Source organism: Dermacentor variabilis, chromosome 2 (assembly GCF_050947875.1).
Source record: "Dermacentor variabilis isolate Ectoservices chromosome 2, ASM5094787v1, whole genome shotgun sequence".
NCBI classification, from domain to species: Eukaryota; Metazoa; Arthropoda; class Arachnida; order Ixodida; family Ixodidae; genus Dermacentor; species Dermacentor variabilis.
The window spans coordinates 250,861,969-250,934,057 of NC_134569.1; positions in this window are offsets into that span (position 1 = coordinate 250,861,969).

Consider the following 72,089-nt stretch of genomic DNA (forward strand, 5'->3'; position numbering starts at 1 on the left):
CGAGTGACCACCAGCCTTTATATACGAAAAAATATTCTAATGCCCTCCCAAACATAAACATCCTACGAAAATGCCACACAATATTATCAAGTAATGAGTGTCTTTGAAAATCGTTCGGGGAGGTACCAAGTGTTACCCATCGCCGCAGCATCAACCTTAAAGATGTTATTGCATGCAAAAGTGAGCCAACATCCTGCCCCCCTAACAAAATTTCGCAATTTCTCGCGGAAAGCGAAGCATCAATTGCAATAGTAAATTGGTAGACAGCTACACAAAGTAGTGATAGCAGTTTTATCGGCCGCGTAAACTTGAAAACATTCGCTTACTAACTGAATTAACAAGCATGGTGTCAGCGCGCACAAGCAAATATGAACATACCACACTCGACAAGCGCGGACACTCGCTGTCGAAACGCTGGTGCGAGCAAGCGCGGCAGCAGCGGCGAGTGAAGTGACCTTCGTGCTGTCGCTTTAACGCAAGAGCGGCGAGAACACCGTGTGTGCAAAGTCATGAGCCATCTGCAGATCCCTTTCGAGATACGGCGTGCACGAGTGCGCGCGGCCATGCAGAGTACGCACTTGTTGGCGGAGTCGGAGCCGTGCCCCCTCGCTCCCTTCCGCGCTGCCTCCCCACTTTCCTCTCTATTGCGCGTGAGATTGAGGTCGTCAAATACGCAGTTGCTGCCAGAGCACGATGAGCCCCTCTCCTTCCCTCCCTCCCCGGCCGGGCCTTTCACGTGATGAACGACGGCGCGTTTGGCCTCTGCTTTCCTCCTTCGCGAGCGTCAGATTGAGCCGCGATTGTCAACTTCCTTCACGTGCTTTCACTCGCACATACACTACAGGACGAGGGGAATGGTGTTATCGCCCTTAGACTTGATGCGGAACATCACCGACTTGAGAGCAGGAAATGGGCCCATGGATAGCCACTGTTCGGAACCTTCTGAAGAATCCTGTCGGATTACCAGTGTCTGGTGCGCCCCACCGACAAGCTCATTTCACAGTTCGAGACGGACTTCTATGCCGCCGAAGTTACCATCCGGATGGCCGTTAGTGGCTTCTATGCTCGCGGACAGCTTTTCTCGGCAATGAAGCGAAGGCTAGAGAGCCGAATTACGCGAGTGCTACGGCTCGCTACTTCTACCGTCATGGTTATTTTAGCGTATGGTAGATTTTTTGCATTATCCTGCACAAAATAACGGCTTATATAACCTTACGTAGCTCGTGTTCTTTCATTCATCTCTTCTGTTTATTTACTGTACGCATCATTGCAAGGATCTGTTTAACAAGCATGGACAACTCCTGCACCCATGTCGTCGCGTTACTCTTCTCCTGCAGAAGGAAACCGGGTAGCCTTACATCATACTTGCGGAGAAAGCTCCCTCTTTCATGACTCCCCCTTTTTATGACTAATACAACCGAGCTAACTACCTAGCTCAGTCAGGTAAACCTACCAGTTTTGAGGCTGTCTTATGGTGGAGAATTTCAGCCCAGAGTGTCTTATATGTTTAGAAGCTTCCTTCATTCATCCGCGATAGATGCGTTTTGTTACTATAGAATGATTTCTTAACAGCTCTTCTCTCGTACTTCCGGATTCTCAAGTATGCAGGCAGCCTTGAAGTCGGCTAGGTAAAAGGAGTTTCAGCCACCTCTGACAGTGCTTAAAACCAAAAGAGGCCAAATATTGGTGGAACTGGTCGCTTCTTGGCGACGAGACACAGGGTACCTCCATCTTGTGCTGCTTTTAAGACCGAGCCGAAGAGGAAGCAAAAGCTGCTCTGTCATATACACACACATATATACGAGGTGTGTTAAAAAAGAACAGAACTTTTGAAATGGACCCCCAACCGGCAGTGGTAGCGGGCTGCGGCTACTGAGCGCACATTGTGGCAGGTTCAGATAGCAAAGTACAATTTGCCGCGTTTCGCTCTCCCCGTTAGTTGGCGAGCTACAGCCGCTGAAGTTAGCACGTGCACAAGCCGTTCATCGGATTAGTGCCAACGTGGCAATGAATGAGCTTGAAGAACAACGCCTGTGTGTGAAATTTTGCTATATTCTTGGCAAAACTTGCAGAGAGAGATTTCCATTGCTTAGCCAAGCATACGGAGAGGAGCCTATGAGTCGCACGCGGTGCCATGGAAGGTTTAAGCTTTTTAAACACTGCAGTATGCTGGTCGCTGACGATCCTTCTTAGCATGGACTACCTTCCACATCAACAGATGACGACCAAGTCGAGAGAGATTTCGTGCTGTTATTCGTGGAAATCATCGTTTAACTGGTCTGGAAGTTGCTGACGAAGTGGGCATCAGTGTAGCGTCATTGCATCAAATTTTGAGTCACAAACTTGTGATTTGTCATGTCACTGCGAAATTCGTGCCGCGTTTGTTGACTGACGGGGTTGTTTAAATCTGCCAGGAGCTGGTTGTCCCTGCCAATGACAATGAAAACTTCTTTAAGAACATCATAAGAGGCGATGAGACGTGTGTTTATAGCTATGACATTGAAACGAAGGTGCAGTCGTCGCAATCGATGGGCGAAGGTCCTCATCATCCAAAAAAGCACACATGAGTCGCCCAAGACTCAAGGTGAACTCAACGCTGCTTGTGTTTTTAGACTGCAAAGGTTTCGTCCATCAGAAAATTGTACCACGTAATCGGTTGGTAAGTAAGGCAGTCTAGCAGGTAATTCGAGTGTGTTTGAGCAATTCTCGGGGCATTAAGTGGTCTAAATTATGTGAAAACCAGGCCTGGATGTTCCGTCATGAGAATGCGCCGGCTCACGCGTTGCTCTTCGTGCGCGGCTTTGTAGCAAAACGTCACAATTCAGTTGTGCCCCATCCATCGTATTATCCTGACTTAGCCCCAGCGGAATGTTTGCCTTTTCCCAAGTTTAAAACCACATTGACTGGATGTCGTTTCAAAACAACATAGCAGATTCGGGACAATGCGAAAAGAGACCTGCCCGCCATCCCAGAAAATACGTTCCAGAAGGCTTCCCAAAAATGGAATAAACAGTGGGAACAGTATAGTGCCAACACAAGGGACTACTTTTGAGGGGGAGTGTGCTTAAAAATATTGTACAATAAGCAATAAACATATTATAGCGAAATTCCGGTTTCCTTTTTGAACCCACCTCGAAGACACTCACTGCCCGCTTCGGATTTAGCGTGTCGTCGGCCTGCACTGTTCGGCTCATTCGTTCCCCACTAACGCTCGTGTTTGCTTTAGATTTGTGTGATGATGCTGCGACATCGCTGTACAGGGGAGAAATGAACGTTGTTTACAATATACGTTCTCGATTAGCGGCGCAGTAGGCTTAACGAGAGGGTTTGCTCATTTTTGCTCAGGTTTGCTGTATCCGCCTCGAGATGGCGCCAAAGTGTATTTCGCTCGTTCGCTTGGTGTGAAGCCGCATGTCAAACCGATGCATGTCACGTTTTCCGCGGCAATGCAAAGTAGCGCGGTTGGTGCTGTGGTCACAATGCGTGTGCGCCTTACTAACGACGATGAGATGAACCTCAAAACCTTGAACCCATTTGGACAGACGTCAAGATGGGCGTCCGTTACAAAAAAGTGGAAAGAAGTGGGAAATCCGCTTTATGGAAGCGAAATTGCCGGCGAAACGTCCCCTCCGTAATAGCCTCGATGTTGAGCATGCCGCTTTTTGAGGACACGTACCACCTGTGCGGTCGCTCTCGTTCCCGAAGCATGAGGGCGTCTATGTCATCCCAACTCATCCCAACTTAAAAAGGACAGGTAATATGGGTCCCACAGAACACTCGATCGCGGCATGCTAGAAATAATCGGTGTGTTTCGCGCTCTCGACAAAACAACACTGAAACCTAACACCTACATGCGTAATTAACGCACCCACTGTGGCTTTGGATAAGCTTCACTTAGAGATACAATTGCGGATTCGGCATTGAATCAGCTCGACTTTCCGTGTGGATTTGGCTTTCCAGTACTTCGTGTTTTTACATCTAGATGGCGCCGAATATGCTTGCGTTAACGTTAGCGCTCTTCTTCCTTGCGCTATTCTAAAGCAATACCTTGTGCCGCGCAGTGCGGCCTTTCCTTGCATTAGCGTTGCGTCGCACGCTAACGCTAACGCAGGCGTTTTACGCTATGCTAAAGCTGTCTAATAACGTGCACGAGGCCCTCGCTTTGACCACAAAAGGGGTGAATAAGAGTTGGCATGCCTCGGCAGCGCGCTTTGGAAGTTTCTGCTGCCCACTTCGTAAATCGTGCATGCCTAAAAGCTTCCTTGATTTATCTGGGATAGATGCGTTTTGCCGATCGCAATGGGTTCCACAATATTGAATGATTTCTAAACGGTTCTTACCTCGTAGTTCCGGAATCTCGCCTGGGCAAGCGGCCGTGAACTCGGTTAGGTGAAAGGCCTTTCTGCGAACTGTGACAGCGCTTGAAACTAGAAGTGGCAAAATAGGGCTGCAACTGGTCGCTTCTCTCTCCCGAAATCCGTCGATTCATGGGGTGCCTCCATCTTGTGCTGCTTTTAAGGCCGAGCCGAAGGGAAAGGAAAAGCTGCTCTGTCATATTGACACGTGTACTTGCCCAACTTTTTCAGGCGACCACGGTTCTCCGCCTAACAAATGTTATCACACAGCGCAGGACGCGCCTGCATGAATCGGAAGTTTCTGGAATGTTATCGATGGTTCCATCCGCTGTCTGGGACCGAACGCTGTGTAATCTGATTGCATGTGTGCGCGACGCGAATAATGTAGAACTTTGTGGAGGCACGCGAGTCCCAGCGATTACTTTGGAACATTCGACGACTGATTTATAAAAGCCGACGCGCTTGACCCGCTGATCAGATTTTGTCGATCGCCGACTGTCTTCGCCGTTGGCGCCATTCTTTAAGTGCGGTCTGTTTTTGTGGGTACAGGTTCGCTCAATAAAAGTTAGTTTCGTCTTTCACAGTATTGTTAATGTGTTCTTCATACGTCACTCCACGTGACACCTGGTGGAGGTGAATTTCGTTCATGCACCGGACACACCCGACAAGCCGTGATCCTAGCCCGGACCGCAAAGAGAACACAAACGTAGTCCCGGACCAACGAGCAAGCCGCCGTCTTCAACAGCTGCCCGCGCAGCACGTACTTCTACCTGAGAAGACCGAAAAGATTGTGGCGAAGGTAACCACAATGGCAGCCCCAGTGTCACCCATCGTATTTCAACCGCCCAGAGAGCCCCCTACCTTCCGTGGAGCTACATCGGAGGATCCGGAAACGAGGCTTGAAACCTTCGAAAGGATCTCGACCTTCAACAACTGTATGTCTGAAGATAAGCTACGATATGTGTACTTCTCCTTGGAAGGCGCCGCGAGGACTTGGTTCGAGAACCGGGAGTCCACCCTTACAACATCGGAACTGTTCCGCAGTAACTTCCTGAGGACGTTCACGAGCATTGTCCGTAAAGAAAGGACCGAAGTTTGGCTGGAAACAACTACCCAATGACACCATCGCCATCTTCATGGAAGAGATGACCCGTCTTCTCCGGCACGCTGACCTGGAAATATGCGAAGAAAAAAAAAGTGCGTTTCTTGAGGCGAGGCGTAAAGCAAAAACTTTTCGCCGGACTGATCCGAAACTCACCGAGGACCGTAGCCGAGTTCTTGACAGAGGCAACAACGATTGAGAAAACTTTAGAAATGCGCACTAGGCAATATAACCGCCAAGTTCTCACGCCTCACTGCGCCATCCAAGCACTGGGCTCCGGTGATCTCCAAGAGACCATCAGGGCCATTGTGAGCGAAGAATTGCGCAGGGTCTTGCCTTCGTCGCAGCCTCAAGTGGCCTCTATCGCTGACATCGTGAAAGATGTGGTTCACCGATCGCTTGGAGTTCCTGAGGTGCAACCTCGGTAAAGGCAGCCCCAGCCAGAAGCGATGACCTACGCCGCTGTCGCAAGCCGTTAAGGTTCCCCTCCGCGAACGCGCCCGGGCCCTGTAACGCTGCAATTCCGTCGTCCGCCGCCGCCACCGCCACTACGCCCACCCGTCGCCCAGCGCACCTACGCGAGGAAGACAGCCATTTGGCGCGCCCCCGACCACCGCCCGCTCTGCTACCACTGCGCCGAAGCTGGCCATGTGTACCGCCAATGCCCATACCGTGACCTGGGATTGCGAGGCTTCGCCGTGATCGCAGCGCGCCCGGGGGAAGGTGAACGCCATGGTGACATCGCCGACTAGCTCGCCGCCGCTCAGTGGAGCCCTCGATGACCATCCCGTTCGCCGTCACCAGGCCGCTACCTGTCGCCGCAGCGCCGTTCATACACTGGCCCAGCCCTGGCCGGTCCGTGAGCCCATATTTGGAAAACTAAAAGCAGCAATCGATGGAGGTGCTGTTGCTGTTCGTCGAACTGACGAAGATCATCCGCCGCCTACGAAGACTACGAAGAGACTACCTCGACGGCATAAGGACACGCCGCCGTCCCGACGAAGTCTGGAAGCAAACATTACGCAGACGAAAAACCACCTGACGACGCCACGTACCAGCAACAGGTCAACGCGACGCAGCCGTGATCCGACGCACAGGCCTACCTGTAACGCAAGACAAAGCACCACCGACATCGACGTGCTTCTCGACGGCCACGCAGTCACCGCCTTAGTCGACACGGGAGCCGATTACTCCGTCGGGAGTGGACCCATCGCCGCCCAGTTGAAGAAAGTTAAGACTGCATGGGAGGGCCCGTCAATTCGGACTGCTGGAGGACACCTCATAACGCCGACTGGAATCTGCACGGCAAGAATTACCATTCATGACTGCACTTACCCTGCCACCTTCGTTATCCTCCAACAGTGTTCACGAGACGTCATTCTCGGCATGGACTTCCTGAACCAACACGGCGCAATCATCGACCTGAAGTCGAAGTCAGCAACGCTGTCGGAAGATCAAGCTATACCGCCGCAGAGCCCTCGTAGTCACCACGACTTGACTGGGCTCAAGATCAAGTGAGCATCCCGCCTCGCTCCAGCATTGCTATTTCGGCCGGCATCGAAACACCCGCTAATGTAGACGGCGTCATCGAAGGCGACCAACGTCTACTGGTCGACCGTGACATTTGCGTCGCAAGAGGGATCACTCGACTGCGCGGAGGAAACACGAAAGTGTTGCTGACAACATATAAACGGGAACTTTCCTTCACGAGCGAATGGGAAGACTGCGACACCGGATTTTCTTCGACCTGGAGCCCATAATGGTACTCGCGTTTAAACATTATACTGACGCGCACGATGCGCTCGCTTCGTCCACAAAAGGGAGGAATCTGAGTTGGCATGCCTCGGCAGCGCACTTTGCATCTTTCTGCAGCCCACTTCGTAAATCTTACATACCTAAGAGCTTCCTTGATTCATCAGCGATGGATGCATTTTGCCGGTCCCGATGGGTTCCACAATATTCATAGAATATTGAATAGAATTGAAATTTCACTGCTCGACTAATTGACAGAAATAAATCTGTTGTGTAATGTTGTATTAGAAGTCGTGCTATAACTAAGACGTTTCTTAGGACGCCCTATATTTTTTTTATTTTTTCCACGATTTCAGGGCGTGCGAAGCTGATTATTTGACGAATTATGAAATAAACAAAATGTAATAAATTGGGACGTTTTCTGCACACAGTGGTCAACAACATGCTTTTAGGCCGCTGCGACGCAGAAAACGACTATATATTTAGACATTACCTACACTTAGTTTGAACGTCCTGTGTATATTTTTTCCAGATATTCTCTAAGTGTAGCTTCAAATACAAGGCCTACGTCCCAGTCAAGTCGTCCTTGTCGCTATTTCAGCAATGTGAACAGTAAGATGTTTTAAGACCCTGCACATTGTGGCTAATCTGTTTAGCATAGAAGAGAAGGAAAAAGCAGCTGTTCGTAGAAGAGGCAATAAAAAATGCGCAAGCAAAGCTTCATTTTAGAGTGAGGCTTGCCCTTCAGGTCCCGACGTGGGAGCGGCCCGCTTACTGGTTATTTATCACTACTTGCAGGACCAAATAAAGTTTTCCTCCCTTCCTTCCTTCTGCACGCCTTTACTGTACTGTTTACAATCGCACACAGAACTGGAGAATATGTTTGTTGTGCGATTGAGCTACACGTACCACAATTAATTTCGTCGTAGCTAAACGGGCGCAACAAAATGCGTATCAATGCTTGCTCTTTTACTTCAACTTATATTTTCAATGGGCGAAGACTAAAAGGATCTCGGGGCCTCGGGTTTTTTTGTTGTTACAACGTCATTAAGAAAGCAGACAATAAAGCCTCAGAAAGGGGGGGATAACTGACTTTTATTTTTACCTTAAATATACGCATAGGAAGACTGTGGATAATGAAAGCGAATGAAAAGAGAAAATACAACTTGCCACAGGTGGAATCCAAACCCACTTAATCAGGATTACGGGTGCAGCACCTTTCCTATTAGGCTACCATAGCGGCCATTCTCCAGCCTACTTTCTTGGGTGTTTGTGTTTGCACAGTGTACTTTAGCCATGGGAGTGTTAGGCAGCGTTGCTCATGTGTGTTCTGTGCACAAGACAGACGCACAGCTTTGGATGAGATTCAGAACATGCTATACAAATTATCCTGAATGATGTTTACTTGCAAGATTTTAATGAAAGTCAAGATGTGAAGCGTCATTTTCCAATTTTGCAGGAGACAGCGGGAAGGTAGGAAAAGCAGGGATGTTAACTAGACGTTGTCCAGTTTGCCACCGTACACGTGGGCAGGCGGAATGAAGGCGAGTGAGACAGAAGACATGAGTCGAGATCATCCACAGGAATTATAGAAGGTGCAACACATGTATAATCAGGCAATTCGTCAGTCATATTCATCTATAAGGACCTTGTATGGCTTTCTGAGCTAAGTGAATGGTCAGGTCAGGCTCCAAAAAGCTTTGCTGCTTTTAAAGCCCAACCGTCCAGTCTATTCAATGCACATTGAAGAAAAACTAGTACTATTCGTAAATTACTCGAAAATATCATACGCAGTGAAGTTATCAACTTCCTTGAAGACCATAACTTTATTTTCAAGCATCAGCACGGTTTTTGCAAGGGCTACTCATGCGACACCCAACATGCCGGATTTATTGGCGACATACACGCACTGACAGACGCTGGATTTCAAGTTGACGCAATATTTTTACATTTTTCTAAGGCATTTGATCGTGTTCCACATCATAGGTTGTTACTTAAACTTTCACAGCTTAACATTTAACCTACTACAATTGCATACATCACCGATTTTTTCTCATCTACAATTCAGTTTACATCAGGTAACAATTCCAACTCATGTTATGCTGATGTTACGTCTGGAGTTCCACAAGGCAGCGTACTTGGACCTTTACTCTTTCTAATCTATATTACTGATTTACCCAGTTGCGTGTCGTCCAAAATCAGACTATTCGCAGATGATTGTGTACTTTATCGATGTGTAACAAGTAACACTGATAGCCACTTACTGCAAACTGACCTGGAGGCAATAAGTTCGTCCCTAATTGGTTAATGCCATTAAATATTTCCAAGACTGAACTCATGTCTTCCACTAATAGGCCACGAATTTTAACACCTTCTTCCTTTAAAACAACACTGTAGAACTCGCCACAACTTACAAGTACCTTGGCATCAATCTTCAATCAAACTTATCATGGAATTAATACATTAATCTTACCCTTGTCTCTTGATATCGTACTCTTGGACTTATTAAACATAAATTAAAAGAAGCTGCAATGCATCTGAAAAAACTAGCGTTCACAACACTAATCCGTCCTAAACTAGAATACGCGTCTGCCATTTGGGAACCCGAACAAACTTATATTATCAGTAACATCGAAGCCTTTCAAAACCGTGCTGCGCGATTAATTTCTTTTTCAGATTATTTTCGTTAAACTAGCGCCACCTAATTAAACAATAAAGCTGAGTTGGACAACTTAGCATTTCGCCGTAAAATTTCTCGCCTATCACTTTTCCGTAAGCTGTATCACCATCCATCACTTCATGGCGATTTCTTTCAGTCACCACCAGTTACCTTTCCACGCCGTGACCATACATACAAAGTCAAACGCATCAACTGCCAGTCATCCCAATATGCATATTCGTTCTTACCGCGCACATCACCAGAAGGGAACGCCTTACCATCAGACATTGCCACGAAGCCAGGCTTGACGAAGTTTCAAGATTTAATTCGCTCACGACTTGTCAACTAATCTTATTATTATTTACGGAATTTTACAGTGTTTTCGATGTTTGTTGCTGTTTGCTTTTCATTGCAGTTGCCTTATGTTCTCCTAATATGTACTAATAATTTGTCGGCGATAATTGTGAAATAATTATGTTGTATATTACCTATTTTTCACTCTATTTAACTTTTGTTAAATTCTCTTGTTTTTTTATAATCTATGAGCAGTGCCTGTCATCGCCCCCCTCCCATGTAATACCTTCGTAATAAGGGCCTTTGGGGGTATTTTTGAATAAAAAATTAAAAAATAGAGTCTGGCATTGTCCAGCTAAGCGAAAACACTAGCACAGGAGATGATTGACGACTTATTCACATCTGCACCTGGCGCATATGGGCCCGTCAGCCATTACAATGCGATGGTTGTACGAGTTGATGAAGGATAGCCACAGCAAAAACAGCCTCAGAGTTTGCCTCAGAGCTTCTGAGTAGCAGCCGCGAAGGGAAGCCAGGTGGTGGTATCCACCATGTTTTAAGAGTAACGACAGTCCTCTTAGATTAGCTGATGTGAAAAAGCGTGATACTGACGGAAGAGAAGAGCCAATTTGTCAGCCCTGTTTGTATCCCATCGAACCCAGAGCGTAACTCATGGTGCAATTCGCCATGATTTTGATCTCCGAGAAGGCTAATGACCTGTATTATCCAATAAAATTATTCTAGTGAGATATCTTGCATCAGTTGTACTTCATTCATAGAATCAAGGACAACTGATGCAAGACATAAAACGGTGTCCTTGACACCTAACATAAGCATTATCTGGCGTCACCGTGAACATTATAGTCGCATGAAGGCCATGAGGGAAATTTTGATCTCCACACTTGGATGCCATATGAATACGGTATTTGCTTCTCATCGTGTGCATTCTCGAGAAATTTGATCGTTAACATATTTCACTCTTTATGATTGGCCACAACGCAGAGTCGACAAAAGGGTACAAGGAGGGCCTAGACCTCAAAGAAGAGCCAGACTTCCGCAAGGAGCATGAAGAGCCGCCAGGCCGGCGCCAGCTTGCTCCTGCTAGGAGGAGCCATGGTGCCGCGACTTCGCTGCGGGGAGTGGGCGGTCGTGGACGTGCGTTGGTTGGCGCGCCTTCGGCCGCTGAGCCACGCGGTGAAGCTTCTCGTGGCCGTGGCACTCGCTCTGCTGCCGCTGTTTGACGGCGACTGGACCGCTGCACGTTACTCCTATGGAGCCACTATACGCTTTGCGATACACGTTCATCACTAACTGTTTCCGCATAAAAATTAACGCAGAGCGTTACCTCCGTGCACTGCGCCGATGTTGATTTGCTCACTTCAAAACAGCCAACTTTCATCTGTTGCAGTGGGATGGCGCAAAAACGACACACGGACAGATAACGCGAAGCTAGCAATCGCTTGTGCCTTGCCTCCATTGTTCTTCCCAAGTTCGTACGGTGTTTCTTTGTTGCTACGTACTGATGGGCCGAAACTGCCCTCGTGAACTTGAAAGGTCAAGTGTCGTTCTGGGACGAGGGGTCTGTTGCATGAATCGTGATTACCCCGTACCCCCACCAGAAAAATGTCCCGTTTAATTGCTAGACGACTTCTAAAACAGGCCGGTAAAGTGCGAGTCGCCGAAGGGGAAGCGCGGCACCCATCAAAGGCTAAGGCGTGAGCTCGTGAACCAGCCCGTCCTCGTCTTCTTTTTATTCGTTCATAACAACCTATTACAAGAAATGGTATACAGACAAGGGTCCGAAAGTCAGAGACTGCACCGGGCCCCTTGGATTAGAAGTCATATAAAAAATAAAGCGGAATACAGAGCAAAGAAACAAAATATTAAGCAAAATATAACAAAGAAACTGAGTGATGACACATATAAAAGACAAAGGAAGAGGTAAGATGCACAATTAATAGTAATTACACAGCTTGTATTTGGCAAAATAACATGGAAATTAACCAGACAGCAAATAATCCTTGAGTTCGTATTGAAAGAGTACAAAGTAGATGACAACTTAATGGAATATGAAAGACTGTTCCAACGTTTAAGCGCGCGAGAAAAGGTAACTATCTTTCCGTAATTTGTATGACATAAAGGCAAAATGAAATTTCCTTCTGCTGCGAACCTTGTCTTATTAGAATTAAAAAGCTGACCAGAACTAACGAAGTTGTAAGAAACTTGTTGACTTAGTAATTTGAAAAATATCGTTAAATGATAGTTAAACAAATCAGTAAATTGAAGAATGCGGTTTGTATGTAGTTGTGAAGAGGCGTTAGAGAAAAAATGGCTTCACGTTATAATGCGGATAGCCTGATTCTTAATGTGCTGAATAGAGGAAAGATGACAATGATAAGTATTACCCCAAGAAGCGATACCATAAATGATATGCATATGAACGAAAGCGAAGTGTAACGATAATAATGCTTCTTTGGGAAAAATGCACGTTATTTCAGTAGTGCTCTAATGCCAAATGCTGTTTCTTGTTTGATGTGTGCAATGTGGTTAGTAAACTTAAGGTGGGGATCTAATTTGATGCCGAAGAAAGAAACACAAGTGGAGGCAGGAATGTCGTGCCCGTTGAGAGTTATACTCGGAGAGCAAGGTAAATGTGTCTGTGATGACCTAAATAACATGAATTGCGTTTTCGTAGGGTTTATAATTAAACAATTGGCGTTACACTATTCAGTATTTTTTGATATATCACTGTTTAGTTTCAAAGTTAGCGAAAGTAATGATTTTTCCGAGAGAGCAACAGTCGTATCGTCTGCGTACAATATAGGTAGGGTATAATTAAGGATGCCAGGTTAATCATTTATATAAATGAAAAATAATAGTGGGCCTAAAATAGAGCTCTCAGGCACTCCTTGGTTAATAACCTTGCTTTCAAAGAAAGCCCACCTGCGTACACTGTTAATTCATGATTAAATAGATAACTTTTTATATATTAAGAGCTGGACCAGAAATTCCAATAGACTTGAGTTTAGTAAACAAAATGTTGTGGTTTATTGTATCAAAGGCTCTAGTACAGCCTATAAAGACCGAGCCAACAAAGTATGCGAGATCCAGTGAATGACGAATATAATCAGTTAATGTTATCAAAGCCATGTTAGTCGAGCTTCCTGAAGAAAAACCGAACTGACGGGGTTTCAGCAAGCTAAATTTGTTAACGTAGCTGTTAATACAACTAAATACTAATTTTTCGACAACTTTACTAATTGAAGGTAAAAAACATATAGGACGATACTTCACGACTTGAGCTTTGTCAGCCTTTTTATGAACAGGAATTACTTTAGCTTTTCTTAGACTTCTAGGGAATATACCGGTTTTGAACATAAGGTTAATTAGGGTACTGAGAGCATCAGAAATAGTCGGAGCAACAAGTTTTAAATGAAATGCGGAAATTCCATCAAGACGAGGACTTGTGTTGTTTAAGTTGTAAATCTCAGTAAGGACTTCTTCAGATGTCACAGGGAAAAAACGAAAGATTGGTCGCATCGGCTTGTATGTTGAACAAAAAACATGGGTAGTATTATGATTATGATTAGTATTAGGTCAGTGATAATTACATTATCACTGACCTGGCGCTTCCATTGAAACTTACTGTTTCAATGGAAGCGCCAGAACTCGCTACATTCAAAAACTCGTTCATGAGTTGCCATTAACTTATTTTTCATGAATTCATTTTCGTAATATTGCCTTTTTCATTTCTTCGATAAATTACTCAACATGTTGCAATATTTCTTATGGCGTAATGCTAAATTAACATTGAAAGGCTGTTTTTTAGTCTTCCTATACATGTTTTCTTTTTCCTCATGCTCACAAGTAGCCCATTGATGATCCAAGGATTGTGCGGAAATTTAAATTTCTTTTTGCACTTAACAGTGACAGTGTTAGCATGAAGAGCGTTTAAAAATATTGAAGAAAATAACTGAAGTGCTTCTTCTGGATTTATTTTGGGAGCTATAACTGTCCAGTCAATTTTGTCAATTACATAAACAAAATTTATATTAGCAACACGAGAGGTAAAATAGCAGGGATCTCACCTAGGATGGTTAGACTTGAATGTGACGAACACAGGGCAGTGATCGGATATGTCTATGTCAATTACACCAGACTCTGGTGAAGGCGAAATATTAGTGAGGGCATGGTCTAAAAGTGAGCTGCTTCCTTGAGTGGAAAACCTGGTGACCGAAGTTAGTAATTGCTCAAGCCTAAAGCCTGTAAAGCAGTCTGTATAAGCGCGTGTAGTACTATTGTCGACATAAAGCAAGTTAATATTTATATCACCTACAATTAGGACAGGCTTGTTTCCACTAGTAATTGTTTGAAGAACTAAGCTAAGATGACGAAGGAAATCTCGTATGGAAGAAGATGGAGAGTGGTAAATACAGCCAATATTTATTCCGCCACAATTATTTGGAAAAGACAGGGCATCGGTTGCGAACCAAACAGTTTCGCAGTGAAATAGATCTAGGGAAAGGTTCAGTCTAAGTTTATATACTATAATGTGTGGTGTGACAAAAATGGCGTTTCTACCATGTTGATCTGCAACACGGTGAAGATACTCAGCCTAATAAGCATGGTACCCGTATAAATTGCTATCAGCCGGGCCAAGCCATGCCAGAGTTACGCAGATGAATGAAAAAGTGAGGGAAACAGAGTCCACGAATGAAGATATCTTATTGTGATTCTCCGCGCATTGAAGTAAAGCAACGAACAAGCACATTTAAGGAGTAATGCAGCTTCAGATGGTGAAAACAAGCACATGTTTGAAGGGAATGAGTCAACGACTAAAACACAGACTAGTTGCAAATAATTAGGTTAAGTGATAACGCTGAGGTCAGACTCAGAGCTTATGAAAAACACTTTGCTGTTTTCAGTGTTGCATGCCTTAATCTGTAAGTAGTCTGTCTAGGAGCAAGTGGTTCAAGCGCGTGGCGCAAGCACGTGGCATCAACCCTCCTCCCAGAAGAGCATCGACTCCGTGGTAAACACTTCGCTGACGGGCAGAAAGACTTGTTCAGGACAAACGCAATGGTTCGAACGCCATGACTATTATGGCGTGCAATATTGTAACCGCACGACGTTCACAATCTCGGACCGTGTTTGTCGGCGCCGTGCTGGCTGGGTGCTAACCGGAAGCACTACATAGTCGAGGTCGCTCACTCGCCGAAGCACTTAGTAAGGGCCGAAGTACTGACTTTTTCCGAAACGTCTTTACGGTGGACCAAACTAACACTTGGTGACCCGGTTGGCAGTCAATTTGAGGACAGCAGAGGTTGTAGTGTCGCGCGTCAATACAATGTTGTTTCCTGATGTTCACGTGAGGCAGTTGGTGTGCTTCCTCGGCACGCTGCACGAAACTCTCAGTGTCTTCATCAAGATTGTCATAATTGTCACATGGTAACATGGCTTCTAACATCATCTGAGCTTCACAGCCGTAAACAAGAGAAACGGCGTGAAGCGTGTGGTCTCTTGCTTAGCGGTATTTTAGGTAAGCGTGACGTACGGTTCTACCTCGTCCCACGTCTTATGCTGCACGGCTATACACATCGACAGCATGTCGGTCATCGTTTTGTTAAGCCTTTCCGTCAAGCCATTTGCTTGCGGTTGATAGGCAGTCCTCTTTCGGGGCGTGGTGTAATTCAGTTGAAAAACTTCTTCCAGCAGTCTTGCCGTAAACGCAGCCCTTTGAAGTGTAATGACACAGGCTGGGGCGCCATGACATAGTACGACGTTCTCTACGAAAAACTGTGTAACCTCAGAAGCTGTACCTTTAGGAAGTGCCTTTGTTTTTAGCATAGCGGGTTAAATAGTCTGTGGCGTTGATGATCCACTTGTTTCCGGAAGTAGACAACGAAAACGGGCCCAGGAGGTCCATGCCGACTTGACCAAACGGCCCTCGAGGTGGCTCAATTGGATTCAGCATGCCCGTAGGTTTCAGATTGGGTGACTTTCGGCGCTGGCATCACGGCGAGTTTGGATGCATTATGAAACATCGTTCCAGCGCACAACTCAACACGGACGAGAAGAGAAAGACAACACGAACGCCGGGACAAAGGTAGAGGAAGGGTTTGCACATAAAGGAGGAGGGGAGAAAGGGCCCAATGTACTAGAATGTATATCGCTAAGTATGGATAGCTGGGCTAGTTGGTTGTGATTAGCATTATGAAACATCGTTCCAGCGCACAATTGAACATGGACGAAAACAAAAAGACAACACGAACGCCGGCGTTCGTGTTGTCTTTCTCTTCTCGTCCGTGTTCAATTGTGCGCTGGAACGATGTTTCATAATGCTAATAACAACCAACTAGCCCAGCTGTCCATACTGAGGGTTTGGATGCATAGCGATTTTCGGGCAGCAGTAGGATTTCCGTACCCTAGCAAGGGTTCGAGTGAAACCCAAGTGGCCGGACGCAGGCTCGTCGTGGCATGCGAACAGGATTTCGTCACGAAGTTCTGCTGGTACGACGAAAATATAGGTTTTGTTGCTGGCAATATAACCTACTGCTGACGTTGCCAGGTGCCGATTTCCTGGCTTTCCCACTGCGAGTAAGCTTTTTTACTGGATACGGGCAAGTACTTAGCTACGCAAGCGCTTATTGTCTCTAGCTTGAGTACATAGCCATGAGCCGTGAACCACACTGGTGCCTTGGTGCCAATATGGCTCTAGTAGTGTTACATGGCAAATACGAGCCAAAATATACACCAAGTGATTTCAGGATTGACGATTTCCATTGTATGATTTATGAGAGAGACGAAACTTTATTTAATGTCCTTGCCGTGGTCATGAGAGGCGGAGGGAAGGGGGAGCAGAATTTACAAAACCTACTTATACACAAATTTTACCATATGGAAAATCTTATAAAGGAAGCGTTTTCACAAAGCTAGAAAGATTGATAAAACAGCAAGCGTACGAAGCCCGCCGATGTAAAGACGGGTGCTGGAGTCAACGAAAGGGCTGAACGTAATGCACCCACAGAGGCGAACTTCTGTACTGGCGACAAAGAAAGTGCATGTAAGTTGATGCACAAGCTCAAACGACCGTCGCAGCTGCGTACAGATGAAGGAAGTTCTACATTAGCAGTCTTACGAACAGATGTATGGCTGTCTGCGCCACGCAAGCGGTCGCTGGTGAGCAATAAAACAGGGTTTTGCAGCCGATTGCCCGCAAGCAACAGGTGATAGCCGAGGATGGCTAGTTCTTTCATTTTACTGAAACGCTCGGGTTGGTCACTCCAAAGTGTAATGAACAGTTTGCATAATGTTGTAGGGCATGCACTGCTCTGGAAGCCACCAGTTACATTCGAGCAGTGCTGTGAATTTGTGCTCATTATCTGGAAATCTGTGTTTGCCTATGCAAGCAATAGCTTCACTTTTCATAATCGCCGACACACTTTACGCAGCGCTAGTAAATAAATTTGTGGTTATCCATCTATTACAAACATCATGTTTGTGTGTGATCACTTTCAATCACTTTTGTCATCTTATTGCGACAGCAGTTATATGGACACACCAGGCGCATTTCCGCCATCGTGGTCTTCCTCACCATGATGTTCCGTATAAAGTCCAAGTGGGATAACATAACGCCCACGCGAGGAGCATGGTGTCTCGATCTCGCACATGCAAGGGAGGAAGGCGGAGAGGGAGTGCGCTGCCTTACATAGCGCGCAAGGAAGCAGGCGGCGTTCTGCTTCGGTGGTGGCTCCTTAAGGCGTGGCTTAGCGCTGCCACATGGGTCCTATATTGAAAGCTATACTGAAACGGGGGCTAAGGGCACCTCAAGCTGCCTCACTGCAGTTTTACCTTTGCCCCCGCCATCGTATATTTACCAATGGAAACAAATAAAGAAGTAAAGAAAGAAAGAAGAAAAGAAAGAAAGAAAGCAAGAAAGCATCTGCGGTGGGTACAGAGTCAAAGCACTGTGTTTCTCCCGCTTATTTTTCGTTAACGAGAAGCAGCACGAAGGGCAACTAGTTCGCTGCTTCGGTCGCTCTTCCTAATGTTGGAGTTCTGACAGCGAGTGTCCGTGGTGACTGAGTGGTATATATTCGTGTTTACCTGTGCACACGTGACATGATTCTTAGTTAGGAAGCAAATGTTTACAGCAGTTTATGCAACTGATAAAACGATGAACTTTGTATGACGGTCCGATACTCACAACCAATGCTTCGTCTATCGGTCGAAACTGCAAGTTTTTTTCCGCACGCTTTTGAAGCTATGCTTTTCCGTACAAAATGGAACAACGACCAAACACTTAAGCTTCTCTAATTTTCAAAACTTGCTGCTATTGGATAATGCGCTCTTGTATTGTGTGCTGTTACCCTCAGCCTTCTATTAGGTTGCTGATTAAATAAATTTTGGGGTTTTATGTGCCAAAACCAATTTTTGCTTATGGGGCACGCCGTAGTGGTGGACTCCGGAAATTTTGACCACCTGGGGTTCTTTAACGTGCAACTAAATATGTGTACAAGGGTGTTCTCGCATTTCGCCCCCATCGAAATGCGGTCGGCGTGGCCGGTACTGGATGCCACGACGTCATGCTCAGCAGCCCAACACCACAGCGAATAAACAACCACGGCGGGTCATATGTAGCTGATTGTGTGAATTCAGCACAAAGTCGCAGTGCCGTATTGTCTACGGTTTTCTTCATCCTGCAGCATACGATGTGAGAGAGTGCATGCATACGACGGACGCGAATTTTGTCCATGATACGTTACGGGACATTGCTGTAATAATTTGGAAAAAATGCAAATAATATGTCACATCATCATTCATAAGAAAATTACGCTCACTGCTCGAACAACAATGATGCTGTGAAATAACATTCACGTCATGAACGGAGGAAATGAGTGTCACGTGAGTCTTCCTTCAGCCAATCGTGTCAATGGAAAGCGTACAAACACTCTGCTGTTTGGATAACAACTATTGAGGGAACAACGCCTGCTACGTTGGTCTATGGAACTCAATTCTAATGGACAACAAATATATACGTGACAATGAAGGGTGGTGTAATAGTTGAGCATGGGTGTAGTGTAAAGCGCTCGGCAATCGAATATACCGAATGTAACATGACGCCATGCTGTCACAAGGCGAAACTGTTAACGTGCCTGTTGGTGTAAAATAAGGCACACCTTATAGTGTACCATTTCATATCCAGGCAATTTTTCGGGTATACCAGAAAGGTATGATAGTTCTGTATTTCGATATGATGGTTCATTTAACAATGCAATTAAAATGCGCACTTGTCGTAAACCGCGTACTTTTTTTAGTTGCACAAACTTTTTCAACATTGGCCGTAGAAGAATCATCATCATCATCAGCCCGGTTACGCCCACTGCAGTGCAAAGGCCTCTCCCATATTTCTCCAACAGCCCCGGTCATGTACTAATTGTGGCCATGCCGTCCCTGCAAACTTCTTAATCTCATCCGCCCACCTAACTTTCTGCCGCCCCCTGCTACGCTTCCCTTCCCTTGGAATCCAGTCTGTAACCCTTAATGACCAACGGTTATCTTCCCTCCTCATTACATGTCCTGCCCATGCCCATTTCTTTTGCTTGATTTCAACTAAGATGTCAATAACTCGCGTTTGTTCCCTCACCCAATCTGCTCTTTTTTTATCCCTTAACGTTACACCTATCATTCGTCTTTCCATAGCTCGTTGCGTCGTCCTCAGAAGAAAGTGCAATTTTAACCATCAATCTATATTACTAGATAATGTGGTCATTACTACTCCAAGACATCAAAATGCTTAATTGTATGCTTAGCAAATTACGCTAATTAACATTGTAATTACATTACGGCACATATTTCAGTCTACAAATTCTAGGTAGTGAGTATCCAAGGCCATATCCATTCAGAACGGATTCTCAGGACAACGCAAGTTCCGAGATAATCATTTTGAACGTGCCCCACAAAATTCATTGGCGATCCAACTGCTGTTATGCCTGAGTGCATCAAAAGCGTTTTCTTAAGAAAACAAATGAAACAGTGGATTTTTACTTTACGTTTGACGGCGCATATCTCAAAGCCGGCGCTATCTTTAGAATTCCTTCGAAGTCGATATGCCTTGCACAATCACTAGCTATACTTCGAAGACTGAAATATCTACCATAATTATTTTAAAAGGTAATTAGTGTAATTGTAAATACTCAGTAAGGCATTGTGATGTCTCATAGAAGTAATGGCAGCCTCTTCGACTAACTTAAATCATGCGTTTAAATTGCGCTATGGGCCACCGATATTTAAAAAAAAATTTGTTGCAGCTAAAAAGAACCATGTTTAGGAACGTACAGGTAACTCATATTCATAGAGAGATGCTTCAGTTACGTTGCGTCAATAGGTGAGTGACCCGCTGGTGCAGAAATATCTGCCAGTCGTGCATTCCTCGAAACTTTGCTTATTGTACGCATGCCCAAACGCACGCACACACACACACACCCACTCACATGTTACGGGGTCATAGTTTTTATATTTTACAAAATTTGACGAAATCGGCTGCGGCAGATATGTTATAGTCTTTGAGATCGATGTAGCGTTCCTAACTAGAACGGCAGTAGAAAAGACAATCTCAGTGATGCAGGTGTTGTCCGCCATTTTATTCTAACTTCTTCGATCTCGCTTCTCCCCTAGCCCACTTCGTCTTCCTTTGTTTCTTTGTTCAGCTCACTGTGTTCCTTTGTTGTGTCCCTTTTTAAGAAATATATTTTGCGCCACAAAGTATACCTAGGAAATCTAAGCACCAACTTGCCCAAGAAGGAGTCCTTTTGGCCACTTCGTCTGCTTTCATTCGTCCAGCGCAAACCGCTTCACTCTTCCGGACTTCTTTTCATTACAGCTCCTGCGGTAATACTCGCATATGTTTCTAATAGAGGCGCACTCCGTTTCATCCAAAGCTCCGGTGTACCAGACATTCTTCAATGTTCCATGATGACATGCAGTCTTATTCACTTGAAGTGGCCCATAAAATTTAGAATCTGAAGGTACAGCTCTTTTACTTACAAGGACGTAGTCTCCAAGTTGTATGTCCGGTATCTCGCTACTCTGCCTTTTATCGAAGTTTCTCTTCATGCGGCGTTTGTACACATCCTATTTTTTGACAGTTGTCTTTACTTCAGTGAGTGGGAGTTTCTCTAGCAAGCTTAGCTCACGATCTGTGGAAAGTATGGACGCTGTGCCCGAAGTGGAAAAACTAGGACTGCAGCCGGCACAGTGGTGTACGATCTGTTGAGATGTTTCACATCGGCTTCGGGACATGAGTTCTAGCGACCGACAAAGTTTGGTTACATCTTCAGATGCTGTTTGACGTCTGGTATGGAGCGTTCTGCTAGGCGATTTGCTGCCGGGTTGTATGGATAAGAATAATAAACCATTACCCAGTGCTCCTGCGCCCAGTTCGATAACTTGCCGCTCCGGAAAGCCGGCCCGCTGTCGCATACTAGCGTCTTTGTTTGTTTAAAGCCTTGAGGAGATCAATAACGTTGTTTGCGTCTTCTGTAACAGCTTTAGCCAAATTTTCCTTGTGCACTCATCTATGAAATGCAGGAAAGTGTGCGCTCGCGTGACTCCTTCCCCCTTCTTTTCCAGCTCCGCGAAGTCAAAATGAATTAGTTCAAATGGGACGCTTGAATATTCTGGGTTTGTGATAACGTCTGTCGATTGCTTGAATTTATCTTTGTTTACCTGGCAGATGTGGCATTTGATGATGTAATGACTGAGGTCGTTTTTTAGACTCTGCTATGTGAATCTCATTTGCGATTTCATTTAAGTGTGCAAAAAGCCGTCATGTCCGCCCGATCGAAGGGTGTCGCGGTACAGATGAAGAATCCTTTCAACGATAGTTGGTGATACATGATACTTTTCATTGATAAACTGGAGCTGTTCTCTACTTTCTCACAGCTTAATATGAGCCTCGGGATTCTCACTTTATTCGTGCACAAGTAATCTTGACAGTGCGTCAGTGTCATTGAGGAGCGGGCCAGGATGGTGCGAAATCAGAACTCAAACTGTTGCAGATAGTCGGCCCATTTAGCAATGCGGCCTCTTGGCTGGGCCAAGCTCAGAAGTTGAGTCATTGCTTGAAGGCCAGTAAAACCATGTGTAGGAACGGAAGGCTAACAAAGAATTGCCATTTATTTATCAGGCGACTGCGTTGATGTCGCGGCTACCATCGCGAGCCTACATGCCTGATGGCGCTAGTTCAAGCTTTCTTCTTCTTCCACCGCGGGGCTCTATGAGTACTGTCCACAAATGGCTCACCCCCTCCCCGTAGCGATGAAGGCACTGCCGCTGAGCGGTTTAAGTTGTGGAGATGCACTGCCAGAGTCTAGGTGAGGTGGCTTCAAGCTGTCATTTGATGATGATGATGATGATGATGATGATGACAGCAACTTTATTGTACCGCCGGATAAGGAGGCCCCTACTCCCCGTCTCCGGCCCACAGGCCTTGGGGACGGGGGCCGGAACCTCCGCGATTAGAAGCAAGCAAAGAGGTCTTGACACTTCGCGGCTTCTTCCGCCAGGCGGATGGCGTGTTGCTGTGGAGTAGGGTCCTCGGTCCGCAGCAGGGCTTCCCAGGCCTCTCTATAATTTGTTTGCTTTAGCCCCTGGTGAGCTAGTGCATTCCCAGATTATGTGATCGAGGGTCCCTCTTGCTCCACAGTGCTTGCACTCATTTTCTCTATCATGCTTAACATGGTATGCCCAGACCGGGTTTACGAAGTTCCCAGCTTGCAGGCGCCGCCATGCGACTGCCTCTCTATTGTTTAGACTTTTATCTGGTGGTGGCACCAGTCACCTGCGTAGCCGATAATTTTCGACAATCTCCGTATAATTTTGCAGACGCTCGTCCATGTTCTGGCAGTCGGGCGGTTCCACAGCCACCCGGAAGTAGAGAGCTCGGGCTAACTCGTGGGTCGCCTGGTTGCCAGGAACGGACGTTTGTGCAGGGGTCCAAATTAGGCTAATTTTTCTGTTCAGCCGTCTACTGGCCAGAACCCTTGCCGCTTCCGGCGAGATCCTACCCTTTCCAAAATTCCAGATGGCCATTTTGCTATCGCTAATTATGAACTTTGCTTCCGTTCCCACGCGCGAGCGCCATCGCAACTTCTTCAGTCGTTTCCGAGTTGCGGCTTCTAATGGTGGCAGCCGATACGGGGACACCTCGGCCGTCGACCACCGAGGCGACCGCCGCACCCGACTTGCTGTCCATTGAATCAAAGCGTTTTATTAGTGCCTCTGCTCTCTTTTACCTCTTCTCCGTGTTGAATATGTGATGCATGTTATGAGGGAGGGGAGAATGATTATGTTTTCTCGGAAGTCCAGCGGGATGTTTGTCTTGCCTCGTAGTTCCCTATCTGTTTGCAGGCCTACCATTTCGAGGATAGCACTGCCAGTGGTCGTTCGGCTTAATCTTTTGAGCTGCGAAATTCTGACAGCCTCCGCTATTTCGTCCCAGGTATGGTGCACTCCCATAGAGGGGAGCTTCTCTGTGGGGGTGGTAATTGGTAAGCCTAAGGTCCTCTTTATGCCCCGACGAATGAGCGAGTCGAGTTTCCTCCTCTCCTCTGACCTGATGTTTAAGAAAGGCGTGGCATAGCACACGCGGCTTATGACGTATGCTTGGGTTAGTTTAAGCAAGCTTCTTTCCTTCAGGCCTCGTCCTTTCAGCGCGACCCTTCTAAATATGCGAAGTGCTTGCGTGGCAAATCCCTCTAGATTTTTATTGTCCCATCGTTATATCCGTTTTCCTGTTTGAAAAGTCCTAAGATTCTGATTTGGTTTACCTTTTGGACTGGTTTCCCCTCTGCTTTAATGTGAAATTCCCAGCTACGCTTGCACCGGAGCGACTTTGAGTTGTACACGAATAACTCCGATTTTTGCGGAGAGCACGAGAGACCCCTACTGGCAGCATAGTCCACGACAGTGTCCGCCGCCGCCTGAAGGCGCTCCTCGATGCTCGCTTCGCTGCCCTGGTTGGTCCAGAGGGTGATGTCATCGGCATGCATACTGAATTTCAGCCCCTGTGTGCTTCTGAGAGCTTCGGGGAGGCCCCTCATCGCCACGTTAAAGAGGAACGGGGAAAGAACCTAGCCCTGCGCCGTGCCCCTGCTTATTAATTTCAGTGTTAAAAATTCGATATCTTGGAAGTTCATGCAGGCAGTTCTGTCTGACAAAGTCCTTGACATAGTCGAATGTTCGCGCGCCTACACGGATTTCTTGGAGACCGTGGGGTGTCGCTTCGTGTTTAACATTATCAAAAGCCTTTGTCAAGTCCAGGCCGAGGATTACCTTGGCGTCTATGGAAGGTGAGTCGATTATGTCATGTTTTAGTCGGAGCACCACGTCCTGCGTGCACAAGCCCGGACGGAAGCTGATGATCTCGTGCGGCTAGGTTGTTCTGCTCCATAAAGTGCATCAGTCGGGTCTGGACTACGCGCTCCATCAATTTTCCCATGCATGAGGTTAGGGAAATGGGTCTTCGATTTTCTAGTTTAGGGGGTTTGCCCGGCTTTGTAGTTAAGATCACGTTTGCCATCTTCCACTGGCGTGGCAGGTGGCCTTTAGTCCAAATTTCTTGCATGTAGTCCGTCAGAGCGCTGATGGAGGCATCGTCCAGATTTCTTAGAATATTGTTATTTACCCCGTCAGGGCCCGGGGCTGATCTGGTTTTTAGTCCCAATATTACTGCCCTAACCTCCGCCTCCGTAATGGGTGCATCGAGCTCCTCATTCGGAGCTCCGTCGTACTTCGGGAGGGGGGTGCTATGCGTATCGCCAATGTACGTGGTGATTAGTTTGCCCATAAATTCCGCGTCTGTACCCTCATACGCGTGCCTGGCTTTTGATAATCTAATTCCCGATAGGGTTTTCGAATTGGTCGGTTCTAATAGGTGTCTCAGCAGACCCCACGGTTTGGAAAGGCTCATGCCCTTCTCCATCTCGTCGCATTTGCTGCACCAATTGTGTTCGCATAATTTGATCGCGTAATTTTCAATTTCTTTGTTATGTCTAGCAATCCGCCTTCTAAGATTACGGTTACATTTTTGCTTATTTAGTCTGCGCTGCATACCACATTTTGCCTCCCACATGCTAACCAGTTTGCTATCGACTATTTCCGGGGCATCGTCCCCTTCAAGCGTCTTGGTTGCCTCTTCAACGTGACGCGCGATGACCTCCGTCTATTTCTCTATGTTAGTGATTTTCCCTATGGCAGCTGTCTCTCGCTTCTCTCTAAATAATCCCCATTCGGTGATCGTCGGTTGACGCGCACGACGCGTCTTCATCCCTTTTTTAAGGATCGAGGCCAGAATGAAATGATCCCTTCCGAAATTGAGCTCCGACTTTTTTCCAATTCAGATCTGTCATATTTTTGGAGAAGGACAGGTCAGGAAAGGTGTCTGCGCACACGCTGTTACCCACCCAGGTCGGACTGCTAGGGTCCGTGTGTAGGGTGAGTCCTAGCTCGTGCGCGTCCTCCCATAGCTGCCTACCTTTTGGATCTTGTTTAGCGTTACCCCATTCCGGATGCGCTGCATTAAAGTCACCGACTATTAGCAAGGGATTAGTCCCGGCTGCCTGAATAGCTCTGCGAAAGAGGGCCCTGAATCGCACCTTTCTCTGTTGTGGAGTGCTTTACAAGTTCAATAGGAACACGCTCGGTTGCTCTTTTGGTCCCGTAATAATTTCCGGAAACACTGCTTTAATGTCTCTCGAGTTAATTTCGTGCACGATTGCCGCAATATTCCTTTTAATCAACGTAGTGACGCGAGATTTCTCACCCCTGTCACTTGAAAAAGCTTGGTATCCCTAGAGTTGTGCTGCTTTGCCCGTCTCCTGCAGGGCTATAGCTAGCGGTTTCTCTTCTAATAGCGTCAAGTACTGTTGCACTAACGCTCGCTTGCGTTGGAAGCCCCGAAAGTTACACTGCCAGACTAAAGACTCACTTTGCGTGCCTCTGGCCATGTTCGAGCTGGTCGAGTTGTTCCTCCGCTTTTAGTTGCCATTCTCCGATGGCTGCTAATTCTGCCCTTTGCTTTTGTACTTCACCCGTAAGAGCTTCGATCTGGCTTTCAATCTGCTGTATCGCTCCCATTATTTGGGCCATGAAATAATAAAATTTAGCTTCGATTTCGTCTTCTAATCTTTTCTCTAGTGCCACCAACGGATCAACGTCTTCCCCTTTGCGTTTCATTGTGGGTGGTCTAGCTGATTCGATAATCATATTTTCCTCGTCCAGTTCCGCAGGCTGCATGGGAGTCGCAGCCGTAGGGACCGGGCGGGTTGGTTTCGATACCAATTTTGGTTGCGCGTTGTGGTTGGAGGGGGACCCCGTACACGCCTGTAGTTTTGGTCTATGCAACTCTTGAGTGAGCTTATTAATGACCTCTTTAAGCTCCCCAACCTCTTTCCGTAATTTATCGATCTCCTCTTCTTTCTTATCTTTTGCCTGGGAAACCCCACTGCCAAAGCTTACCTTGTTTCGGTCCGTGCTCTGCTTCCGCTTCTTAGCCCATGGGTGCGCGGTTCCCTGGAGCTCGATCTCCCCCTTTTTCTGGATCCGGAGCGCCCCCTGGTGCGGGACCGCGTACGGCCACGCTGCTGGTGCCCCCCGGTGGTCTCCTCCAGCCTCGGAAAGGAGTCGGTTCTGAGGCGAAAGTCCTTGTTTCCGCGCCTGACCTTGAAACGACCCCTAGGATTCACCTCGGCAGTCCTTCGGCTTGCTGCTGCTGCTTCTGAAATTGCTGCTGTAGCATATTCATCTTTCATTCCCACTGCCTCTTCTTCACCTCGTAAGGAACACGGTAGAGTTCTCTACATTTTCTGTCATCGAGCGGGTGTCCTTTCCCGCACAGTTGGCACTTCAGTTCACATAAATGGTATTGTGGTGGTTGCTCCATGCCACAGCCACGACACTTGACATTCGCGGGTTCCGGGCAGACATCCTCCCGGTGTCCGAGCCGCCCGCAGGCGTTACAAACTTCGCACTTCTTGCGGTAGATTACGCAGCGTTGCGCCACGGGCGTAAGTCTCACCCACCTCGGCACCTCTTTGTCTTCGAACAGTATTAAAACTGTCCTCGACGTTCTTCCGAGTCGTCGTACTCCCAGGACCGGAGGATTCCCGTAGATTTGCAGCCTTTTCAAGATATCTGCATCCGAGAATGACAAAGGGACTTCATACACCACGCTTTTTCCTCAGTCCTCCGGCATAGCGACGTACGTAGTCATTTCAATTTTTCCTCTTCGAACACGAGGAGCTTCAAGTCGGCGTATTTTCGCTTCCTTTCCACGCTGACGTTAACGACCAGAATGATATGTTGCTTCACATTCATCAGGATGACGTCCTCTCCTGCGGCGTCTGGACTGACGCCAGCCGCCCTAAGTATTACGTCTGCCAAATACGCACTTCCGTATTTCATTAGACGTACGAGACCACCGCGCGGCCTCATGCCTACTTTCTCGGCGCCGTCCGGAAGTCGGGCAAATTGCCTTTCAACCGACTTAGCCGCCATCTTCCTCCCTGCGAGCTTCTCGGCGGCTCGCTGCCGTTCCATATGGCGTGTCTCGTTGTTCGCTAGGGGGGCCGCTTTTCCTTTCTTCTTTCTAACGTACCATTGCCCCGGCACGTTCAATTCTTCCGGATCGATCTCCGTACCTTCTACGGTCTCCATCATAGTCTTCGAGCTGAGCCTCCGCCGCCGTCGGTGGCTTCTGGTCGCTTAGGCTTAGCTCACCATGCAGCGCGTCGAACACTTCAAAGTCTCAATATCGTGGAGAAAGGAGAGCCCACCTTGGAAAAATTGATATCCTCGGTGTCCGTTCGTCGAGTGCTGTTGATTCCAGCTAGAAACCAAAACCGTCGAATCCAACTTGTGCTCGAGCGGCCGTTGTCGACCGAGCCCATCGAACGCACGTCTGCTCGACAGCTGTCGTTTGAAATTGTCTCTTCGCATCCGCTGACAAGAAGTGTGAAAAACGTGGCGTTACGCTTGTGGACATTGTAGCGACCGTCGTAAGGAGTTAGTAAAAAGCGCAAGTAGCATCGTCGTAATGGATAAATACGTGACTGCTGTGAAGTAAAGATGGGCTCATGTAAACATTTCGGCGGTCGTTACGTAGTGGCGGTGGTATAACAGTGTTCATTGTAGTGCGAAGGCGGTCGACATAAGATTGTAGCTCAGCAGATTACGGTTCCGAGGCGAAGAACTCACCGGGTACGCGAAGTGTCGTGCCGCAAACGAGTTCTGCTGAGGAACACTGTTCATCTGCTTTCAGAGCTGTGCGAAGACCTAGTAGAACCTAAGGCAGGCATCTGTCCAAGCAGCCATGGATGGAGTCATGGACATGAGGTGCTGCTTTTAGTTGACCGTGGGAGCGATCTACCATGTCACTGGAATCATTGGATCTTGGGTGATAAGCTGTCGCTCGTATGTCCGTTACACCCAGAAGACGGGAGGCAGCTTGATAAAGGGACGAGTCAAATTGTCGTCCTCTCTTTGTCGACATGGGTTGTGGTACGCCGTAACGAGAAATCCAGGTGTTTAAGATGGCCTGGGCTACAAACTCTGCAGTAATGTGAGAGTGTGGCATTGCGCCAGAGAAGCGTTTGAAGCGGTCGACACAAGTGAGTATGTATCGTTGGTGCGAAGAGGGTGGAAGCGGACCAACGACATCGATGTGAACGTGGCCGAAACGAACGTCTGTTGGTGCAAAATGACCAGGCGCGCACATAGTGTGGACTGACTTTCGCGCACTGACACTGTATGCATGCCCGAGCCCAGCAACGGACGTCAGTGTTCATATGCGGTCACAGATAGCGGGAAGTGACGAGACGGTGTGTGGCGTGTTTTCCAGGGGGCGATAAAGAGTGTAGTGCGTCAAAAACTTGCTGTCGGAATCATTATGGAACGTACGGTCGAGGACGATGTGTACACATGTCGCATATCACTGTCACGTTGCAGCCAGGCAGCAAGAATTCTTAGAAGTGCAGGTAATTGTTGGTACTCCGGAGAGTCTATAGTGAGCGGTAGCGAGGCGCACATTTTTTGGAACATTCCAGGTAAGTACGAATGTATTGCACAGCTCTTAAGATGGCCAGAGCTTCCTTTTCTTTGGTAGAGTAAATGATTTCAGCGGGTTTCCCGGTATAGCTATATTACCCTACAACGTGGTGTTTGGTATGATCAGCTTGATATGAGGGTTTCGGGTACATAACTCCACCGGTAGTATAGTTTTATGTGTCCGTGTTCAGCACGAAAGGCAAAGAAAAATCCGGTGTTCGCCACATGGGGCCTGACGATATCAGTTTCACAAGTTCAATCTAGGGACCGCGCGATGTGGGCGTACCTCACATGAGCTTCGGATTTTTCATCTCACAGGGACCGTCAACCTCTACATTTCCTAGAAGTAACCATTGCTACGACTGCGGGAACTCACCCGGATCACGAAGACCTCAAGTTCTCGGAAAGTGCTTCCATATCCATCCATAAAACTCCCCATTTCGTGCGCTGTTCGCCGGCCGCCACTTTAACCCTAACGCTGATTCAGCAGCCCGGCATTCTACCAACTCATCAGGCAGCCATGAAATAAAAGTGGGGGGTACTGTAATCGCCCCGGAAGAATTAAGTATGGCTCGCCGCCTATAACAACCTGAAGCCTATTAAACCAAGCCTTACCGAATCCGACGCCATGCCGCGTAGAACTAGTTCGGTAGCGCAAACGCCTGCGTTTCCTCCGCGTCGGCAAGCGCCAAAGCCTCCGCAGCTGCCATTAGACGACTTCAAAGTGGCGCTCCGTCCGCGTAACAGACTCAATACAGCCAGTTGGAGCTCCGCGCTGACCACCCACAACATTACAAGAACGGCCGCTCTGGAAGCGGCGACGCAAGTAGAAGACACGATCCGAATCAGTACCAGCCAAAATAATATTATCAGCATACCAAGAGAAGACAACGCCGTAAAGTACGGTGAATTCAAGGAGCTCAAACTACAAGAGTAGGGATTCAGCATGACTACCTACATTGCGGTCCCCGAAAACTCGGCCAAAGAAATCATCCATGGGATTCCCGACTACAACACACAAGAAAAAATTATTAGAAGCTTGGCGCGTAAAACCCCCCGGGTCCTGCAGCTAAGTGGCATGGGCAAGATGTCCTCAGTTATCATATTTTTTCAAAGTGAAGAATTACCCCGGTACATCAAATACCAAAGTACTAAGTACCGATGTCTTCTGTAAAAGAGTAAGACCGAAGTGTGCGGAATCTGCAATGATGACCATCTCTCGGGCTCAAAGCAATGCAAGAAGCGTTTCCAAATCCCCTTCATCGTCTGACAACGACAATGGCATAAACGCTTGATGGATAAACAGAACCAGCCTAAACGACGGCAGGCTAAGTAGATTGCGAAAACGCCGATTCGACGACGAACAGCAAAGGAACCAGTACAAGGATTTTTCCTGGAGGATCGAGCAGCAGGAGCCTATCTCAATCTTACATGAGACTAAGCTGAAGCCCGAGTGCCACCGACACCGGTTGGTCGTCGCGGAACTGGTCCAGCTCGGGGAGACGAAAGACGCCGACTAACAGCTCTCCACAGGTGAGCTGGGCTAGCATTGTCTCTCCTGCTAATGATCAGTATCCTAAGTTAAAAGATCTCAAGGCAGAACTCCAAAAAATGACGCAGTTAATAGAACAACAGAGAACCGAAATCACTAAGTAGCTCAGAAATCACCTGACTACAAAAAAAAAACAAGAGCACAGTCAGACGTCCTGCCCAATCCCACCATCTACTCCCTTGCGCAACAGCACAGCACCCCCACGGAAACGTAAAGCAGAAGGACATACAAACAACTATGCAGACATATCCCCAAGACTGGAGAAACTCGAACATATTGTTACTGACCTTCCCAACCAGATGCTTCAGCAACACCAGAAGAATGGTGGACACTTGCAACAAATAAGCACACGTGTAGAAGCTCTCGAGATGAGAACCACCAACCTAGAGCCCCGGGTACCCACAAAGAAAGTCAAAGTTCTCTGTTGGGATTCGAGGTTCACCTTCATGGTCTTCGGCTCCCTTAAGGGCATGGCATCCAAACCCTACGATCGCCCATACCTATTCAACATCTCTAAACCGACTACTGAATCCTCGCCACCTCAACATGGTTCACACTCCTAACAATATGTGGCATTGGAACTGCCATGGATTTCACCGGAAACAGAGAAACCTTCAGCAGTACGTTCGGGGCAAATAGGCCCCGGACATCGTTGCCCTTCAGGAGGCGCAAGGCCAAGTAATATTGGCAGGATACAAATCCTGTAATGCTTCTGGGTCGCATTTCACCTACACTATTCTTGTTCACAGAAATATAACAGCCACAAAACATGATACTGAAGAAGTTGGAATAGACCACGTCTTCCTTGAACTCTTCCGCAAACGTAAGGAGTATGGATGCATATTAATCCTTACTGTCTATTGTAGCCAAAGTGCCGACGCGACAAGTCGGAGCTCTATTCAGGAAGGTTCTCAATCTCCCAAGAGGCCATATTATTATTAGGTGAATTTAACGCTTGTCATACTGCATGGGGATACCGCACAGAGGCATTCAAACGTCGTAATCTTTTGCTAGACCCTTAGACACTCACCCGTATCGGGAATGTTGTCAGTCTTCACACCACTATCGATTTAACTTTCAACAAAAGCATAGAGAACTATGATTGGACTAACACTGGGGAAAGCCTCCGCAGCAATCGTTATATCACAGAAATCCAGATTCAGGTGGGTCCATCCAGCAAGAAGGGCCAACAATTCACGCTCACGGAATGGGACCCCTTCCGCCAGATTCGGGAGGAAGCCGCTACCAAGCATGTAAACAACCTCGAGGCACAGATATGGCATCTCAGATATTGCATGAACCGCGCCATGAGGCAGATCCCTGAAGACGATGGTCTGGTCGAGGTGGATAGCCGCTTACTTGTGAGAAGCCAGAAAGAGCATGCACGGCCGCTGGAAAAACAAACCGAAAAATACACTCCGCGCGCACATCGCGCTAATCGACATGGAAATTGAAGAGTACGTTAACCAATTACCCAAACACCAATGGGAGAAGGTATACGACAGCATGCAGAGATAACTCTGCCTAGCCAAAACGTGCGATCTCCTGCGATGTCTTAAAGACCCGGATAAGAGTAAATCCGAGAAGAGGAAAGATTTCAGCAAAATCACTCACCAATACCAGGGCACGGAAGACGAGCTCCTGTCAAAGCTCAGAGACCAGTACATAGGCCTAAGTGCACAAATCCCCCAGAAGCCATACGCTGGTGCGGAGAATCTTATTCTAGACGTAACGTTCCTAGAAGCTGAAGTACGAGCCGTCTTGCTGAAACTCCGAACTAAATCTGCAGCAGGCCCCGATGGCATAGCCAATCTATACGATGCAGCTATCACTGCCCTAAAAGAGTACTTCAACCGCTGTTGGGAAACAAGTTCTATCCCCTCGCAACAGAATCATGCGTAAATAATACTCACACCTAAACATGATACGCTACTACAACTCTAGAACTTACGCCCAGTCTATCTCACTACGTGCATAGGAAAAATCATGGAGCACGTCATACTGAAGAGCCTCTACAATTTTGCGGAGGACAGCAACCTATTCCCGAACTCCATTATTAGCTTTCATCCTAAACATTTCACGCAAGACGTCATGCTTCACCTTAAACAGAGAGTTCTAGACTACACATCGAAGAATGGCACCCGGGCATTCCTGGGCCTTGATCTTACAAAGGCTTTGACAATGTAGCGCATCGTGGTGTACTATAGAATCTGCTGTACCTAGGTCAAGGCCAGAGAACCTACAACTGCATCAAAGATTTCCTCTACCACCGTCCAGCGGAATGAGGAATAGGTGAACTACAATCGGACAAGATCCCCTTCGATCGGAAGTCGTGGCACACCGCAGGGATGTCCTGCCCCGCTTCTTCTTCAATTTAGTAATGACCCGATTACGGGAACAACTTAATCAGATTGCAGATCTACACCACTGTCTGTGTGCCGATGATATCACCCTGTGGGTGGCTAATGGTATAGCTATGGATACTTCTAAACCACTCAACAACAACCTGTAGACACGGTTTAAAAGTACGTGACCAACAAAGGTCTCACCTGTTCCCCGCAAAAATCAGAACCCTTCCTACTCAGAGCCCTTACAAACGGCAAATCCGACACTGGACCACCCCCAGACATCACTTTGCAAGCCGGAGGAGGCACGAACCCGGTGGTGAACACCATCCGTGTACTCGGCACCTTCATACAAGCTCACGGGCGCAATAGCAAAACTATTCATAAACTAGAAGCATGCGTCAAACAGACGATGCGAATCACCTGAAGAATTGCCAACCGACACTCAGACATGAAAGACGCCAACATCATACGGTTGATACAAGCCTTCGTGCTCAGCCTCATCAGCTACATCACCCCGTAACTCTGTCTCAAAGTGGCTGAGAAGAGAAAATAAAGGGAGTTATTCGGAGGGCCTATAAACAGGCTCTTGGGCTACCTATAAGTATGGCCAACGCTAAATTACTAGCCCCTGGTCTGCATAATACCCTTGTGGAACTTGTGGAAGCGTACCTTATATCTCAACACGAACGGCTAGCTCAGAGTGCCGCTGGGCGAAACATCCTCGAGAATATCGACATCAACTACGGGTCAATGAAAAGCACTAAAGAATACATTCCTCCCGATCCGAGACAATATCTGAAATTTAATCCACTCCGTAAAAATATGCACTCCGAATTCCATAAAGAAAGGAGGGCCGATCAGTCCAAAGCCCTACATCAGAAATTCCACGCCTTCAAGGACGTAGTCTATGTCGACGCAGCACAATACCTAGAACTCAACTTTATGTCCCTCGCAGTGGTAGACTCATCAGGTCAAATGCGCGCTAGTGGATCAATCCCAACCAGGAGCATTGAAACAGCGGAAGAGGCGGTCAACGCTCTCGCAATAGTCTTCAGACATTGTCATTACATTATTAGCGATTCCAGAGCAGCAGCAGGAAAGATCGGGTCTCGGCTGCCATAAAACACATACTAGATACAAACCAACATTCACGACCAATCCAGATCATCTGGGCACCAGCACACTACTCCCTACCCGGCAACGATGCCGCGCACACCGCCGCTCGAGGACTCTCAAACCGAGCACCCAGACGGTTCAAGCTAGAATCAGAGAGGGATCGCATGGTCCGTTACCAGGAAATAATTCAGCCCTACAGGTTAGCCAGGGCAGTGTACGCGCCAGCATACAAATCGCTTAACAAGGGACAAGTAGCAGCTTGGAAGCGAATTCAGATGAACACCTACCCCAACCCCGTAGCCTACCACTACTACTACCCGGACCAATACCCTAATACATGTAATCATTGTAAGAAAAAAGCGGATCTGTTCCACATTATGTGGTCGTGCCCAGCAGAAAATCTAACAAATGACGAAATAAGTAATACTGAGCAGTGGGACGCCGTGTTGCTCAGCTGCGACCCTGGCGTGCAGGCCAAGATCATCAACAGAGCTGAAGAGGCTACCCGGATCCAGGGGCTCGTGGCCTTACCACAGGATCACCACCAACACCTTATGTTTTAATAAAGTCTTTACTTACTCCCTCCCCTACAAGTTCACAATAGGTGCCTTCGCACTCCTCGTCTCATTGAAAAGGCACGTCTTTCTGAGTTAAACGTGGAGCCAACTTGTTCTCAGTGCACAGTATTTCATAAACACCCTGAAGTGTGTTATTATGCCAACAAAAAAGCACATAGAGCGCAAGTCATAAGGCTGTACCAGCTTGAAGATTCTCTCGACCGATTCTTTCTGTGTGTCCATTAAACACCCTGCCAAGAAATATTACTCTATCTAGAAATAACGCATTTTCTTGAAGTTGACTTTGAGTTGGGCAAGGTGGAGAGCCTGAAGAACTTTTGAAAGATGACTACGGTGCTCTTACTTTGTCTTTAAGTAGATGATGCCGACGTACACATTCCAAAAGGTGCCCAAATAAGATTTTAGAATGCAGGTCATAATCTTCTGAGACAACTCAGGGGAGTTTTTCTACGTAATCTTCTAGCTGTTAGCTAAGCGATATGTGTACTGGGTTCTTAACGAAAAAAAGGATAACATATTTATTAGCATTCAAATTTAAGGGTGCGTTATCCAGCCAGCCTTCTAGCTCCCCTAGATACGACTGCAAAGTTTGATAAGGGAAATGAACCTCACTAGCCATAGCAAAAAAAAAGGAAATGTTGTGATTATAGACCTAGGCACTGATACCTAGATGAAAGGAAATTCTGCTCAGTCAAATATTAGCCAATACTGGTGAATGTACCGTTGCCTGAGGCACACCTCTTGTTTGTTTGTCTTTATAAGATAAGGCACTTCGGAAACAATAGAGTTCTTTCTATCATAAAAATTTATTCAGCCACGCTACAATTTAACCTAGAAAGCCATGGGCCTGCAGCCGATTTATTAAAATTGTCTTTTCCATACTGTCATAGGTTTTACATATATCTAAGGTAACTAAAGCCACATAGTGTTTTGTTGCGCCGGGCGATTATAATGCGACTTTCAAGGTCTACATGCACGTGGCATATTTAATAACCTAATTTAAATTGAACAGGGCCTCAAGAGCTTATTTTCATTAATGAACTCTGTTATAGAACGCTGAAGCGTTCTTTCAATAAGTTCACTATGAGGCATGTTAAAGCAATTAGCCTTATGTTGACGACGGTATACCCTGCCCCTTGCTTTTTATGTGACCGGATAATTTTGGCAATCTTTCATTCACGTCGAACCTACGCAATAATAATAAGTTAGCTTAGCGACTTCAGAAGCTCATTCGGGGATTCCTGGAACAACAGCTTTAACACTGTGTTTCTTATTCCGACCGGGCCAGCTGCTTCAGATGGCAAACATGACCTGTGCTGTGCTAAACATGAGCTGTGCTACTTCCGAAGTGGATGCTTCTCTAAAGCCCGAGAATGCAGGAGTAAGAACCGAAGCTTGGAGGCGGTTCTCTAATCCTCTAGCCAATCGTTTTAAGGGTTCCGGCATTTCCTGTGAGGTATAGACGACTTAGTCTACATTAACAGTCATTGAGAGTCTACTTTTAGAACGAAGGTAATTAAATGAAGCCCGTTTGTTTTTAGATTTATTAGATAATAGAAATGCTTTTTATTGTACTCGTCTTTTGCGCGTTTAACAGTACGTTTAAAAGTTGCTGAAAGTTATTATATTTCCAATTTTGTGGACTCTAACTATGTAGAAGCTATTGCGAAGCTGCTTTTCTTTTTCAATAATCTCGTGTGCGCTCAGTGCTCTACTGGGACTAGATGAGTTACCTTTAGCTGTTTGAATATTGAATTTACTAGGGACATCTATTGCACTGAACAAATATTCAAATTCAATTCTTTATATTACTGTTAGTAAATGACGCAGTAGTGGAGCGCCGGCTGTCTTTAAACTTTTCGCGATTAATAAGTATTCTGCCATGTCTTTGAACTGATGGTAATGGAGATGGTACACCAAAGCACACCGGAATATTTACTGTTCTTGCAGAATTGAAGTGTAGTGCAGGCTGACATGACAACACTTCTGCTAGAAAAAGTCAAATCTAACACTGAGCGAGGTTGCATGCTCACGAACAAATGTACGTTGTCTGTTATTTAGGCAGGAGAGATTTTTGTCTGTCGCCCAGCCCCATAGGCACGGACCACATGCATATGTTCTGTGTCCCAATTACGCGTGATGCGCGTTCAAATCACCAGTAAGAACTTCTTTTTTGCAGGTAGCTAGCGCACTATCTAATTGGTGTCTATTTTAAACGCCTATATGAATTAAGCATTTAAAATTCAAAATGTACAGTAAACTTGGGATACTGAGGTCCACTGGCCAAATTTCATATTCAGGAGACATTGGCTTAAAAGCTATTTTCGCCTTGTGACGGAACAGTAATGACAACAAAATCATTTAACCACTTCCTAATGAAAGGCGATCTAACCAAAAAGCTCAAAAATCCTTAAAGCGAAATTTTTTCTCAGGAGCAAGTCAGGTTTCTTGGAAGATTATGACGTGAGGATTAAAGTATGGTGCTAAGCAATGTCCCCCTATTAAATCTGAAGGAACGACAGTACCTTTGCTTTACCACTTTACTGCATCACTTCTAAAAACAGCTGTGGTGATGATAATCTAATTACTTCAGCGATTAGCATGACAATGTACTCTCTTTGTTACCGTAACGTGAATTAGAATTCCCCTTTTTGTTTCTGGTGCATCGGAAGTGCGAAGTTACTGGAGACCAAGAGCCCTATAACGTAAAACTATTCCAATATGTTTTTATTCCAATCTCCTGACGTCAAATTTCCGTAACCACCGACGCAAAGATTGGGCGGTTACCCGCAGGGTTGTCTGAATAGATCAATCAAATGCTCTCCTCGTTCATAGGAGGTCACTTTTGTTTGCTTGAAAAACAAATAACATTGCCTACACTGAGCGGCTTGTCTTATCTAATTGGCTGACAAGAGGCCAGGAGCACGCTCAAGTGGAAAGAGATTCGATGAGGCCACGCCATCGCAGCGGCATGCAACGGAAGCTTAAGAATGACGCTGAAACAGATCCTCAGCAAAGAAGAGCTTGCAGAGCGAGGTCGTAAACGTGCCGAAAGTGCTCAAAAACGTTACACGGCCACGCAAGAAGTTTTATTACACGCAAATAGACCTATGCTCTCCGGGAGATGCGAGTATCCTGGGCCTGAGCGCTCGGCGGCAGCCATCTCTTATTCCTTTCAGAACGGGGTAGCCTGCGGCTCTACCGAAGAAAATTCGGCTTTGTTCAGCATATTGACACGTGCATTTGCCTATCTTTATCGGGCGACCACGCTTCACCGCCTAACAAATGTTATCGCACAGCGCGGTACGCACCTGCATATATCGGAAATTTCTGGACTGTTATCGATGCTTCGATGTGCTGTCTGTTGTCGCCGAACCTTGTGTTATCTGATTTCATCACGTGACGCGAATGGTCTAGAACTTTGTGGAAGACACGCGGGTCACAGCGATTAGTTTGGAGCATTCGACGACTGCTGTATAAAAGCCGACGTGTGACCCACAGATCAGATTTTGACGGTCGCCGACTTTGTTCGCCGTTGTCGCCGTTCTTTATGTGTACCCCGTTTTTGTGGGCACATGTTCGCCTAATAAAAGTTAGTTTCGTCTTTCACAGTATTTGCTGCTGTGTTCTTCAACGTCACTCCACGTGACATCTGGTGGAGGTGTTTCACGCTCATGTACCGGACGCCCCCGACAAGCCGTAATCCAAGCCCGGGCCGCAAAGACAACACCAACCTCCTCCCGGAAAATTGAGCAAGCCGCCGGCTACAGCAGCTGCCCCCGGAACGCGGAATTCTACCAGAGACGACCAGGAAGATCGTAAGAGAAGATCGTCCAGAGACGACCAAGAATACAGCCCCAATTGCAGCTGCTGCGGCCCCTATAGTTCTGCAGCAGCCCAGGGAGCCACCGACGTTCCGCGGTTCCACATTTAAAAACCCGCAAAGCTGGCTAGAGACGTATGAGAGGGTCGCTACGTTTAGCAGTTGCGACAGCGACGACATGCTGCGACATGTCCATTTCGCATTAGAAGACGCCGCCAGGACCTGGTTCGAGAATCGAGAAGCCACCTTAATGTCGTGGGACCTGTTCCGAAGCGGCTTCTTGCAAACATTTACAAGCGTCGTGCGAAAAGAGCGAGCCCAAGCTCTACTAGAAACCAGAGTGCAGCTGCTAAATGAGACGATCGCGATCTTCACGAAGGAGATGGCCCGTCTTTTCCGGCACGCCGACCCGGAAATGTCGGAGGAGAAAGAAGTCCGCTTCCTGATGCTTGGCGTCAAGCAAGAACTTTTCGCCGGACTTATTCGTAAACCGCTGAAGACCGTAAGTTAGTTTTCTGAAGAGGCATTGACGATCGAGAAAATTCTGGAAATGTGCACCCGGCAATATAACCGCCAGGTGCTCACGCCGCAGTACGCCATCCAAAGACTGGGTTCCGACGACCTTCAAGAGACCATCAGGGCCATTATGCGGGAAGAACTGCGCACGGTCTTGCCTTCGTCGCAGCCTCAAGTGGGCTCGATCGCCGACATCGTGAAAGATGAGGTTCAGCGATCGCTTAGAGTTGCTGAGGTGCAACCTCAATTATCGCAGCCCCAGCCAGAAGCGATGACCTACGCCGCCGTCACAAAGCCGTCAAGGCCCCCCTCCGCGACCGGGCCAGGCCCCTGTAACGCCGCAATTCCGTCGTCCGCCGCCGCTGCCGCCGCCAGCACGCCCACCCGTCGCCCAGCGCACCTAAGCTAAGAAGACGGACATTTGGCGAGCCCCCGACCACCGCCCGCTCTGCTATCACTGTGGAGAAGCCGGCCATGTGTACCGCCGATGCCCATACCACGACTTCGGACTGAGAGGGTTAGCCATCAACGCGTCGCGTCCACAGCTTGGGGAGCGCCGACGTGACATCACCGACTACCCAGCTGCTACTCAGTGGAACTCTCGACGACCGTCCCGTTCGCCGTCACCAGGCCGCTACCTGTCGCCACACCGACGACCATATGCTGGCCCAGCGCGGCGCCGGTCCGGCAGCCCATATCCGGAAAACTAAAAGCAGCAACCGATCGAGGTGCAGTGGCTGTTCGTCGAACTGACGAAGATCCTCCGCCGCCATGAAGACGCCGAAAAGACTATCCCGACGACATAACAACGACGACACACCGCCGTCCTGACGAAGTCTGGCAGCAAGAAAGAGGTAGAGGAATCGAATCCCGGCCATGGCGGCCGCATTTCAATGGGGGCGAAATGCGAAAACACCCGTGTACTTAGATTTAGGTGCACATTAAATGAACCCCAGGTGGTCGAAATTTCCGGAGTCCTCCACTACGCCGAACCTCATAGTCAGAAAGTGGTTTTGGCACGTAAAACCCCATTATTTAAGTCTGGCAGCTAAGAACACGTTGATGAAAAACGACCTGACGACGTGACGTTCCAGGCACAGGTTAACGCGACGCAGCCGTGATCCGACGCCAAGACCTAACTGCAACGCAAGACAAAGAACCACCGACCTCGACGTGCTTCTCGACGGCCACACAGTCACTGCATTAGTCGAGACAGGTGCCGATTACTCCGTCATGAGTGGACCCATCGCCACCCAGTTGAAGAAAGTTGAGACTGCATGGGAGGGCCCGTCAATTCGGCACCGCTTCATAACGCCGACTGGAATCTGCACGTCAAGAATTACCATTCACGACTGGACTTACCCTGCCACCTTCGTTATCCTCCAACAGTGTTCACGAGACATCATTCTCGGCATGGACTTCCTGAACCAACACGGCGCAATCATCGACCTGAAGTCGAAGTCGGTAACGCTGTCGGAAGATCAAGCTATGCCGCCGGAGAGTCCTCGTAGTCACCACGCCTTGATTGTGCTCGAAGATCAAGTGAGCATCCCGCCTCGCTCCAGCATTGTTATTTCGGTCGGCACTGAAGCAACCGCTGACATAGAGGGCGTCATCGAGGGCGACCAGCATCTACTACTCGACCGTAAAATTTGCGTCGCAAGAGGGATCGCTCAATTCCACGGAGGGAAAGCGGAAGTGAAGCTAACCAACTTCAGCCAAGAGTTCAAGCACATCAGCAAGGGCACGGCAATCGCGTACATCGAGCAAATTGTGGAAACGCGCAATGCCTTTGTCCTCTCAGATTCTGCCGCATCTTCCCCGCCGACCACAGTCCCCGAACCAGACTTCGACGTAAATCCAAGTCTCCCCATGAGCAAGCAGCAAAAGCTCAGAAGTCTTCTCCGACGATACGAAGACTGTTTTTCGACGTAAATCCAAGTCTCCCCATGAGCAAGCAGCAAAAGCTTAGAAGTCTTCTCCGACGATACAAAGACTGTTTTTCGACGTCATCGAGGATTCGACTGACACCGGTTGCAAAGCATCGCATAATAACCGAAGAGTGCGCTCAACCATTACGCCAGGGCCCTTACCGAGTTTCGACGCGAGAACGTGAAGCTATTAGGCAACACGTAGGCGAAATGCCCCGTGATGGCATCATCCAGCCGTAGAAAAGAACCGTGAGGAGGCGGGATAGACGACGCATTGGATCGGCTCTGCAATGCTAAATACTTCTTGTCGATGGACCTCAAGTCTGGCTACTGGCAAATAGAAGTCGATGAGCGAGATCGCGAAAAGACCGCATTCATCACGCCAGACGTCTTATACGAGTTCAAGGTCATGCCATTCGGACCGTGCTCGGCGCCTACAACGTTTCAGCGCGTCATCGACACGGTGTTAGCAGGATTGAAGTGGCAGACGTGTAGTTTAATTGGATGACGTCGTTGTCGTCGCCGGAAATTTTGACGACCACCTTAGGCCGCTTGCGACCGTATTAGAGGCAATAAAATCATCAGGGTTCACTCTCAAGCCGGAAAAGTGCCGCTTTGCCTACGATGAGCTTCTGTTCCTAGGCCACGTCATCAGCAAATCCGGAGTACGGCCGACCCGGAGAAAACAGCAACCATCGCAAAGTTCCCGCAACCCATCGACAAGAAGGCAGTGCGTCGATTCCTTGGAATGTGTGCCTACTACAGGCGCTTTGTCAAGGAATTTTCAGGCACCGCTGAGCCGCTGACGCATCTAACCTAATCTGATGTCGAGTTCAAGCGGCAAACGCCACAGGCCGACGCATTTCAAGAACTATAAAACGACGCATGCCATGCAGTGGCCGCCGGCACATGCACCTTATGACTGAGACGCCGATACCGAAATCCACACTGACGCCAGTAGTCTAGCCCTCGGTGCCGTCCTATTCCAGAAGAAAAACGGCCATGAACGGATGATATCTTATGCTAGCCGGTCGCTGTCAAAAGCGGAAGGCAATTATTCTACGACTGAAAAGGAATGCCTCTCCAACATTTGGGCTACAGCAAAATTCCGCCATTACCTATATGACAGGCCATTCAAAATCGTCAGCGACCATCACGTGTTGTGTTGGCTAGCTAACTTAAAGGAATATTCAGGACGGCTGCCGAGGTGGAGCCTCAGACTGCAAGAATATGACCTCACGGTAATTTACAAGTCCGGACGAAAACACTCTGACGCCGACTGCCTATCACGCGCCCCCATCGATCCCCCGCCGCAAGACGACGAGGACGACGACGCCTTCCTCGGAATAAGCGCGGACGACTTCACTAAACAGCAACGAGCAGACCCGGAGCTAAAAGGCTTCGTCGAGTATTTAGAAGAAAATACCGACGTTGTTCCTAAGTCGTTTAATCGCGCATTGTCTTCGTTCACGCTTCAAAACAACCTTGTCGTGAAGAAGAACCTCTCACAAGTACACGCCAACTACGTTCCTGTTGTTCCGTCACCGCTGCGTCAAGAAGTACTGCACGCCCTACATGACGATCCAACCGTTGGGCACCTCGGATTCTCCTGAACGCTCTCGAGGGTACAGGAAAGGTATTGGCGTAAGTGGCGGCGTCTGACCACCGACGTCGCCCGTTACGTCAAGACATGCCGAGACTGTCAGCGACGCGAGACACCACCGACAAGGCCAGTAAGATTACTACAGCCGATCAAACCTCCTTGCCGACCTTTTCAGCAGATCGGGATGGACTTGTTGGGACCGTGTCCGACATCAACTTCCGGAAATAAGTGGATCGTCGTGGCAACGGACTATCTCACCGGCTTCGCTGAAACTAAAGCTCTACCGAAGGGCAGCGCAGCCGAAGTGGCGAAATTTTTTGTTGAGAACATCCTGCTGCGACATGGTGCTCCAGAAGTCCTCATCACCGACAGAGGAACGGCTTTTACAGCAGAGCCCACGGAAGCCATTCTGCAATACAGCCAGACAAGCCACAGGAGGACAACTGCCTACCATCCACAGACAAATGGTCTCACAGAGCGCCTGAACAAGACCCTCGCCGCCATGCTAGCTATGTACGTCCACGTCGAGCTCAAGACGTGGGATGCGGTCCTGCCGTACGTAACATTCGCTTACAACACGGCGTTGCAAGAAAACACAGATCACGCCATTTTAGCTGGTTTACGGCAGGAACCCGACGACGACGCTCGACGCCATGCTGCCGCACGTCACTGACGAGGAAAATCTTCACGTCGCTACCTATCTCCTGCGCGCCGAAGAAGCCAGACAGCCTACAGAACCAGCAGAAGACCGACAGCCGACACTACAACCTCCGACGACGCTTCGTCGAGTACCAGCCCGGCGACCGTGTTTGAGTATGGACCCCGATACGCCGACGAGGACTCAGTGAGAAACTACTGCGACGCTATTTCGGACCCTACAAGGTGTTGCGTTTCGCCTGCGACACGTGGTTTTGCCGGCGCGACTGCAGCGGGGCGGCAGACATTTTGGCCCGATCGTCGTCGCCGCAACACTCATCGCCAGGTGTTTCCAGGCGCGACTGCGGCGATGCGACCGCCTAGGGATCATCCTCGCATTCCAGTCATTGTGCCCGAAACAGGCGATGCCAAAGCAGGGATCTCATTCCAGTCGACTCATGCTTTGCCGGGACCTTCGGATGCTTCCAGTTGTACCCCAGGCCGCCAGGCCAACGCTACCCTTGGGGCTTGCGACCCAGGTACAACCACGGGCGTCAGCGCCGAGTTCCCAACAGATCGTACCAGCAGTCCGATCCAAACATCTGGTTGCCAGCGGTGAGATCGCGACAACGGAGGCCAGCAGCGAAGAGATGCAGTTGACTGTATGCTGAGCAGCTCAACGACGATCCGGGAGCAGTGCAACGAGCCCTGTGTGACGACTGGTTGCCTGCAGCGGAACGACTGCGCGGAATTCCTGCCTGCGAGGTTTGGTGAGTGCGGGACTTTCTTCTTCTGAGCTTTGCCAGGCTTTTGTTAGTGTCAGAAACAGAGCTGGTAATTGTGGTTGTCGTTGCTGCCGGGTTAGTTTGCGGCAAGACAATAGTAAGCAGTAGAGAAAGCAGCATTCAGAGCAGCCATGGATTTGAAGTCGTTGCGCAAACCGAAATTGTTGGAGCTTGCAAGAGAGTTGGGTCTGGATGTCTCAGACAAACTAAGAAAACCTGAACTGCTAAAGGCTATTCTTGAGTTAGAGGCTGAGGATGACGAGCTGTCGGAATGCCTTGAGACTATTGAGGAGAGGTCAAAAAGACAGGAGCGCGAACTTAAAGAGCAAAAAGAGAAACATGAGCGCGAACTTAAAGAGCAAAAAGAGAAACAGGAGCGCGAACTTAAAGAGCAGAAAGAAAAAGAAGAGCGCGAACACGCTTTGGAAATGAAGCGTCTCGAGGTAGAGATGGAACGCGCTCGTAATGGAAGTCAGGCACACGGTGCAGGAGAACGAGTATTGTTCAAAATGACTGACCTGATGCGGCCGTTTAAGCTTGGAGAGGACATTGGTTTGTTCCTGGTTAACTTTGAGCGAACGTGCGAGAAGCAGGGGTTCTCTCGGGAAACGTGGCCACAGCGCTTGCTCACTTTGTTACCCGGCGAGGCGGCCGACGTAGTCGCTCGCTTGGATAGAGAGGAAGCAGAGGATTTCGACAAAGTAAAATCGAGTCTGCTAAAAAAGTACCGGCTGTCTGCGGAGGCGTTCCGTCGGAAGTTTCGGGAAAATGAGAAAGGCAAAAGTGAGTCATATACAGAGTTTGCGTATAGGCTTATGTCGAACATGCAGGAGTGGCTCAAAGAAGAGAAAGCGTTTGGTGACCACGATAAAGTTCTGCAGTGTTTCGGGCTAGAACAGTTTTATAGTCGGTTACCGGAGAACGTGCGATACTGGGTCTTGGATAGGCCAGACGTTTGTACGGTGGCTAGAGCCGCTGAGCTAGCCGAGGAGTTTGTGACGCGTCGAGCTCGCGGAGCTAAGGACGGTCAAAAGGGTGAATTTGGCTCCCAGTTTGAGAGGCCAAGGTTCACGCCCATGAGATTTAAGGGGGACACGCGTAGTGAGGATGCGAGTGAAAGCAGTCCAACCAAACGTAAAGAGACGGCGGCAGCCAAACGCAGAAAGCGGTTCGAGATGAGGCGAGCGCGCTTGTGTTATACGTGCCAGAAGCCGGGTCACTTTTCGGCGCAGTGTCCGGAAACAACACCAAAAGTTGTGTTTTTTTCAATAGGCAGCACTGACGAGAACATGAAGCTTCTCGAGCCTTACATGCGAGACCTCCTCGTGAACGGGAAAGAGTGCCGAGTGCTTCGCGATTCCGCAGCTACGATGGATGTAGTTCACCCATCTTACGTAGAACCCCATATGTTCACGGGCGAGTGCGCGTGGATTAAGCAAGCCGTGGAAGCTCATAGCGTGTGTCTGCCAGTAGCAAAGGTGCTTATTGAAGGACCTTTCGGAGCGCTTGAGACAGAGGCGGCAGTGTCATCTATGCTGCCACCCCAGTACCCGTACCTATTTTCAAACAGGTCCGATCACCTCCTGCGCGAGAAGGGGCTTTTGTTTGGTGAAGCTAGTGTTCAGGCCTTAACCAGATCGAAGGTTCGGGAGCTCGCTGCAAAGGCGGTAGTTGCGGGGCCGACGTTATCAAACAACGAAAAAGGGTCAGAGGCGCAGCAAGCTGCTATTCAGAGCACGCCCGAACTGAATAAAATTGAGTCTGTAGCGTTGAAGGCGCCAGATACTGGAGAGGAAAATCCCGATTCGGGAAAGTTAGAAGAGCTATCTACTGATTTGCTCATCGCGCCTACGTCAGACGGACTTGATAGGTTGCTAAAAGTCAGCCGGTCGGCTTTGATAGCCGAGCAAAAAAAAGGATGGCAGCCTGGAAAACGTGCGCTGCAATGTCAAAGAAGGTATCGCCAGGAAAACTGCGCGTTTTGTGGAAAGAGGTGGAGTCCTGTACCGGAAGTATCTAGACCGCCGAGGAGTGGAGTTCGATCAGCTGGTCGTGCCTCAATGCTATCGTCAGGATCTGTTGCGCTTGTCACACGGGGGTTCGTGGTCCGGACACCTAGGAGTTAAGAAAACTAAGGACCGTCTCTTGCAAGAGTACTATTGGCCAGGGTGTTTTCGGGACGCAGACCATTTCGTGAGGACATGTGACACTTGTCAGCGGGTGGGCAAACCAGGGGACAAATCGAGGGCGCCGTTGAAATTGGTACCTATCATTACGGAGCCTTTTAGACGGCTCGTTATTGATACTGTGGGACCTCTGCCGGTAACAGCCACGGGGTACAGACACATTTTGACTGTGATCTGCCCAGCGACAAAGTTCCCTGAAGCAGTGCCGCTTAAAGAACTCAGCTCAGTTGAGATAGTTAATGCACTACTGTCCATATTTGCGCGAGTTGGTTTTCCTGCGGAAATCCAATCAGATCAGGGCACAGTGTTTACTAGCGCTTTGACGACAACTTTTCTCGAAAGGTGTGGGGTAAAGCTGTTACACAGCTCAGTGTACCACCCACAGTCTAATTCCGTTGAGAAGCTCCACTCCGTCATGAAGCGCGTGTTGAGAGCGTTGTGTTTTGAACATCGAACTGACTGGGAGCTGTGTCTGCCTGGGGTGATGTTTGCTTTAAGGACCGCGCCGCATGCGGCTACGGGGTTTTCGCCAGCTGAATTGGTGTACGGTCGCTCGCTTCGGTCTCCGCTTCGCATGCTTCGAGAATCATGGGAAGGTAGGGGCGACGACCCAGTCGTGGTGGAGTACGTGCTTAAGCTCCTCGAACGCTTAAGAAGGGCACAGGAGTTGTCAGGTGAAGCAATGACAAAGGCCCAGCAGAGGGCCAAGGTTTATTATGATCGGACAGCCAGGGCCCGTCGTTTTGAGGTGGGCGATGAGGTCATGATATTGCGCACATCGCTAAACAACAAACTAGACGTGCAGTGGGAGGGCCCAGCGCGAATTGTTCAGAAACTGTCGGACGTTAACTACGTGGTAAGTCTGCCAGGAAAGCGGAAAGCACAGCAAGTTTACCACTGTAATCTGCTCAAACCTTATAGACAAAGGGAAGCAGTGGTGTGCATGATGGTAAACGTTCCTGAAGAGCTTCCGGTCGAGCTTCCGGGACTAGGCTCAGTGACGAACAGGGAAGACACCGGTCAAGTCATTAGTGACCTTATCAGTAAAGCACCGCTGTCGCCCGAGCAGAAAACCGAACTACACCAGCTATTACAAGAGTTTCAAGGTCTGTTCTCTGAGAGGCCTGGTAGGACTTCTGTACTTACTCATGATATAGAACTTACCTCCCCAGAGCCAGTACGATCCAAGGCGTATCGGGTGTCACCCCGCCAGAGCGATATTATGAAGGCTGAGGTAAAGAAAATGCTACAGCTCGGTGTTATTGAGGCAGGTGAGAGTGATTATACCTCCCCTTTGATTTTAGTTGAGGTACCGGGCAAGGAACCTCGTCCTTGCGTCGACTACCGCAGGCTTAATTCCATCACTAAGGATCAAATTTATCCGATCCCTAACATCGAGGAGCGCCTTGAGAAAGTTAGTAGCGCTCAGTTTATTTCCACCCTAGATCTTGTCAGGGGTTATTGGCAGGTTCCACTTACAGAAGAGGCTAGTAGGTATGCGGCGTTCATTTCACCAATGGGAACATTCCGTCCTAAAGTGTTGAGTTTTGGTTTGAAGAACGCGCCATACTGTTTTTCAAGTCTCATGGATAAAGTGTTGCGGGGACAGCAAGAATTCGCTTTACCGTATCTAGACGACGTAGCGATATTCTCCGCATCCTGGTCTGAGCATATGACACACTTGCGGGCAGTGCTAACCCGCCTGCGCGAAGCGGGCTTGACAGTCAAGGCTCCTAAGTGCCAGTTAGCACAGGCCGAGGTTGTCTACCTCGGTCACGTGATTGGTCAGGGTCGTCGCCGCCCCTCTGAAATAAAAGTGGCCGCTGTGCGAGACTTTCCGCAACCGCGCACGAAGACCGATATTCGGTCGTTCTTAGGTGTCGCCGGCTACTATCAGAGGTACATCCCTAGGTACTCTGATATCGCGGCTCCCCTGACGGATGCTCTAAGAAAGACAGAGCCTCAAACAGTCGTCTGGGACGAGACAAAGGAAAGAGCTTTTAGCGCCCTAAAGAGTGCCCTAACAAGCCAGCCTGTGCTACGATCGCCAGACTATACAAAAGGGTTCATTGTTCAGTGCGATGCTAGTGAGCGAGGCATGGGCGTTGTACTGTGCCAACGGGAAAATGGAAAAGTAGAACACCCCGTCCTGTATGCTAGTCGTAAGCTGTCCAGTCGTGAGCAGGCGTATAGCGCCACCGAGAAAGAGTGTGCGTGTCTCGTGTGGGCCGTTCAGAAATTGTCATGCTATCTAGCCGGCTCGAGGTTTATCATTGAGACGGATCACTGCCCTCTCCAATGGCTGCAGACCATCTCTCCCAAAAATGGCCGCCTCCTGCGCTGGAGCCTCGCTTTACAACAATATTCCTTTGAGGTGCGTTACAAAAAGGGGAGTCTCAACGGTAACGCCGATGGCTTAAGTCGAAGCCCCTAACGTAGGAATCAGCCTCAAAATTGTTTGTTACTGATGTTTTTCTTCCTGAGGCAGGATTTTTTTTAACATATTGCTTTTGTTTAGTGTTTCAAAGTGATGATATGCTTTCTAGTGCAATTTTCCAATTTGTGGACGCGTTCTGAGTGATGCTAGACTACTGTAAGGAACTAGGCAGTGGTATAAAAAGGGGAAAGAGCCTGGCAGGGCTTAGTGAGGGTTGTGCCGTGCTTGCTGACTGAGCGGTTGAGTTTCAGCGTAGTTCTAACGCTTGCCGGGAACGAGAACAAAAATGTGAACTCTCCCGAAGTCACTTTGCAGTGTCCCGTGCGAACCTGAACGAGAGAACGAGGCCTTCTCTGTGCGCTGCGCTCAAGAAACGTCGAGGGACGCCCGACTTCGGTTATGAGCATCATCGAGCGACATCCCTCCGGACAGCGGATGCAGTCCCCTGTCCATCGGGATCTCCTTCCCCCGGCGGGGCGGTCTGTTGCGTTTCGCCTGCGACACGTGGTTTTGCCGGCGCGACTGCAGCGGGGCGGCAGACATTTTGGCCCGATCGTCGTCGCCGCAACACTCATCGCCAGGTGTTTCCAGGCGCGACTGCGGCGATGCGACCGCCTAGGGATCATCCTCGCATTCCAGTCATTGTGCCCGAAACAGGCGATGCCAAAGCAGGGATCTCATTCCAGTCGACTCATGCTTTGCCGGGACCTTCGGATGCTTCCAGTTGTACCCCAGGCCGCCAGGCCAACGCTACCCTTGGGGCTTGCGACCCAGGTACAACCACGGGCGTCAGCGCCGAGTTCCCAACAGATCGTACCAGCAGTCCGATCCAAACAAAGGTCATCCAACGTATTGGCGCACTCGACTCAGTGGTCGTGCCAGACGGCATTTCGCATTCACAGCCGCGCCGCGCACGACCTGAAGTTGTCCACGTGGTGCGTCTTAAACCTTTTTACGCACGTTGACGAAATTCCTTGTTTTGCTATTTTTTTGCTACGGGTGTTTTTATTTATTACTTTCGTTTGTTTGCGGCATCTGTTTGCCTATCTTTATTGGGCGACCACGTTTCGCCGCCTAGCAAATGTTATCGCACAGCGCGGGACGCGCCTGCATGCATCGGAATTTTCTGAAATGTTATCGATGCTTCTATCCGCTGTCTATTGTCGCCGAACCTTGTGTTATCTGATTTCATCGCGTGACGCGAATGGTGTAGAACTTTGTGGAAGACACGCGGGTCCCAGCGATTAGTCTGGAACGTTCGACGACTGCTGTATAAAAGCCGACGCGCTTGACCCGCTGATCAGATTTTGACGATCTCCGATTGTGTTCGCCGTTGTCGCCGTTCTTTAAGTGTAGCCTGTTTTTGTGGGCGCAGGTTCGCCCAATAAAAGTTAGTTTCGTCTTTCGCAGTATTGCTACTGCGTTCTTCATACGTCACTCCACGTGAGAATATTAGTGCATGTTTTTCGCGTGCACGTCACTTTCACGCGGTGAGTTTTTGCGGTTTTGTGGCGTCGCGTGATAAGCAGGTGAAGTGGGTGCAGCCCGAAACCTTTTGACCAATAGCCGAGGGCTAATAGCGAAAAGTGGTCGAATCAGAAATAACTATTTCTTTTTTGTTAGATCAAATGATGCTTAATCAGTGTGTACACGTCGTATCAGATGGGCAGCTATCACGGTTTTCTTGACGTCGCTTGACAAACAGTTTAAGTGGGGGTGGTCCAAAAAAGCTTTTGACCAATCGTGGAGAGCTGATTGCGAAATTGGAATAGAAAAGTTTGGAATAGTTTTACGTTACAGCGCCCCAAGTTCGCTTTTTAGGCCTGGCATCATGATCTGTTTCCGTGTCATCTTGAGACTCTGGCTGCCGCGAAGGGCAAGAATCGCGTCGAGCAAGCGTTGGGTCTGATCTGGTACTCGGCGCTAGGACTGAACTGGTCATCAGCACAAGAAATCGATTTGGCAATTGCTACTGCAGCTGGTTTCAAGAGCTGCGTCATCTGAGCGGCAAACACTTGAGAAATGCATTCTGTAACGCTTGTAACAATAAGTTGCATAGCGTTTGTCGTTGCTTTTTCAACTGCTGGCTCGATGAGCTTACACAAGTTATCTTCATTTATTCTAGATTGCATCGCAGTGGCACCAGCATATACAAAGGCTTTATAATTGGCGACTGCAATAGCTTCTCGCCGCGAACATCGTCGCCCGTCAGTTACCTCCAGTACTTGTATTTCATTAGCTCGTGCCACACAGTTTGCATAGTCAGCCGTGTGGTTTCCTCCAGACAGCCAGCGCGCTTTGGCTTCAGCAGTGCACTCATTAAAGATGATGCTCATTACAGACGTGACAACGTGTATTTTATTTGAAGCCTCCTGCACTATGGCCAAAACGCCAACAGTTCCTATACTAAAGTGGACGGGAAGCGAGAGGCTCCACGCTAAAGGTGTGGCCACTTTAAAGGTGGTAACACCTTTAGTTCAGAATGGCCCGACATTCCAGCAGATATAGAAATAACCAATTTCAGTGGCAACTTTTCCCCGGTTTACGAGTTGGTCACATCAGCATAAAGCTACGACTCCAATCACACAGCTTCTCCAGAGTTTAAGTTGGATTTAATCAAAAGGCTACATACAAGATAATAACTTTAGTGCACGCTATATGCGGCTGAATATTTGCATCTGCTCCCTGGAACAGATGCAAACAGTCTTGCACTCTAGGAGGTATGCAACACGGGTCGGACCTGATGACCCACAAACATCCCAGCTCTTCCAAATTTTCAGACATTGCTTATCATCTCGAAGTGGCATGTCATGGCTTGGAGCTTGGCCTGGGCACCCTGTGCTTTCTTCAGCCGGATCAATCCGCCGCTCGATGTAACCTGGGCGAAAGGGATGCTGAAAACGCCGCTGCGTGAGAAAGATTTCCAAGGCAAGTCATCTAGCCCTGTGCCCTTGCCCAGGAGAGCTTTCAGATATCAGCGCCGCTTCAATCACTAGATAAGTCCTACAGGAACAAAGTCAGTGAGGTAACGGAGGTGAAATCCACCCGAAAGCCGGGCAAACCACTAGGAAGCTACAGAGCTTAGTACGAGCCTGTCGATTAAGGAACACCATGGCGAGGCTACCGGGTTTCCGGCAGTATGTACGAAACCATCATCAATGTTGTTCGTTTCTTAGCCTTTTGTTCTTTTTCTTTTCTTTCCGCACTTCAGTGTGTAGTGCTGCAAAACTCACAACATGCCATGTTTACCTTGAGACAAAGTGCTCGTTTGGACAAGTCGTCAGTCACTTCTACTCCGCTTCTGTGATACCATTAGCTTTATATATTTTACAACTCCAACCGGTACCTTAGCGCAGTGTTACTGTCGGCCTCAAGTTCACTGCGGACTGCAATATTGCATTTTAATATTTACGGAACGATGTATGCAGCCACGTGGAAGGCCAAACCTTGACCTGGTGCCATACGTATGTGCAGGGATAGGCACCGGAAAAGCATGGTGCGTCAAAATAAATGTATTTGATTAATTTTATTCAAGACCATTTCGAATGTAGAACCGTTAGGTCTTCTGCATGAAGTGCTGCGTAGTATTATGACACGCACTTCAACGTGTGTTCTCGTGCAGCTGTTAAATCAATGGAAGCGTTCACATTCATGGTTGCGGCGATGTTGACTCATTAACCTTGGCGTTTGCGAGCTGCCACCAGGGCTATGACGGTCACCGTAGTTAGAAGCTTTTGGCCACAATGTCACCAACCAATTATGTATTAACCTGCTACGAAATTTTAGTGTACGCATCTTCCTGCCTTTCACCTCTGTCCAAATGTGGCCGGCTTGGCCTCCGAAAGAAACCCGTGACTGTATGCGAAGCACCATCGTGGCGCTGTTTTATTAGATGGAGAGAAGCCAAGAGGAAGCGTTGAATGCAGATACGGCGTCAATGTTGTGGACAGCAAAATTTGAACTCACGGATATTACGCAGGGAAGCCTTTTGCAATAAATTTGGAAGTGTCGATAGCCAACGCTCCCCTGCTCATTTGTTTTCCATAGCAGATTTCATAGCTCTCCAGCGTCTTGTACCTTATGCGAAGCGAGCATGCATTTCTCCGTCGGCCAGTGTTCGACAACCTACGACAGCGTCGAACTTAGGCGGTACTGGCTGCCGAGGGGTCACATATTGGTTTGTTGCACGGCATTAGGACTGCTAGTGAAACCGCGTAGAACGCGATCACATAGCATGCTGAGAGGCTTTCAGATGCCGCTAAACTTGCTGTGACGCTGTGAGAGCTATTTAATAAACAGTTCTCTTTCTAATATTTTGAAAATTTAGTATTTAAAAATATATATATATTTGAAAGTGCCATGAACAGGTGACCACGGTGGCGCTTGGTGACGCTACAGAAGACGTCCGGAAAAGGAAGCTGTCAATGAGAGGTGTGTAGTGATTTTCCATGATAACATAGCCTCAACTACAGACACATGATGTGCAATCGTGCTATCACTTGACTGCGCTTCTTTCTTGCCATTTAATCTGACCTTTGCTTCCTAATATCTGTCATACGATGCCGTAAGGTAAGCATGCTGACGTTTTGACTACAATCTTAACGTAAGAATTTTTTGGCTAAGAAATTGTGCGCGAAGAGCGCAGCTTACAGAGTGTAGCTCCAATTGCTCATGCAGTGAAATTTATTCGTTGGCTGGGCGAAAAGCAGTTATCTTGTGTTCTTTATAAATAAAAAACGATTTGCCTCAGGTTACGGTATGCCTTGTTTCCTCTGCCGATTTCGTTTCCGCAATGACCAAAAAGACAGTGGCTAATGTCATCAGTGTACTGAACTTATGATACCTCAGTGGCGAGATTCACAAGAACATTTGCACGTACATTCAACAGAAAGAACTGTGCAGGCTACCTAGGGGGAGGTTGGAGTTATTATATTTTAATTATTTATTTCCGAGTACCGCGGACGCAAGGTCCAAGCAAGATTAGCACGATACAAAGTAAATATATAAATGCACTAAATAAAGATGAGTCCAGCTTTGTCACTTATGCTGAGATAATGCGTGGGTAAATTGATCCTATTGTGATATCCTTGATAGTATATTAGATAAGAAATAATCAAGAAATATAATCCTCACGATGGTTACCTGAAGGCCGGGGCCTAGCTAGGTCGTCTGGCACCCGGGGCTCATAGGTCTTCTGTCCCCCCTCCGTGGTGTAGTCAGGAAGGCAAGGATATCAAAAATTTCCGGGGAGTGGGGTGTTATGTTTCAGCACCAGCACAGCCGCTTTGGGTCCCCCCCATTCGCTTTCGCTCCAAGAAATCACTAATGTAGCAGGTATACAGTCTGTTTTATTTCCTGCTCCTAATAAGAGAGGTTGCTGCATTGATAACTTGTGATAAGCGCATTTGCACATCTGCTGTCAGACTGTAAGCCTTGGCAGCCAATACAGATAAAATTTTAATAATCAATTTTAGGCGCAGCATTGCATTTGCGAAATTGAAGCCGAACAGTCATATATTTCCCAACAGCAACTTCACAAAAATCGCCGTAAGTACAACGCGGTGCAGTATTTTGGCTGTCGCCAACCCTCAACGCAAACGAAAATTAAATAGCATGTCAGTGACGCTGATCTCCCCACCCTATCAGAAAACGCCGCCTGCTTCCTTGCTGCGCGGGCGCCAATGCTTTTACAATCACGATTTATCTTCATTGTGATCCATAAAGCCTTTCTTTGTTTGCTGCTATTGACAAACGTCATCATCCGAGCTGCGGTACCACCACAAGATTTGACACGGAATATAGCACGCTACCCGTCGATTCCTGGCGCCAGCATGCAAAAAACGAGAAGGCTGCCGTGAAGCCCATGCCAGCAACCGCTTGCGCTACTGTTGGTGTGCACTCGCCATGGAGAGGACCGAGAGATCGACGCCACTAGTGCACTGTTTCATATTTCATTCGGTATTGCCCTACTGGGACGCCCGCAGTGCCAACACACTGCAGGCTCCAGTACCCAAGACGATTTTGTTTAGACGATAAGTTTATGTTAAGTTAATTATATGACTTCGAGTTCTCAATTCCCTAAGCGTAATGTTTCCTATATAATTGCTAATTAAGCAGGTATTTAAAGTATCCTTAATAATTACCTGCCATATTTTGCACGGTACCAAGTTCCTAGTGGTCACAAAGACGCATAACCTGGTAGAATAGCTGGAGATACCTTCACAAAATTCACTTTTATATAATATTCTGTGCCACTGAAACCGGACACTGCATTTGTGACGCGATGTCACAGAACAACAGCAACAACAACAACAGGAGGAGGTTGTGGAGGAGGAAAAAAGAAAGAAGGAAAGGTAGGAAGGTGAACCAGACGCAGGTCTGGTTTGCTACCCTAGACAGGGGAAGGTGTTTAAGGGAAGAAAAGAAAGCAGGAGGGAATAAGGTACTACCAGTGTGAATACGTGCAGTTGTACATAACTACACGCATGTAAACGGTTACTGAGGCCAGTCGATTTCGTGAAACGCAGCATTGTCCCCGTCGCCTTCTGAGCTTGGGAGGCGTGAGGGCATGGACCAAGATTCACAGTCTCCGAAAATGGTCTATCTAATCGGTTTAACACCATCCGAAGAACATCTCGTTCGATCTCATAGAGATTAGAAAAGCGTAGCACATGCTGGATCGTCTCTTCACATTTGCATGAGTCACAAATTGGTGTGTCGGTCATTCCAATAACGGATGAGTAGGCTTTAGTAAAAGCCACCGCTAACCAGAGGCGGCAATGTTCCATCACGGCAGAAGAAGTTGGGTAGAATCTGCAGCCTCAATGTAGGATCCAATTGGTGGGGACGGCAGTTGCAGAAAATCAGGGTGTTCCGCAAAGTTTCACTCTCAGTTTGAGCAAGTGAACGGCCCCTCACAGCGTCTGTCCTGGGCATAAGAAGTGTCACGGTTTGTTTGTGGGCTCACCGGGCGGCGTGCTTTTACTGGGTCGCATCATTTTTCGCCAGAGGTTGAGCCCATGCCGCGTGCTGTATGAATATCTTTGAAACTTGTATGTCCGTATCCCCCCTGCAAATATGCCTGCACGGCCCTGCAGTAAATGTGAATAAATACATAAATAAATAAACAAGGTCATTTCCGACGACGCCACAGTGCCCCGGAAGCCATCGGAAGATGTTGTCAGGTCAGTTTATGAGGGCTTGATGGAGAACCTCTCTGGTCCTAAAGACCAGTTCATGGGTCTTGCATCGTAAGACTGACTGCAGACTCATACAGGCTGCCTTGGAGTCACCAAAAACGACACACTTTTGATGTTTGGCTTGTGCGATGTAATTTACAGCGGCACGTAGAGCGACAAGTTGTGCTGCCGTAGAGGCCGTTTTATGGGACACATTGAACTTAATTGTGATTTGTAATGCTGGGATGATAGCAGCACCTGTGGAGCTGGTGGTTGAGACTGATCCATCAGTGTAAATCTGCATCCTCCGGTAATATGTCTCGTTCAGTAATGAAAGTGTGAACCGACATAGAGCCACTGTTGATTGGTGGGTTTTCATTATATTTCCTGGAATCTTGAAGCGTACATGTGGCTTTCGTAGGTACCAGAGGGGTAACAGTGGTCTTGCTGCTGGTTAAAACCTGTCTGAAGGTAGCCTTTATGTGTCGCAACAAGCTTCCGAAATTAGGCTTGTGGTCATTGAGTTGGCAAACAGCAATATAGTCACTAGGTAATGTGGCTCTCAGGTTGTCAATCGTTATATATGTTGGAACCTAGTAGTCTCCGGTAAGCATGAGTGTTGCGTGAGTCGAGGCGCATTGTGGTAGTCCATGTCCGTAGAGCCTGGTCTTGCAAGCTTGCGAGGGTACGAACGTTTGTTTTACATGCTTTTTACAAGCTGTACCGTAAATAGCCCGGAAACAGTGCTCTGTGCAGCTGCAGCATGTACCGTACCAACGTGCCGCAGGTTTTTCCGCACAGCAACTTCAGTATACGTACAATCAAACTAGCCTCCGCTTCAGGTAGATACAGTGGGTGCTCCATGAAAGTTCCTATCAATAGAGACGGTGTTACTTCTGGTATTGGTACCCTAGCCATTGTGAGAAACAGGGTATGGTGTCATGGGTTTGCACGTAAACGCGAACAGCGCCCATTTTTCGATGGACGCACTAAGGCCTTGTTTGCGGAGATACGAACAAGTTCGCGTGGCTGTCCACCGAATTCTTGCGCGCTCTTGAAGACGAGTCACTGCAGAAGACCAAAAACAAACATCATCAGCGCACATTGATAGGTGAATTGTCTTGGCTAATATTTCAGCACGGCCAACCATAGTTAGGTTAAAGATAATAGGGCAGAATACCCCGCCCTGTGAGACGCCACCATGACGACAACAACAAAATAACAAAGAGATGGTTAGCCATGAATAGATGACACTGTTTTTATTCAACACCACGAAACTGATGCAAAACTAATGCAAACGATCCAAACTGATAAATAGAACACTGTATACATGCTGACCACACACAAACCATGGTGGGACATGAGCGCACCACACGAGCGCCCCGCACATGAAACTTTCCTCTAACATTTACGCCCTGTCAAGCCAAGAAAAAGAGGTGGTGCCATATATGTCTTCAGACATATATTACACCCTCCCTTCCCCTCTTCCACGTGGCACCTGGTATCTGGAGCTCCTAAGCCTGAGGGCGCGTAATCGCAATTCGATGCAGGCTAAATGTAAGAACGTTCGTGTACCGTGCATTAGGTGAAAGTTCAAAGGACACATGGTGGTCAAAATTAATTGAGAGACCCCACTACGACATTATTCTTATTATGTTGTTTTGACGTTTAAAACCCAAGAAGTTATTCAAATAATTAACGTTAGACAATCAATCTATTTGCCGCAAAACACTCATCCTAAAATTTCGGTATTTTTTGTTCCAACACACATGTGCGAACTGCCCCATCTGTTATGAATTACCGAAAAAATTATCCAATGCATTCCCCCAGGCAGCTGTTAATAACGTTAATAGCAATATTTGCCAATACTTCAGGCATTCTGAGACTATCTATCTATCTATCTATCTATCTATCTATCTATCTATCTATCTATCTATCTATCTATCTATCTTTCGATCTTTCTATCTATCTATCTATCTTTCTATCTATCTATCTTTCTATCTTTCTATCTATCTATCTATCTTTCTATCTATCTATCTTTCTATCTATCTATCTATTTATCTATCTTTCTATCTATCTATCTATCTATCTATCTTTCTATCTATCTATCTATCCTATCTTTCTATCTATCTATCTATCTTTCTATCTATCTATCTATCTATCTATCTATCTATCTATCTATCTATCTATTCTGTTACGCCGACCCAGTGGGCCCAATGGCCTACCTGCTTGGACCCCTAAACTCTTAGACAAAAGTACACCCTTTGGGGTGCATATCTGCCGCACAACAATAATCGACATCTGCCTTGCTTATGTTTCCTTTCTTGAAAACGCCCCTCCCGCTACTTTTCCTGTCGGGAATGCTATGTCATGCTGATAAAGTGCATAGCGTTCGTTACTGGGAAGTACCGGGCTCGCCACGTTAAAGAAAGGAAATGCGGACAAGACAGATGACGATGATTTTTGTGTGGCAAAAGGGCGTAATTTTGCTTAAGAATGTAGGTATGTGCTCCTTTCATTCCTGATGACGCTAGGAAACCCAGCCTGACGTCACTAACCCTCAGAAGTCTAATCGGGAGCGCAGCCAATGTTCTCGCACACCTTGTGTGAAGTACCGTAGTGCAGACGTGTTACTTGTATAATATAGGAGAGGCCATTGTAAATGTAGATGCGCACGGTTGGGCACATGCCTTCCCAGTTCATTAGGTGGAATTGCGTCAAGAAAACTTATCTGACCATTCGCGCCTGCTTTATCAGAAGTGTACTATAGCATGAATATTCCGGTGGTAATACTTACCGGCACCAAATTTTAAGAAATAGACCACTGTAAATCTTGCTGACATTATTATCATTCTAGTGTTGCCATGGTAACATCTCGATACAGAGTAAGTTGAGCAGTTGTATGCGTAATTAACGAAGCTACGTTTACTAACTTTTAAATAATTCATCTTCGGTGGCTAAAGCAAATGAATAGTTTGGAGCCCGTCTTCGAGATTGTGTAGCTGAGTGACAAAATGTTTATTAATCATGCTGTAACAGCTATAAAAAAAAAATTTGCAATTAATCGCTCTCTGAAAGCTGTCAGCTCGGCATGTTGGTAAATGTTCATGATTGGAAAGTGCTGCTAAAATGGAGGCTTAGGAAGAACACAGGACAAAGCGCTACTAGCAAATGCAAATTTCGAGTTGCTAGTAGCGCTTTGTCCTGTGTTCCTCCAAAGTCTCCGTTTTAGCAGCGCTTTTCCATCATGATCCTCTGAACGCGTAACTGACGCGGAAAAAGATCGGCGGTAACGTCGACCTGACCGCGGCCAGCCTTTTGTGATATTGCCATCCACAATGTGGCTCCGTGAGCGTCTTCCTTGCGGTAAGGCCACTCTGAATTTTTTTTTTTTTTTTTTTTTGCAGAAGGCAATCAGCGTAAAGTTCAAATGTCAATATAGCCGCGAACGTGCGCTGAACAAAAGCTTGCTTGGTCACAGCAACGATGCACGACTTAATGCTGGTGCAGATTTAGCGCGTAATTTCTATGCAATACATTGCACTGCCGCCGACGGAAGGAATATAATGAAGAGAAACTGCTTAAAGCTCGATCAAACTATAGTCGGATACAACTCAAGTCAGCAGTGAAGCCCTGCCCACGCCCTCATAACCGCCAGCCATTGTTCATTCGGGAGGCTGCAAATAGTTCGCTCTTCAAACATTGCCTGCTTACTAAATAATGTGGCAAGCACAAAAATAAAGTTATAAGCGCGTAATTTTCTACGTTTTCACTCATTCATTATAGTAGAATAGTGAAAGCCTAATTTTTCAGTGAACTAAAATAAAACGCATGCATCACTAAAACTGTTTATTGTCAAGTTTCAGATCATTTGGCAGTGAAGTTTCATGAGTAAAACGGGGTTAGCAGTGAAATTAACTGTACTGCGGAGTTTTGAAAAGTGAAATGCTCAGACTCCATACACTTTGTCCATGTCTGTTGCACATCTCCTCGCCTGCACCTTGAAAAGACTCTTTAATAACAGCAGATGCTCCAGAGGTATCAAATACGACACCATTTCGAGACGGTCGCATGACGACGATGTTGTTTGCTTCCTTGTATGGCTGGCGGAGTAACAACCCTGCGTGGTCCATGTGTCTTGGTTGCCAACTGCTGTTATTTAAGTTGTATCGTACTATTGGCCCATAAGACACCAATTTTGGCCTGGCGACTGTTGGCGACAGCGTTTTCCGTCTTGTCAGCGCCCCTGTCACACTGCAACGACGCCGAAAGTCTGCAGACCGATTGCCGACGCCCGCGTCGGCAAAACGTCGGCGGGAACGGACTCGTCGGCAGAGAGTCGGACAATTTTCTTTTCAAACTGCAACCACATGACCATACACGACTGAATAGGGTGGCCAGGGTTGCCAGATGGCCCCAACGAAAGATAGCCAAATGATTTTCGGGAGTGAAAGGTAGCCAAAAACATAGCCTAAGTGTTTTAAAATTTGCTACATGTGTCTTATATGGTGTAAATGGTCTCAGAATCTCGCCGCCTATTACCGGCTCCAAAATTACTTCCCAGCACGAAACCGGCACAACACTGGCCTCAAGATCTGCGTAAACAAATTTAGTGAGAGCTGCCACTGAGAAGTGGACTTGGACACCACCTATTGTTATAATGAACCAAAGGATTTTTTTTCTGATTTAGCCATGCCGTTATTGGTATTTACTGAGCCGCGTTCTGAGCTAACACCAGTTCACGCCCTGCTGTACCCGAGGTATTTTCTACATAAGTCGGCCAAATTAATGCCAGCTCCAACCTCCAGGACCAGCTTCGGCTCTTCATGGTCCTGTGCTCAAGAGGTGGCCCGAGCTCTCAAGGCATTAAAATAGGGATGCCTTTTTTAAGCTTGATTTATGAAATAAACATGTTCTGGCATGCTCTTTCTTTCTTTTTAAATTTACTGTAAGGAAGCTCGACGCTGAGTTAGCAAATTCTGCTGCTTGGAGGCACACTGGACTCCGAAGAAGACTCAAAACCTTGCAGTTTCCTCGTGTGAAGAAGCGGCAATTGTGACCGCAATTCGCCTTTGAGGGGAAACAAACAGGGCGACCTGCTGGCCTATAACGGAAGAGATGAAATAAAATCTAAAGCTTGAATTGCCACCTGGATTATGGCGCTGGCAATAATCCAGGTGGTATTAGTATGTTGAGAGTTGAACTGTGCAATATTTAACCAGATTCAGATTCAACAGAAACAGATTCACTGGCTAGATTCGTGCAATATCAACATGTGTATGCAAGTTTCTGTGAATGCAGGCACGAATGCGTCTGTCGGCAAATCTCCGAGGGGCTGTGTACTTTACTTTCACTGTGAGTGGAAAAAATAGATTTTTTTCGCTAGGGAACACAAAGTAGATTTGTATGGGTCGCGCACGGCTGTCGTGGAGCACAAAGTAAGCTTTGTTTAACAAATTCAACCACTGTGCATTAGAACAGGTAGTCAGTAGAACACTATTAAACCTTTACAGACTGGCAAGAACTCTTTTCCCAGCCACCACTGCGATATGTGCGAAAATAATAAAGTATGGACGTAACAGTACCACAAACAAATATTATGTATTTCGAAGGCAGTTATTTCTCATCACAGTTGGAAATATTCGTGCGCAAATTACAATGTAATGGCTAGAGAAAAGACGGCGAATGCGGGAGAGGGAAATTCAAGACGATGAGCAAAACGTTAACAAAGTGAATGCAGGAGCCAACGTTTCGACAAGTGAACTTGTCTTCTTCAAGGCGACGTACGCTTTCCTCGCCACAGTATATATAGGTGGGGTTCTTCTAAAGGGGAGAGGGTGTGAGGTGGGAGGATGCAGAAACGAGGGAAAATGTGGTAGCGTGTCGAATTGAGAGTAAATGAACACTGTGCGCAAGGTCAAAGCCAGGGCACTTCCCCCCCCCCCCCGGTCTGTCAACGCACGCTCGTTAGCCGGCGTGTCAAGGGCGTCTGACCAACACCCTCTAGAGAACTCTAGGAGGTGTTGGTCTGACACGCCAGGTGAAAAAAAAAGGAAAGGAAAAGAAAGGAGAAAAAAAGGGGGGGGATACGTCAGGAAATCAAACTAAGTGTTGTTGTCTATAGCTTGAAGTTTAGCATAGCGAATAGATTCTAAAGCACCCTTTGAAACGTTTATGCCTATTGGTTGCAATGTCTCGAGCTATTGCAACCAATAGTGCTGTAAAATGTACTTCTGTGCGAAATGAAAAAGTTCAATGTCACTGACATGAGATGGCGACCACGTTTTGGTTAAGGCGATGATTTTAGCGTCGCATGAGTCTATTGGGGACGATAAAAAGTCGTATTTATTAAGAATGCTGCGAACGTTGTTAAAGAGGACTGATATCGGAGGACGTCATGATGGTAGACAGCTACCACCCCTCGCGTTTTCCTATGATGATACACTTGTCGTATTTGGTAAATGATTGTCAGTGTTGATTGTGTTGTCGCGATGTGACGGGAATTCTAGAACAGAGGCCGTAGTAGCGTCAAAAATATCACTTTGCATTCAGAGACAGCTTGCCCTGACGAAGCTTGAAAGGTACTGAAGAGGCCTTGCTTTTACCAAAATCAAAACGCTTCTTTCTAGCAATGCATGTAGCAGGCGAAAAGTCTGCACTTATAGTCATGCCTTTTTGTTTAAACAGGTTCCGCATCGAAAGAAGCCTTTCTTTTTGGTTTTAAAACAACTGAACTTTATACTGATTTGCCGACATTTATTCGATGCAAACCAACCAGTTTGATGTGGTCACTCGATGAGATTGGAAGAAAAATATTCAAGAACCGACGTAAAAGTTGCAACTATTTTCCATTCACTTTCTTGCCAAGTTTCCTTGGCGTCCGGTACACCAGAACTCATTAAATTGTCACGACTTTACTGGTCTTCTTGTTCATTCAGTCGAGATTGTAACAGTTTATTTCTAGTGATGAGCACTTCAAGTGTCTTTTGCATTGTTGCCAGTTGTTCTTTCTACCGGTCTAGAGTTTTTGTTCTTTCTTCAAGCACTTCTAGTCTTTTGTTCATTCCAGTAAATTTAACTTCGAAGCTTTATGTCCGTTCTTAACCGTTTTAACATCTGCACAATATTCATCTTGGAACCTGCTACTTCGAAGAGAGCGGTTATGCACCTCTTTAATAAAGTCAAAGAGAACCTTCATTTGTTCAGCGGGGTTATCATGAAGGGCATCGATTTCTAACACGGATTCTGAACGAGTATGAGGAGCAGGGTTAGTCTCATCGTTACCAGAGTATAATAGTATAAAAGTCCTAGAGAAGCGTTACCAAAGCGCCTCGCGCAATGCCGGTGGGCACAGGTACAGTAGCAGAAACAGCGAATTAGATCGCTTAGCGTATAATCATAATTGTGCACCAAAACCTCCATCACGAAGGGGAACGATTAAGGGTCATGCCGGTGGCGCTGTTCGCTTGCCCACTGACGTTCACTGGCGTAAGGGGCGTATTTATATTGTTAGGCGAAGGACGACTCAGTAAGACGAGCAACTATTTACAGGTTATATCTACAATAGCGGTTGCAGCGCTGACCGGTTAGATTCACAGCGCGAGTCCGGTTCTTTGTTACTCCTCTTTTCTCGAGTGATGGCGACCACGCGCTTCGTTCAAACAATCAGATATCACACGCGTGTAGCATAATCCCCCGGCGGCAAAAGCGATGTCCCGGAGCGTCTAAATGTCATAATTGGGAGGATAATACTGCTTCATACGTGTAACGCGCACGATATCACTGAACTGCGAGGCAGATGGGGCGTCAGGGGCGATTTTGAAGGTGACGGGAGTCACGGCACGAAGCACTCGGTATGGGTTTGTGTAACGAGACAGCCGTTTTTCTGACAGGCTGACCTGACATGACGGAGACAATACAAGCACCAAAGAACCAGGCGAGAAGTGCACGTCTCGGTGTCGGCGGTCGTACAAACGCCTTTGACTCTCTTGGGATTTCACGAGGCGGTCACAAGCAATTTTCCTTGTGTGGGCACCGCGGGCGATGGCGTCAAGTGCGTATTCACTGGTCGGTGCCGCATGAACGGGGAGAGTTGTGTAGAGGGGCAGTGCTGGTTCTTGGCCGAACAGAAGGAAAAATGGCGAATAACCGGCTGTGTCGTGGCGCGAGGAATTATAAGCAAATGTGACAAACGGTAGAGCGAGGTCCCAGTCAGTGTAGACTTGCGAGTGTGTCTGTGAGAGTGAGATTGAAACGCTTCGTGAGGCGGATGGTATGACCTGGATAGCTTGTGCCTCGTGGCACAGGACTGCAGGATGTCCGAGATAACTTTTGTTAGGAATGTCTGGCCTCGGTCTGCGAGAAGTTTTCGCGGAGCTCCATGTAATAAAATGATGCCGTGTAGAAGAAAATCGGCAACATCTGTGGTGCAGCTTGTAGGGTGATGTGGGGTGATGTAGGGTGATGTGGTGCGTTCGGGTGATGGCGTAGCGCGTGGCGTAATCCGTGGCCACAGCGATCCACCTGTACCCAGAGGTAGAAAGAGGAAAAGGGCCAAGTAAGTCCAAACCAACCAGAAAGAATGGTTTCACTGGAATGTCGAGTGTTTGAAGATACCCAGCAGGAAGCATCGATGGTGTGTTGCGTCGCTGGGATTTCTCACACTCAGCTACGTATCTTCGAACGAAGCGAGCAAACCCTGGCCAAAAGAAGCATCGGCGAATAAGGTCGTAGGTACGTGACACACCCAGGTGACCGGAAGTGCGGAGGTTGTGAAGTTCGTGGAGAACAGCCAAGCAAAGGTGTTTAGGGATCACAAATAGTAATGCAGGGCCGTAGGGTGAACACTGTGGCGGTAGGGTGCGCCATCTTGAACTGTGAACAAGCGAAGCGAACTGTCAGCAAGTGACTATTCCAGGCGGTCAATGATGAAACGCAAGGACTGGTCATGGCGCTGCTCGTCGGCGACGTGGGGCAGTGGAAAAACATAGAGAACACAGTCGTCGGCGTCAGTATCAGACGTAGAGGTCGCGTGTTCGACCGGGTAGCGGGAGAGGTAGTCTGCGCCCTGGTGTTCGCTTCCTGACTTGTAATCACTGTGTAGGGATATTATTGTTGGAGCGCCCAACGACCGAGCCGGCCAGTAGGATCCTTGAGCGACGAAAAACAACAGAGCGCATGATGGTCTGTGATTACCCAGAAGGGCTTGCCGTATAAGTATGGGCCGAACTTTGAAACAGCCCAGACGAGAGCAAGACATTCGCGCTCGGTAATAGAATAGTTGCGCTCTGCAGTTGTCAGGAGCCTGCTAGGGCAGGGTATGACGCCGTCCTGTCCGTGTTGGCGTTGCGATAAGACGGCGCCGATCTTCTAACCACTGGAATCGGTTCGGACATCTGTAGGTGCGGACGGGCCAAACTGGGTCAAGACGGATGGATTGGTGAGAAACGTGATAAGGCGTGAAAATGCGGCAGCCTGAAGGGAACCCCATGTAAAAGGCACGTCTTTCTTCAGGAGTTCAGTGCGTGGTCGAGCGATTGCTGCCAAATCTTTCACGAACTGTCTGAAATACCAACAGAGCCCCGAATAACTCCGGACGTCTTTGACAGACTGAGGTACAGGAAAAGCCATTACTGCTCGAAACTTCTCCGAGTCGCGTTGCACTCCTGAAGCATCGACGAGATGCCCTAGCACTGTAATCTATCGGCGGCCGAAGTGGCACTACGATGAGTTCATTTGGAGCCCAGCCTTACGGAAATGTCACGGATAGCTGCGACGCGGTCAAGGTGCGTCTCAAATATAGGAGAAAACACAAGGACGTCGTCAAGGTAACAAAGGCAAGTTCATCATTTGAAACCTTGAAGCAGAGTCCATTATCCGTTCGAACGTATCGGAGGCATTGCATAAACTGAACGACATAACCTCGAATTGGTAGAAGCCATCTGGAGTGACGAAAGCAGTCTTTTCTTGGTCTTGCTCATCGACAAAAATTGGCCAATAACCAGATCGAAGGTCGATGGACGAAAAGTATTTGGCACCGTGAAGACAATCAAAAGCAAGGTTGATTCGTGGTAAATGATAAACGTCCTTTTCAGTGATTCGGTTTAGGTGGCGGTAATCAACGCAGAAACGCCACGTGCCAGCTTTCTTTTTGACGAACACGACCGACGGCTCCCAAGGACTCGACGAGGGCTCAACTACACCTCTGGCGAGCTTCTTGTTTACTTCCTGTTGAATAACTTGCCGCTCTGCCATGGACAGGCGATACGGGTGGCGGTGAATGGGAACAGCTTCAACAGCGTTTATCCGATGCTTAACAAGGCACGTCTGACCAAACGGTCGATTGACAGTGTCAAATATGTCGCGGTAGAAAAGCAAGAGGGGATGTAGGCGGCTGCTTGGTAAAGTGCGAGGTCCGGAGCGACCATGGGCCGTACTGGGCCGTCGAGGTTCTAGGCATCCTGCGGGAAATCAGGAGAATCTGGAGACGCGTCGGCTGCAAAAGCAGTGACGTGATCGTCTGTCACTGAGTGGAACGTGACCACCGCTATGCCTTCAGGTAACACTTGCTTTGTCAAGCCAAAGTTGTGAACGGGGAGGTACATCCGATTCGCGGCAAGGGTTACGACGGAGTGTGGCACAGAGATGTCGCGTGCCAGGAGGACATCATGAATAGGTGCGACGACATCGTCGCCATCAGGCGCGGTTGCCATTGAGGCCAATTCGACGAAGGTTAGGGCTTTTCGAGGTAAGCGAACAAACGCTATAGTGCAGAGCGTGTTCGGTTATTCGGGGCGAACGTCTGGAAGGAGAGGAAGTTCAGGGCACAGCCTACCGGTGGAACAGTCGATAAGGGCAGAATGCGTCGTGGAAAGTCGAGCCCGAAGATTAGGTCATGAGGGCAACTGATCAGCACGGTGAACAGGACTGGAACTTGGCGGCCAGCAATTCCTATGCGAGAACTGCACATATCCCTGACGGCAACAGTGGTGCCACTGGCGACACGTATGGCTGGAGTGATGGCAGGCGCAAGAACTTTTTTGAGGCGACGACATACGTTAGCGCTCATTGGACTCACTTGGGCTCACTTCCGCTCCAGCATTCATTAATCTCGTCAATGGAACACCATCTACGTCTAGTTCATTTATAATCGTTTGGTGAGGAGCGTCAACGGAGGATTTGGACAGGACGAACGTGATGCAGCACTACCTCCAAGAGCTGCATGGCCTAGTTTTCCGTTTGTTGATCTGGCGAGGAAAAGCGGCGAGGTTGGAGTGACGGGGAGCGACGGCGTTGAGGCGACGGCAATCGCACGGAGAAGCGGCTGTCAGGGGCATCAGAAGTAGGGTACAGACGGCGAGGTGAATAACGGCGAGCGTTGGCGTATGGGCGAGGAGCAGAGAATGAGCTGGAGAACGGCGGCATCCAGGTGGTGCGGCAGTGGCGGGGTACATGACCAACGCGTTGGCAGCGGAAGCAGATCGCTTTGTCGTCTGGGGTTCACCATTCAGCTGGATTGCGTGGTCTGGGAGCGAAATACAGATCATTACAGGTTGTGGACATGGGACTGGGTGCCGAATCAGGTCGGGAAAAAGAGCAGGAGGTAGGGGTGTCAAGGTTCGCAATTTCTTGCCACACAACTGCTTGAATAACGGAAATTGTGAAACCGCTTGGTCAAAGGTACCGTCAAGGGGTCGTCGATGAAGGGGTGCCAGAATTGCCGCTTCAATCTAATGGCAAACGATACGTGTGGCGTTCTCTTGAAATGGTCGTGTGGGGGTAAGAGCGGAGCAAGAGGATTTTGCAGGGGCGTTTGGGAGCCGGTAAAACTGTGAGATGACGCGGCGGCATTCTTTGACGATGGCGTCGACGGCGGAAACGTCGTTATAGATGAGCAAATTGAAGGCGTCCTCCGCGATGCCTTTTCGGATATGGCCTACCTTGTCAACTTCGGTCATGTGCTCGTTGACTTTCCGGCAAAGCGCGAGAACTTCTAGTATGTAGGAGACATGCGATTCAGTCAACGACTGGACACGGATAGCAAGCTCTTTTCGCGCAGCCTGTTGATGACCTGACGGGTTGCCGAACAGGTCGCGAAGCCTTTCTTTGAAGGTGTCCCAGCTGGAGAGCTCGACCTCATGGGTGCGAAACCAGACACGCGGTGTCCCATCCAGATAAAAGATCACATTAACAAGCATGATGGTAAGGTCCCAGTGGTGGCTTTGGCTAACACGCTCATACATGCTGAGCCGGTCGTCGATGTCAACGTCATTTTGGGCGGAGAATATCCCAGGATAACGGCGACGGGAACCATAACCTACGTTGTGGTTTGCACCGCAGCTGCAGGTGCCAGGGTGTAGGCGACAGGGTGGTTCCATCGGAAGCCGTGGATGAGAAGAAGACGGCACGGCCGCTTCTGAGCTCCATGGCGAGGACGCGGAATGTTCCACCTCCACCACAATGGAGGAGTCAGTAAGGACGAGTCAGTAAGACGAGGAACTATTTACAGGTTATATTTCTGACCAGTTAGATTCACAGCGCGAGCAACGTTCGTTCTTCCTCCTCTTTTTTCTAGTGATGGTGCCAACGCGCCTCGTCCAAACAATCAAATACCACACGCGTATAGCGATATCATCGGGTTGTATTGAAGACGTTGACCATGTGGCTGAACTCATGTGAGCGAGCCCACCAGGTAAGGGAGCATCCAGGAAAGGAGCCATCTTGTCGATGTCGAGAATGTGGATTTGCAAGCATGTCGGTTGTGAAGGAGATAAGAATGTGGCATGGTAAGCAGTTGTCAGCCCGCCGAAAAGCCTGGCGATGAAGGCCTGCATCACGAAGGGGAAACGATTAAGAGCCATACCGGTAGCGCCTTTCGCATGCCTACCCATATCTGTGGAGGTTATACGCAACGAAGGAGAATCAGTCTATATTAGTTGCAATATTCACAAGAAAATAAGGGAATCGTCATCCCGGCACTGCGAAAGTGGATGTCCAGCGAAGCTGCTGAAAACCACCGCCACAACAGCCTTATGTAATACCCCCAATCCTGGGGGCCTTTAAGGTAATAAAGTGAAGAAGTGAAGAAGGGGGGTACACAATGCTTTACTGCTTTAGAGTAATGCCAGTAATGGTAACTTAGAGTAATGGTAATAGCGGGAGCAACGATAATTTTGTCAGCACGCCGCCGTTGGTCGTATTGCCGTTTTTCTCTCTGCCGCTCCTCGTATTGACGCCGCTTCTCGGGAGTCCGAACTATGCGTTCCCTGCCCATAACATTGCTGCAACATTGAAACCGGTTGCTAGGATGCTTCTCTTTTATGCGAAAGCCCAGTGACGTCGCAACCTGCTGTCGTTGCGGCCCTTGCGCAATGGTAATCTTTACCGTGAAGCGTATGAGACAGCGCTACATACTTCTCATTGTTATCAGGGGCGTCTTATCATCAATTACGTGTTTCAGATGGTTGTTTTGTGCTTGTTCGTTATTTAAAAGAATGTTATTCTATAGGTTGCATGAGTGATTCCAAACAATGTACGCACTTTTCCCTTCAGTTTGCCGAGTGCTTGAAGCCTGCTTCACCTCCTCCGCGTGTCGCCCCGGTATTGCACTATCTTGGGGATCGGCCCACATTTTTGCCCACGGATGATAACACGAAAAATGCTGACCAACTAGTGGCCATCACCTTCTCTGTAAAAGAGAGCGAAGATATGTGCGACCTTGCAGAATTACAAACCGGTTTCCAGCGAAGCTGTTTCTTCCGAACAGTTGCAATAAATTTGTTTTTTGTAACTATGTCGCGTACTTTAACAGGTTGCCCGCATATATATGACTGTTCTGCTTGAAAACTTGCCCGCTTGTAATAATTTGGGGCACTTCTTGGAGGAAATTTAATAAAAATACAGTAATTCATCAACACACATGTTACTTCACCATAACGTTTACGATGGCATCCTCCCTCCCTGACCTCCCTCCCACCCCCCCTGAATTGCCGCTCATTTGATACCTGTTGAGCTAACAGTTCTTGCAGGACAACGGGATAGACTATTTCTTCGAAAAACACATACACACACATACACACACAAATAAATCTCCAGATCACTTGCATGCGTAATTTACTACAAATGTCATAATTAATCCCCTGTCTTTGAAGTTTACCTACATATTGGCCTTAATGTGCCCTTTATTTTGACCAAATATAAACAAAATTTCTTTTTCAGTTCACCGAAGACATCGCGGAAACGAAATCGGAACGTCTCAAGACGCCTTGAAATAAGGAAAGAAAGATGACGGCTGAGTAACTATTAGCAACACCTCTAATCAGACCAGGAACGCATAAATTTTATCGCTCATTGCAGTTACCATGTCTCCCCTCCCCTTTCCACAAAATATAAACTTTTTCTAAACTGTATGCATCAATGTTGGGACACTGAGAAGCATAGCTGATAATGGCCGTATCACATGCTCTAGCGCCTGAATAGGATTTTTTTTACGAAAGTTCTGTTTCATTGAACCGCATTTAATTTCGCACAGAGAGTTTCCATAGTGTACCACCAATTTTCGCTCTTGGCGGCTTTTATAGCCAGGGCATAGGGATCAAAACTTCCCCGCTGGTTAGACACGCTCCTGCACTCGACAGTGCTTGCATGCATAATTTATTGCGAGAGCCCCAACTACCCATCTATATTGAACTTCACCAACCCATCACCCATTCACTTGTCGTTACAGTCACCAAACATAACGAAGCTGCCTCGTTTAGTTCAGTGAGGACACTAGGCGAAGCTAATATATGACGCCTGAAAAAGATGAAAATAGGTGAAGGTTCAATAATTATTCGCTAGCGCTTTTTAATAAGCCAGGAACGTTCTAACTACGGCTCGCATTGCACTTAAAATGCTGCCTATTCCTTCAAAGTATAAAGTATCTCAAACGTAAGAGCTTTCATGGGACATTAGAAATGCAGTTAATAGCAGCAGCCTGATACTTTCGAACGTTTGCTTACATTTCTTTTTGACGCTGTATTTGGTCGATATCGATTTACCTCCGCACATAAACTTGGCGTACTGTTCCCCTTGTGGTCGGAAAATTTGAACTCACTTGTAGTTTTAACTATGCCAGCGCAGCCTGACTAAGTCTCACACCACTCGTAAAAGAGATCGATAACGCTATGGATCACTTGCATATGTATGCTACAAGAAAATGTGCATTTAACCCACCCACTTAAGCGAGGGGGGGGGGGGACATTGCTTACACAGTGGGCATACATACCATGTCCCTAATTTTCAGCAGATAGAAACAAGGCGATTTGTTTAGGTCGCCGAGAACGCCGGAGAAACAAACTACGAATCCCGTAATATGCACGAAAATGCATGGGAAAACGGGGGCTTAGTACATATCTGTGACACTTGCATTTAAAGTAGGAAAGTGAAAGTTTCGCAAAGCATTGCGCTTAGACATTTTCCTATTTTCAAGTAATTTCAAGTCCGTATCTCATGCTATTGCTTTAAGTGTCTGGGAAACATTTAGGCTAGTGGCAGTATGACACCATAGTACGCTTGAATGAGTAACATTATACACAGGCTGTAAAGAACGTACACAGAATGAACATATGTCGACCGTCACTCGGAACATTCTTTCGTACTTCAAATAAATAGAAACACCGTGCCCCGAATATTTTACCGAGAATACCGTGGGAAAACAACTAAATGCCGTGTATGACACATACAAATTGGAAGAGAGCGACTATTAAGTAACTGTTCGCAGAGCACATAAGAAACCTACACAGTGAAAATTTTCGGTTCACGCCACCAACAACGTAGCCCTCATTTTTTTCTGAATACGAAATGGCTGCTATTCTTTCTCCTGTCGAGAAAGCAAGTAATAGTGTAGCTCTTATTCAGAAACAGCCTGAAAATGCAATCGTCAAAGTCAGAAGTGACGCGTTAGTTTTGAAAAAAAATCAAGTCAGTGTTTTATTGGTATTGAAATGGCTCTACACGCTTGACCAAAGTCATTTTTACGAGCATTACTACGATAAATCACGATTACAAAATGAACTGCGACAGTTATAGCTGTAAGGGGCTTGATTGATATGGAACGGGCAGAGGTATAAGGTTAAATGGGACCGTGTTTACTCT